Source organism: Alexandromys fortis, unplaced genomic scaffold (assembly GCF_014885135.2).
Source record: "Alexandromys fortis isolate MF-2015 unplaced genomic scaffold, M_Fortis_MF-2015_v1.1 scaffold_216, whole genome shotgun sequence".
Classification (NCBI taxonomy): domain Eukaryota; kingdom Metazoa; phylum Chordata; class Mammalia; order Rodentia; family Cricetidae; genus Alexandromys; species Alexandromys fortis.
The window spans coordinates 2,133,390-2,202,719 of record NW_026068089.1 but is presented as its reverse complement, the minus strand read 5'-3'; the positions used below and the strand labels follow the sequence as shown (position 1 = coordinate 2,202,719).

At 52.1% G+C, this 69,330-nt stretch overlaps 3 protein-coding genes and 1 pseudogene across 5 annotated transcripts in view; 1 reads left to right on the top strand and 3 right to left on the bottom strand.

The window, feature by feature from the left end:
* Window positions 1-1,566: 1,566 nt before the first annotated feature.
* Atg101 (autophagy related 101) lies at window positions 1,567-11,115 on the bottom strand. The gene is made up of 3 exons (XM_050122498.1): window positions 10,911-11,115; window positions 7,678-7,993; window positions 1,567-2,237 (listed from the first exon to the last, which is right to left on the bottom strand). Exons 2-3 carry the CDS (start codon window positions 7,927-7,929, stop codon window positions 1,833-1,835), a joined length of 657 nt encoding a protein of 218 aa, XP_049978455.1. The 5' UTR covers window positions 7,930-7,993; window positions 10,911-11,115; the 3' UTR covers window positions 1,567-1,832.
* A 9,651-nt stretch (window positions 11,116-20,766) lies between these two features.
* On the bottom strand, window positions 20,767-40,373 carry Nr4a1 (nuclear receptor subfamily 4 group A member 1). 3 transcript variants are annotated; one of them, XM_050122491.1, is made up of 9 exons: window positions 40,225-40,354; window positions 37,007-37,129; window positions 36,379-36,497; window positions 24,621-25,504; window positions 23,703-23,832; window positions 23,276-23,427; window positions 22,748-22,950; window positions 22,478-22,656; window positions 20,767-21,566 (listed from the first exon to the last, which is right to left on the bottom strand). In XM_050122491.1, exons 4-9 carry the CDS (start codon window positions 25,500-25,502, stop codon window positions 21,310-21,312), a joined length of 1,803 nt encoding a protein of 600 aa, XP_049978448.1. In that variant the 5' UTR covers window positions 25,503-25,504; window positions 36,379-36,497; window positions 37,007-37,129; window positions 40,225-40,354; the 3' UTR covers window positions 20,767-21,309. The 3 variants fall into 3 exon arrangements, with proteins under 3 accessions (XP_049978448.1, XP_049978447.1, XP_049978446.1); XM_050122490.1 differs by lacking the exon at window positions 37,007-37,129 and having other exon boundaries at window positions 40,225-40,373; XM_050122489.1 differs by lacking the exons at window positions 36,379-36,497; window positions 37,007-37,129; window positions 40,225-40,354 and adding an exon at window positions 28,427-32,083.
* A 9,552-nt stretch (window positions 40,374-49,925) lies between these two features.
* LOC126488813 (40S ribosomal protein S10-like) lies at window positions 49,926-50,583 on the top strand (annotated as a pseudogene).
* A 10,749-nt stretch (window positions 50,584-61,332) lies between these two features.
* The window catches only part of Tamalin (trafficking regulator and scaffold protein tamalin), a 10,183-nt gene continuing 2,185 nt past the window's right edge, over window positions 61,333-69,330 (bottom strand). Inside the window, exons 2-8 of the mRNA XM_050122518.1 lie at window positions 68,977-69,026; window positions 67,056-67,110; window positions 66,850-66,952; window positions 65,682-65,775; window positions 65,513-65,579; window positions 65,259-65,325; window positions 61,333-64,711 (exon numbers count right to left, since the gene is read on the bottom strand). Of these exons, the coding sequence (XP_049978475.1) occupies window positions 64,206-64,711; window positions 65,259-65,325; window positions 65,513-65,579; window positions 65,682-65,775; window positions 66,850-66,952; window positions 67,056-67,110; window positions 68,977-69,026 (942 nt within the window). The 3' untranslated portion in view covers window positions 61,333-64,205. The remainder of the gene's footprint in view (window positions 64,712-65,258; window positions 65,326-65,512; window positions 65,580-65,681; window positions 65,776-66,849; window positions 66,953-67,055; window positions 67,111-68,976; window positions 69,027-69,330) is intronic.

Here is a 69,330-nt window from a genome sequence, read left to right as displayed (position 1 = left end):
CTGAAGTCAAGATACCTTTAAAATATATATGTTGGTTTAACAGCAGCCCCCAGAATCAAGTATCTCTCTGCAGTCAAAAGATTCAAAGAAACATAACAATATACATAATCCAGACTCTGTGTATACTTCATCTTTACTTATTTTTCTTTACTCCTTTAATCTATGGCTGTACTTTTATATTACTTTTACTGTCTCTTTAAAGACTTTACTTCATTTTATAACTGCTTATACTTTTTCTTCTCTCTCCCAAGCCTATGTACATTTTTTTTAATATACTGTGTCTCATTTAGAGGTCTTTTTTTTTTTATCATTTAGAGGTCTTTTATGTCTGAATCTGTCCTATCTGAAATACTTTTCTGATAAGAAGCATTTTAAAATGGTAAGCAGTGTGTTCACAGCAGCCCTAGATGCTGGCTCCGCCTTTCTCAGTCTTTCAATATGGTAGAGGTACCTTTACCGCCAGTTCTGGGACCGCCTCGTAGAAGCTGCACTCAACATCTCAACTCTGGGAAGGAGTATGCGCACCTAGAAGACCCCATCCAGCTGTTTGCTCACACAGGGGTGCTGAGCAGCAGGCATGCTCTCAGCTACTTTCCTCCTTACCCTGAGTGGGTGTACAAGAACCGGGACCCGAAGTGGAAGGCAGACCATGAGTGTTAGCCTCAGCCATTAGGGCATCACTTGTAGGCAGACTGTGCTTTCATTTCCCCCACTGCTCAGACCTGAATAATCACACAGAAACTATATTAATTACAATACTGTTTGGCCAATAGCTTAGGCATACTTCTAGCTAACTCTGACATCTTATATTAACCCATTTCTATTAATCTGTGAATCACCACAAGGCTGTGGCCTACTGGTAAGGTTCTGTCTCAAACACCACCCCACCCCCCGAAAAGGTCACCTCTAGTCAATACCTCAGAAGAAAACAGGGAACACTCCAACTGCAGCATGCCAGGGAAGCTTGTAAAGATGCCTTCTCTAGCTCTAAGTCCCTCAGACATCCATCCTCCAGAGTGCCCATAGACTGAGGAGGACACCATGTGCATGACCTGGAAATGATCCCAGCTCCCAGCTCCAGGACCATGGCCAGGACCCAACCAGCTTCAGTGTTCCTCCCTATGGGCAACTCACTCAGTTGTGCTTAGATCTCCCAAATGTAGCCAACATCATCCCAAACTACAGAATAAGTGAAGAGTGTAGCGGTGGAGACAGAGTACACCTGTGTAAAAATGAGTGTGTTCCCAAGCATTGCCCTAAGTGAAGCTGGCCAACCTGGGCAGTGTCACCAGACACCACAACCCCAAGACCCACCTTTCCTTAAATACCCTGAGTTAAACAATTTTATGTATGTGCTATAAAGACAAAGCACCCATTGTCACACTCATTGGACAAGTCATGGTCACATCTGGTTGGGGGACACCTACATATGAATGCCTAACACCGTAAGTTCCATCGTCTTAACTGCATCAACCCACTTCTCTCAGTTTGGAATGCCCTCGGCATACATGTGGTCCTCATGAGAATGTCACAAAGTGTTCATGGCAGGACACAAGCCAAGACAGCTGAGCCAAACTCACATCTCAACTTTATTTGCAACCCTCATGATAGTTCTGTACAGTGTAGAAAGAGACCCCACCAGGAGAGGTGTGGAAAGGTTGCATCCAGAACAGAACCACTGCAAAGGTGACAGGGTCACCAGAGGCTGGTAACCACAAAACCTGGAACTTCTCTTCAAGTCTCACCAAGAATCTAGAGCAGGTTCCAGAGCCTTGAGACCTCAGCATCAGACTCCCAGAGCCATCAAGGAGCTGCCAAGGCCCCAGCAAGGCCTACAGAGCAAGGGTGTCTTTGATGAGCCTGCGCATAGTGGTGGTGACGGAGGTGCCCAAAGCATCAGTGATCTGAAAGGAGATCTTGTAGAGGTAGGGCTGCACATCGCGCAGGCCTGTGTCAAACACGTTGTCCACTTCTGACTGCGTGGGCATCTTGGGCAGGTACTCGTGCCTGCTCATCACCTCCACAATGTTGATGATCTTCTCACAGAGCTTCTCACCCACCTTCTCTCGGCAGATCTGCCGCTCCTGCTCCGTGGCCAGGGCTACCACATGCACCTTGACCGTCCATACCTCCCAAGGGATACACTCATCCGAAAAAGGCCAGCGAGACTTTTTCTTCTGATAGAACTCCAAGGACATCTGGCCTAGCCCATCACCACCTGAATTTCGCAGTGCATCCTGGGGAAGATAGAACAGATGAGCAGGCCATGGCCTTGGGAGGGGAATTCATTTCCACCTCTACTTACCCTACTCACTAAACATGGCAGGGAATGAAACCTATAAAAGATAAAGGACTTGTATGAGGTGACAAGATACCGCTCTCCTAAAATTGGTTCAGGCAAACTAACACCCTTCTCCTTGCCCTGCTCAGCTTTAAGAAGTGGCACCGCTAGGCAGTAGTGACCCACGCCTTTAATCCCAGCACTTGGGAGGCAGAGACAGATGGATCTCTGGGAGTTTAAGGCCAGCCTCAAACAAGAGCTAGTTTCAGGAGGCTCCAAAGCTACAGAGAAACCCTGACTCAAAAAAAAAAAAAAAAAAAAAAAAAAAAAAAAAAAAAAAAAAAAAAAAAAAAAAAAGAAGTGGCACTGTATCAAACGTGAGCTAAGGTGCAAATGCACACCTACACATGTGTACACACTCATACATAATGAGCTCCTGTGTTCTAACCAGGGGCTATGCTGTGGGTATATTTTATGTATTTGAACACTTGGTCTGTAGCTGGTAGAACTGAGGTTATGTGAGGACATAAGGAACCTGTGACATGGATACAGAAACATCCGATGTTGGATTTCTCAGGAAGGTAATTTGGATATCAACTAATGTGACAAAGAGCCTGGGTCTGCTTGTGGCATTCCTCAGTTGAGAAGCATGGGAGTGCCAGAGGCCTTCCTTGGTTTCTAGAAAATAGGGCAAAGCCTGCTCCCATGTCTCGGACATTTATATAACCTTGAAGGTGCTGGCCTGAGGACCAGGCTTCTCTGCTGAACTGCAAACTCCTGTTATCAAGAGCTGTAATGATTAAAAGCGAGCCTTGGGAGGATTTGCACTCTGTGCTCAACTACCTTGGGACCCCGGTTTCCTGTTTAGTTCTTCTGCACTGATCAACCTCACAAGAACTGTTGGAATAGAGTAGTGGGGCATGGTCTCATTGGAAGAGGCACAACCTTGTTGGAGCAGGAGGTCACTGGGGGTGGGCTTTGGGGTTTCAGAAGACTTGTGCCATTTCCAATAAATTGTTTCACAGTTGTGTTTCAACCTGAGCTCTCAACTCTTGCTCCAGTACCATGCCTGCCTGCCTGCTGCCATTCTCCCCATCCTGAGGGTTACAAATTTGCTCTGAGGCTGGAAGCCTAAACATTCTTTTAGCAGCTGCCTTCGTCATAGTGTCTTATCACGGAAAGAGAAAAATAAAGAAGTTGGTACCAGAGGCCGGGCAGTGGTGGCGCACGCCTTTAATGCCAGGACTCAGGAGGTAGAGGCAGGTGGATCTCTGTGAGTTCAAGGTCAGCCTGATCTACAAGAGCTAGCTCCAGGGCTGTCACACAGAGAAACCCTGTCTCGAAAAAACAAAAACCAAATAAAAAATGTTGGTACCAGGAGTGGGGTAATGCGTGACAGGTTTAATCATACTGTTTTGGAGAAGAATGTGGAAGACTTTGGGACTCTGAACTAGGAAAGTAACAGAATACTGTAAGCAGGTCTTAATGGGCTCTAGTACATGGTTGGAAGACAATGGTGTTAAAAGCAACTTTGGTTTGTACAAAGGAAAAGCTGGAGGGAGTTTCTACTCCTAAAAAGTAACAAACCAAAGTTGCTTTGAAAATGATTTGAGGAGGCCAGGGTTCTCCACAAACTTAGTCGTACTGTTCACATGGTCCCGGCTCTAGAGTCATGGAGGATACACAAGTAATGAGGTTGTGGGATCTTCCTCCAAAGCTAAGGAGAGCCACTGAAGCCAAGTGTGTGGCAGAAGAGTCCCTGCATAGAGGCCCTGAGGGGCCACTGTGTGAATCTGTGAAAGTGAAGCCTGGATTGTTTGGCTACTACATGAGGTTGGAGATGCCAGAGCCAAAAGACACCTGCCAAGCCACAGATACGGAGTGGAAGCAGCTCAAGAGACAGAAGTGCGCAGTCACCAAAGCCGGGAGGGTGGAGTCATCTCAGTCCTCCGACATCAGACTCGGAGTTTTCCCTGCTGGGTTTGCAGTCTGGCTTTGGTCCAGCATTACCTGGCTGAGCTCCCTTTTCTTCCTTTTGGAATGGTAACGTATGTCCCGTGCTATTGTGTATGGAATTATGTGATCTGCTTCTGGTTTTTACAGGGAGTTACAGGTAAGAGACAGCCTTGAGTCTGAGACAACTTTGGACTTTAAAAATGTTGTTAAAGCCAGGTGTGGTGACGACTTTAATCCCATAGCTTAGGAGGCAGAAGCAGGAGGATCTGAGTTCAAAGTCACCCTTATCTACAGAGGGAGTTCCAAAACAGCCAGGGCTACACAGAGAAATCCCTCCTTGATGAATAAAAACAAAAACAAAAAAAATGGTGTTGAGACTGTGAAACACTATGGAGACTTTGAAGTTTAACTAAATACATCTTGCATTATGATATAGCCAAAAGTCTATGGGACCAGGGAGTCAAATTTAGCGGTTTGAATCAAGTTTATCAATTTTACTATTTGGTCCCCAGTTGACAGAACTGTTTGGGAAGGACAGGAAGTGCGGCCTTGTTGGAAAAGGTGTACCATTAGGGGCAGGCTCTGAGGTCTCAAAGACCCATCTCTGTCTTGTGCTCATGGAACAAGATACAAGCTTTCAGCTGCCACCTCAGTGCCGTGCCCACCAGATGCCATGCTCCCGCCATGATGAACATGGACTTTAACCCTCTGGAACTGTGAGCCTCAAATAAAACCAACAGCTGTCTTGGCCGTGATGTCTTATCACAACAACAGAAAAGTAACTAAGGCAGGGTGCATGCCTATAATCCCAGCATGGGGAGGTAAAGGCAAGGGAAGGGGAGCTCAAGGGGGTTACCAGTTCTAGAGACACCTATTCTTCGCCAAGAACTTTCAATGTCACTTGCTTCTCTAAAATCACAGAGGGGACAGATAATTTTACCTCAGTAAAATGAGGTTCAGAGAAGAAACAGCCCACAGGCGAGCAGGCGGCTTGGGAAGTAAGAGCTGGCTCACGAGCTGAGGATCGGAGTCTGATCCCAGAGTCACACAGAGTGTTTGGCACAGTGTGGACGCTTACAGCACCAGCACCGGAAGGCGGGGGCAGCAGGATGCCTGGGCTGGGCAGCCAGCCAGGCGAGCCTGCTCTGTGCGCTTCGGGCCAATGAGAGACCGTGTCACGGGCTGTCACGTGGCCTCCATATGCACGTTGCTCATGTACCCACACATACATATGCATACTTGCCAAAGTGATCTTGTGAAGACCTGGACCAAAGTTTGACTCCAGACTGTGATTACAACACTGTCACTTCCATGTCACATTAGGGCCTTCTCTTTCTGCCACCCACTTGGGTCCCCGCAACCAGGGGCTGTAGAAATGGTTCACTGGTTAAGGGTACTTGCATAGGACCCTAGTAGCTCCAACAGTCCACCAGGAAGTCTACGACCACATCTAATTCCAGCTTCAGGGAATCTGACAGCCTCTGGCCCCCACAGGCACCTGAACACACGTGACACACACGTGACACACATGTGGCAAATGTTTACAGAGGAATACACACAAACAAAATACAATCTCTTCTGAAAACTCTACAATAACTCCTCCCCAGATAAAGCCTACCTGCTCTTCTACTTCATGACTACCCAACCTCAGTCTCTCTTTAAAAATCCGGAGGAACAGCAGAGCCTTAGGAACTGGTTTAGAGAAGTGGATGCCGAGGGATGGAGTTAGTAAAAGCGGAGGACAAAACAGACCTGGCAGCTTCATTTGCTCTCTTTTGAGAAGCACATGGAACCAAACATTCAATAATTCTACCTCTGCTGTCCCATGGCTACTGCTCCAGGCCCGTGGGCAACAGAGAGCAAAGATGCCTCTCCGGTGAGTACAGTCATTTCCTCCAGAGACAAACAGTCACGCACCCTGACTGGTAGTAACAATGGCTAACAACTCTGTAATAGTAGTACACTCTATTCAAACACCAAGTACATCTTGATCATTAAGTCCTTGTAGTACAGAAACCACAGGCAGTGACCACTGTCACTCTAAGTTCATCTTCTGCGGTGTCCCCTGCCCAAGGTCAGCCTTGCTAAGGGGGGAAGGTGGCTTTGGCTCCCACTCACTCACCCCCTTTCTGAAACAGAGTCTCACAATGTAGCTCTAGCTGTCCTGGAACTCACTATGTAGACCAGGCTGGCCTCAAACTCATAGAGACTCATAGAGACCCGCCTGCTTCTGAGTGCTGGGATTAAGGGCATGCGCCGCCATGGCCAGCTAGTCCCTACTTTTAAGCCTCTTGGTGGTAAAGCATGACTAGGGCACCTCACACCTCACCCTGCCTGAGCTCACTAGGTCAGAGATCAAGTGTGAGCGCTGCAGCCCTGGAGAGCGGGCATCCACCTGGCTGTGCAGCCCCTGCAGTAAGTACCGGGCCTGGGGACGGACAGGCTCAGGGAACACAGCAATGGAGGGAGGGAGAAAGACAAGGAAGGGGAAAGACTTCCCTCCAATACTCTAAAACTAGACTTCTCAATGAAGACAAAGATAAAACTCACATTGCCGATGAGGAGGGGAGGAGGGCAATTTGGGAGAAATAAAAGACAACATATCACAGATTGTCTCTCATATGTGAAATCTAGATTAAATATATGCACACACCTACATGCATGACATGAAAGGAGGACTATTTAGGGAGAAAGGCGAGCATTGGGAGAGGATGGATAAGAGCAAGGTACAATGTCATACATGTATAAAGATGTCAGGATGAAACCCACTGATATGTGCCATTTCATCCCTGGAGTGGGGACAACCATGCGCAGCCTGGTGTGTCCCTTACCCCTTTCTCCCTGCCTACACAATGCACACGAGCACAGGTCACAGTGCCCAAAGGGACCTCACATTTGCAGAAAGCCACTCAGCCAGGCACTTCCCCTCTTAGAGAGTTTCGGGCCAGATGGGAAAGACCCAAACTATACAAGGAGGAAACACAAGAGACAGCTGTTATGGACAGCTGTGGAGACAAGGTGGTCAGGATCACAAGAGCAGGGACCACCTCTCAGCAACCTCACTGTTTAAGTTGAGGGGCTGAGGTAGAAAGTAGGAGCACTCTCCCAGCCCCAAAGGAGCTCTCAACACATCCATTCCTTTGAGCGTGAAGAACTGACTCCTGTCAGGCAGTGGTGGTGCATGCCTTTAATCCCAGCACTCAGGAGGCAGAGGCAGGTGGATCTCTGTGAGTTCGAGACCAGCCTGGTCTAAAGAGCTAGTTCCGGGACAGGCTCCAAAGCTACAGAGAAACCTTGTCTTGAAAAACAAAACAAAACAAACAAACAAAAAAAAAGGACTCCTGCTCTTTGGAAGGGAGGGCAAGCTGGTCCAGCACACTGCCAGGGTGGAGGGGTACACATTGCAGGCCCACCTGCCATCAGCTAGGCCACCCACCTACCTTGAATTCCCCAACAACCTTGCGCAAGGCGCGGTCCAGCTCCTCAGAGGAGACACGCACATACGTGAAGTCAATGAAGTCACAGTCAACATCCTGGATGCCCACGGTGCCGATGGAGTAAGTGCCCTCCTTCTTGTAGTGAAACTTGCCCGTGCTGCGGTGCAGGAGCACTGTGTGTAGCACGGCCAGCATGGCCTCCTCCACCTGCCGCCCCTCCACTGACACTTCCAGCACTTCTGATCGACAGTTCATCTTGCAGCCAGCACCAGAACAAAGGCGAAAGGCAGGAAGCTTCACTCCACCTCTCGGGGGCAGCCTGTAAGAACCAGGTCAGATCATCTAGAAGGTCTTGTCCACTTTCTGCTCGACCGGGCTCAGCCTCTGCCTCTCCTGGCCCTTGTGTGTTCTGGAAGCACACTTTATAAGAAAACCCACAGACCGTTGGGACCAGCAAAGGGCAGAGCCTCAAGGTCCCCAGTCCAACCATCAGATGAGGTGGGACTTGCATTCCATCTGTGGCACTCTGTCTAGCAGGTCAGTGAAGAGCCACCGTGCCTCCTCGGCAGGCAGAGTCAGCCTGAGCCCAGGGGCTCTGCCCTAGGAAGCTGCAGAGGAAGAAGGGCAGCAAGGGAAACGGCCCCACAACAGCAAGAACATGAGCAGGAGCACAAAAAAAAAAAAAAAAAAAAAAAAAAAAAGCCCAAGTCAATTTTCTGGGACCTTAATGGCCGGGTTAAAGCATCTGGACTCTGTCCCAATGGCGACAAAGTCACTGAAACCCTGTGTCAACATCAAATCTCTACATGAGAAAGTCAGCTCTGGCTGCAGAGCAGACGCCACTCTTTGTCCTTTTGCCAAGTCATCAGAGAGCTGGGAAGGCTGGGCTTTCAAACCCAGATAACACATACCCCACACCCACACACCTCCCAGGCCAGCTAGACCCCCAGGTAAAATGTGTTTAATACAGAAAGGCTGGGCAGCAAGGCTGGCCAGAAGTGAACTAGAAACGGGCAGTGGAAAATGGAGTGTAAAACACTCACGCCCAACAGCCCTGGGCTTCAACACCGAAGAGCGGCACTTGTACTTTGTCTTTGTTTGAGCTGGGAGTGGTGGCATACACCTTTAACCCCACACTTAGGAAGTAGAGGCAGGTGGGCCTCTGTGAATTCAAGAACAGCTTAGAATACACAGTGAGTCCCCACACAAAATAGCCTGTCTTTAAAAGCACCCCATCCCCACAACAAAGACACAGAGAGACAGACAGACAGGGTCTTTTCCCCAAACTGGCCTGTAACTCCTGGGCCCCAATAGCCTTTCTGCCTCCACCTCTTGGGTAGGCGGGACTACATGCTAAGCCTGGCTCTCCTACACCATCCTGTGATTCTCCTACACCGTCCTGTGCGCAATGACTTGGATCTGTTATTTTGTTTGAGACAGGGTTTCTCTCTGTACCCTGGGGTTGGCCTTGAACTCACAGAAATCCACTTGCCTCTGCCTCCTTATGCTGGGATTAAAGGCGTGTGACATCACCACCTAGGAATTATTAGGTATTTTGTGACAGGAAAAGAAGAGCTACCACTCTCAGACCCTAATCGAATCATTCGGCCTCTTTGAGCCTCAGTTTTCTCCCTACAAACTGGGATTCAGCAAAGATATATGCTAATACATGTAAAACAGCCTATTGGTAGACAACAATAACTCAAATGCCAGGCATCCAGGAAAATCTACTGCAGCTGTGCCCCAACAGCTGTACAAGCTGCTTAACACAACAGAAAGGCAACACTGGGGATGCGGTTCGGCATGTACAAGAGCTCTCATCTCCGGTGCCCACAAAAAAGGGAGACAGCAGTAGAAAAGCAGCAGTTCCTCCCAAAGACGGAAAGAGCTGCTTGTGTATACCATCCAGAACTCTGCCTGATAATAACAAACATTCCCTAAGCACTCACTCGTTACCATACTGCTATTACCTGGCAACCATGCAAAGATACGTTGGGAGGGAGGCTGGGAAAAGAACCTAGAAGGCGGGAGTTGGAGAGATGGCTCAGAAAGTTAAAGAGTACTGACTGCTCTTCCAAAGGACCTATGTTCAATTCCCAGCACCCACAGGGTGACACAACCTTCTGTAGGGCCAGTCCTAGAGGATCCAGCACCTCCTCGGTGGGCACTGCACATACATGGCAGGCAAAATATCCATACACGTAAAGAGAGCAAACACACACACTGAGCCCACAGGAAATGCAAGCAGTTATCTTTCTAAGATGTGTGTGTACTCTACTTGTTGCGGCTTCTTAGTGACTTCTCACCACCTCGCACACAGACCACCTCATCTTTAGATTCCTCTGGAGAGCAATAGTTAAGCTACTTCTTCAACCAAAGGAATCAATGCCTCAGGTTTCTACCCACTGGCTTTAGTTTTTGTATCAATTTTAGCAGGGTTTTATTTTATTTATTTATTTTATTTGATTGGTTAGTTGATTAGTTATTTGTGTGGGGTTTTTTTGTCTTGTTTTTTTTTTTTCTTTGAGACAGGGCTTTTCTGTGTAGCCCTGGCTGTCCTGGGACCTACTTTGTAGACCAGGCTGGCCTCGAACGCACAGAGGTCCACCACCACTCTCCTGGGAATCTTCTGCCTCAACTTTCCAAGTGTTGGGCTGTCTCCTGTTCTTAAGTAGTAAGTACCTCTACTCCAGACATAAGGCCGTAGGCGGCTCCCCCTTTCACCTGGCCATCAGCTTAGGCACCTGTGCCACAGAGCGTTTTTGTCTCTCCCACTGGACACGTCTTACAGGAAGGGGACTATATTCTATTCCTCACTATAAACTGTCTCTCTTAATCGCTCAATGCATCCTGACCCAGAATTCCAGGTTTGTTTCTCTTGGATCAGGGATGTGATGGCTGTCTCACTCATTATCATTATCTTGTTTGACACCACCCTTCAATTCCCAGCCCTTTCTTCCATTTCTCCCTCTCACCAGCAACTTCCCGAGTTTTCAGTATTCCTGGACCCACCCCTTCCTTCCAGCCCTAGGCAGTTTACATTTCCCTCTGGTCCCCCTAAAGATCAGGCTGAAGTCTGGTTGACCTAGAACAAGCCAATCCCCCACCCTGCGTGTTGAGACTGGACCAGGAGTCACGCAGCCTCGAGTCCCCTTCTTCTGCCGCTCTAACCCCCGCGCGAATGCAGAGTGCTCGGGAATAGACTAAAAGCAAAAACAGGCGATTTGGATCCGTACCGAGAATTCGGACCGGACGTCAGGGTCACTGCCCGCGAACTCGCGCCGTCTCGGGGCAGCAACGCAGACGACAAGGACCGGACTCGGACACCTTTTCCCCCCCGGAGCAGAACACCCAACACAGGTTCCTCCGGGCCGGCGACCCCTCCGCCCGAGCCTCGCGCAGAACGGAAGTTTTCCGCGGCCGGAGGGCGGAACCGGAAGAAACCACCGCGTCTATGGTGGTTGATGGCCCAGCTCGGCTCGATCCAGCCCTACACAGCTGCAGCCGCAGCGTCGGGAAGCTGTCACGATCCACATAAGCTCTTATAGTGCTCCATATTTAAGTGCTAGTTTTTTTTCTTTCGCTTGATCGTGCTTCGGGCCATAAGACTCGATGAGAACAACCCCCTCATTTGGACGAGTCTATTCACTCCTGCCAGCGAGAACGTTGTTTGGGCTGGTACAACCCACTTCCGCCATCGAGAGAAGCGGGAAAGAAGGGACGGTGGACTCTGCGCTGCCTCTGGTGGCCGAGCGGAGTCATCGGCGACCAAGGCGTGGGCCCCGGCGGACGCTGCTGACAGCCCTAAGACAGCCGGGACCCCAAGATCCAGGCCTTAACGTCTGAAGGGCTCCCTGGAGATGAGCGCACGCCGGTGTGCTGCACGACGCTCAGTGGGTGGCCGAATTTTGCTGGCCTAAAGTGCCTAACAGTCAGGTTCCCTGAGCTTAGACCCTCAGGGAGATTTCAAAAAAGGAGCTTAATTTCCCTAAGTTATCTCCTTACAGAAGCACTACTCGGTGTTCTAGCATGACCGAGCAGATGACAGTCTTGTTTTTAACGATTACGCGGTTGCTTCTCTGATATCACCCTTTTTAAAATTCCCTTAAAAACGGAGAGCTTCTGTGAAGGATCACAAGAAAGATCTTTGTGATCTATAAGGTATTCTACGAATACAAATTAAGTGCCCCTGCTGTATAATTTCTCGGAGCGTGTTTAGTTGACTTTGTGGTTGTTAACCCAGAGCCCACAGGCCACTCGCTGTTGGCTCCTGGAGGGCGTGCTATCCTCAGCTTCCGACAGGGGGCACTCCTGAGTTGTTCCAAACACATTTCGTCTCCCAAAGCAATGAAAGAATGTCTTGTATCTAGAGTAAGAAATTGACCATGAGAGAAGCTAAGTCACTTACTTAGATCACTGAGCAAAGAGCAGACCTAAAGTTCAAACGGGTGCATTTTACCAGTACAGCTCACCTGTCTGCCTTCTGCAGAACCCTCCACACACACTGTTAATACGCCTCACCAACCTGAAAGGCAAGAGTCAAAAATGCAGCGCCTACTGAGCTTCAGGGAACCGCCTTGATTTTTACTATCTTTGCCAGCTTTCCACTGTGTCAATTTTAAGCCGCAGGATACTGCTGAATTTGTAGTCTAAAATGCATAGAAGATTACTCTATTGATCGATCGGGAGGAGTAAGTACAATAAGACTCCTGGGGGTTAGAACCACCTGTGAGTGCCTGCGTGCGTGTGTGCATGCGTGCGTGCGTGTGTGCGTGCGTGCGTGCGTGTGTGTGTGTGTGTGTTGGATGGAAACTGACGTAGGGCTTGTGAATCCTAGGTGAATTCTCTACCACTAAGCCACAACTCCACCCTCCTCTATCAGGCTCTTTGCAGGCACCACGAGGACACCATTCTGCCCTGGTAGCTAGCAGTCATGAATGGCTGCACTTGAGAGACGCTGCAGTGCTGACTTATCCACAACTGTGCCTTTAAGAGAGATAAAACTCTACTCACCAGCCCCAGTCTACGGATCATGAAACTGGGGCTCACTGGTGTGCCCTGGTTTACAGTGATAGTTAACTGTATGTGTCACCTCCAACTTGACTGGAACATACCCAGACATTTGTCAGACACGTGTGAAGGTGTCTCTGTTGGGAGTAACACTTGAAAGTGGTAGACTAAATGAAGTAGATGGCCATCCCTAGTGTGGCAGGCATCATCTGATCAGGTATAGCCTGATCAAAGCCCCATTCTCCTGCAAGGGGCATTCTTTACTGCTTTAGGATTGGGACATCAGCCCTCTCTTGAGTTTCTGAGTCCCCAAACTGCAGCATTCGGACTCAAACTAAACCTTCTGCTCTCCGGGCTTTCCCATTGCTGTCATCAGCTCTTAGGCCCTCGTCACAACGGTGTAAACTATTCCCTGTAATAAACCTCCATCCCTCACATCTGTCTCCTCCTCCCATGCATGTAGCTGTGTCCTGTCTCTGCAAACTCTCAGATACTTGCCAGGGCCCCAGAACGGCTAGCTCTTCTCTACCGATGATTTTGCTCACTTTGTTGCTGTTGTTGTTTTTAGTATTGCTATTGCATGGGTGATTTTGATAAAGCCTCTTTCCAAGGCTGGCTTGTGATTCTTGACCCCCCTCCCCAGCACTGAAATGACAGGCCTATAGCATGTCTGTCTTCTTTACATCACTTTTCTCCCTGCCCCACAGCCCATCCTCCCTGTTGAGCCTTTGCTACCTGTCATTGAGCTGAGATCTTTCTTCTCTCTGGTTTCAAATGCTGGCCAAGCCTTGCCTCCTTAGACATTCCTGACTTCTTCCAGGGCACCCAAACCTTGAGTCCCATCCTTATCAGAATGGTCCAGCCTTAGCCAAAAGAATGGTTGTTGAAATAGGAGCGGCAGGGCTGCGTCCCCGGCACCCAGCCGCCCGCATGGCTAGTTTATACCCAGAAATAATTACACAGAAACTGTATTTTTTCAAACACTGCCTGGCCCGGCTAGGTCCAGTTTCTTATTGGCNCTATAGCATGTCTGTCTTCTTTACATCACTTTTCTCCCTGCCCCACAGCCCATCCTCCCTGTTGAGCCTTTGCTACCTGTCATTGAGCTGAGATCTTTCATCTCTCTGGTTTCAAATGCTGGCCAAGCCTTGCCTCCTTAGACATTCCTGACTTCTTCCAGGGCACCCAAACCTTGAGTCCCATCCTTATCAGAATGGTCCAGCCTTAGCCAAAAGAATGGTTGTATGTGGCATGAGTTCTCCAATCCTATGCCTTGACCCCTATAATCAAGATACAGTTGTTTAGCTGGTGGTGGTGGCGCACACCTTTAATCCCAGCACTCAGGAGGCAGAGGCAGGCGGATCTCTGTGAGTTTGAGGCCAGCCTGGTCTACAAGAGCTAGTTCCAGGACAGGCTCCAAAGCCACAGAGAAACCCTGTCTCGAAAAACCAAATATAAACAAACAAATAAATAAATAAAAATGGAAAGAAAAATAAATGGTCTGTAAGAAATAACAGCAGGTTCTGTGGGGCCAGAAAGAAGAGTGAGGAGGGCGCTACTGCTGTCATCCCAGGGAGACTCCTGTGGCCTGAAAGGTAAAGGGACACATTCAAAGTAGAGGGAACCAGGCTAGGTAATACAGGCCTGTACTCCCAGCCCTTGGGAGCCTAAGGCAAAAGAATCAAGGCCAGCCCGGGCTGTGGGGTCCACACAAGTCCAGCCTGGATCACAGGGCAAAAAAGACCATCCCAAAACAAAATAGACAAGAAATCCACCAGTGTTAAGAGAAGGATCAAGTCCCATTCTCAGAATGGCGGGAAGTGATTGACGCCATAAGAAAGGCCAGGCCACTGCAGAGTGCACAGGACAACAACTCGAGCAGATGGGCAGGAGGGGGAGGGTGCCAGGAAGCCGTGGAACTCCAGGGTTTTCTGGAGAAGGGGAAGAGGCCAGCAGGGAAGGCTTACTGAAGGCTGAGAGTGGAGCTCTGAGGCAGCAGATTCCTCCGGGAGAGTTGGGTGTTCCAGCAGCCAGGCAGCAGGCCACTGACTAGGGTGCTATCGGCCGTGCGTGCAGCAAAGGCCTGGGGAGGGACCTTGAAGACCAACCCAAGTCCTTGGAAGCAGGCAGCTGGCGTTGCCTGATGAATGTGGCCTCAGATGGCCCCACCTCATCCTGGGGCGTACCCAGGGGGAGAACTGAGCCCTGAAACTGGCCCCGAAGGCCACTCCAGCTGCTGCAGAGCTGACCCCAGTGGCGTCACAGGGCGTGACTCAAGCCCCAGCAACAACAATGAGTAGGACTGACGTCAGGCTGGGGGCTCCTGACAGTGGCCAGCCTTGCTGGAGAGTCAGAACCATTTCTGCTGACCCTCTATCTAGGCCATGGGAGCAATGAAGACCAGCTGTCCCTTTCTGACAAGGTCCCCTGGGACCAAAAGTAAGGATTCCTCCACCTCCCACCTCTGGCCCCCCTGTGGCTGAGGAAGTGGCCGAGCAAAGGAGAAAGTGGAAAAGACAGTAGAGAAAGTGGCAAGGATCGTGAGAAATCAGACTCCCGGCCCCAGCTTGTCAGCCTCTCCAGGCTGGGTGCTCATGTCCTCTGCCTGACCTCAGGATTTTTAGGGATCTTCTTGTGTTTCAAGTGTCATACGTTCATCTCCTGCAAAGGCCTGTATGTCTGGCCACCTTAGGGTGTGAGTGGGACTTTACTTCTGTGCGTCTGTCCCTCAGGAGAGAGAGAGAGTCCTCCCTTAAAAAGCTATGCATCTGTCTCTTTGAGAGCAGGTGTGTACCTCTCATTCCTGGGGAAGGAGTCTATGTGACCATCCAGGCAGAGGGCCAGTCATCGCTCTGATTAGGGTTGGGGTCTGTATCTCTCCCTGGGGACTGTTTCTCTGGCCCTGGTTTCACGCTAGATGAGGGCCATCTATCTTTACGGTATTCCAGCTCCCTGACACACTGGGAAAGGATCCAGGTTTCCTGCTTGGTTACCCCAAGGCTGGTCTCCTAGGTGGGGGCCCCAAGCTGGATAAGCAGGGACAGTCAGCACCAGGTCTGCCTGGCTTGCAGTTGGGCACCGTTCCCTGCTAACACAGCATGTACCAACCAGGACTGCCCCCTCAACACCCTCCCTTAACTGGCTCAGCTGCCACCCACAACCCCCACAGCCACAGGGAGCCTGATTTATGTCCTGAGTGGAGGCTAGATATTGCCAGTGTCTGGGTCAGACCTTGAAGAGACCTCAAGTGCCCCGCCCCAGCCTGCCAGGTTCAGGGTCCAGCAGGACAAGAGGGGAGCCAGAGTGGTGAGGAAGACAAGGTAGTAAGAGCTAGGGGAGGCAGGCACAAGGAAGAGGTCAAGGCCAAGGGCTCCTGGAGCCCCTGGAAGGCAGGACCAGCCTGGAGTCCAGCTGGAGAGCCTGCCTCAGAAGAGGCTTTTTCTTTCACTTGGCTCTGAAGTTTAAATTCCTGCTAGCCATTCGAGGCCTTTACCAGACCATTCCCAAACTTGGAGCTATGGAAGGGCACGGGCAGGAGCCTGAGAGCCTATGTCTAGTGTAGAACTAGAGGTCACCTGAAGCTGAACTCAGGTTCCTAGACGAGAGAAGAGCCATTAGCTGTGCTCTGGAGCAATAGAAACAAGCCTGGTCACAACTGAAAACCAAGCAGGTAGACTTCACCTGTCCTGTCACGCTCTGAAGAGGCCATTGGTCCTGCACTCCTTCATGTCAAACTTGTAGGGGAAGGACCAGGCTCACTCAGATCCTGAAGCTAAAGACCTCTAGAATCCTTGGCTCAACTCTCCTATGAAGCCATCAGGAACCACCCTTGGCCAGGACACAACACTGACCTGTCTCTGTCCACTGCCCAGGACCACACAGTGGCCTCCCACCTCACAAGCCCTCTTCGTTACTGGGCCATGAAGCAGAGCATGCTGGGTAAAAGCAGTCCCTGTAGACCTCAACAACACCTCAACAACAGCATATGACTTTCATCTCAAGGCTGACCTCCACCGCTGCCTCCAAAATGGAAACTGGGTAGCTAGACGTGAGGCAATCCTCAGGACCCCAGAGCTACAGGGAAAATGAATTGCTGCTGTGCCCACCTCAGTCACCTCAGGGCTGGGGAGGGGACCAGAGCCTCTGGGCACTAGGCCCAGCGTGGGTGGGGGGCAGTAGGGAGGCAGGTTTCCTGGGTCTCCCATGAGGACAAACAGCAAGCTTTGAGGCCTTGGAAAATCCCGCCCGGGATTCCAGGCCCTGCCAGAGTCACTGCCTTTTGACTATTGTCCCCATCGGAAACGGGCCCAGCCCCCGGCCAGCAAGGACAGAGCCGCCATTGTAAGGCCCCAATAGGCTCAATGCCCCCTTGTTCACCCTCTCAGCCCCTAGCAAGACTTGGAGGCCAGTTCTTCCAGTTGCTGGTGGAAAGAAAGAGCCTGCCTCCAGGCTCAGCCTTCGGGTGGGGCAGGGCAGGAGTCGCAGGTCAGCTCCCACCCTGTGCCCCAAGTGCCAGAGTCCTGGAAAGGAGCTGCGGTAGTGGAGAGTCTTTTATTTGCAAAGCACGGGCTGGGCAGCCCAGTGGTCAGGAAACTGCACACACACCCAGGGCAGCCACTTACAAACCCTGGGGAAGTCATTTCTTCCTTGGAAGAGGATTAGCATCATTGGTAAAACACACTGGCTGATGTTTATCTAGGTACAGGCCTATAATCCCAGCACTCAGGGTGCTGAGGCAGGAGAATTGTTGTGAGAATTCAAGGTAAGCTGAGCTACACTGTGAAACTGTCTTAAACCAAACAGAAAAGCAAGTCATGGTGGCTCCTGACTGTAAGGTAGTGGAGGCCAAAGGATCGGGAATTCCCTATTGTCCTCATCTGCCATGGAGGACAAAATACACCCACTGCAGCCCAATAGGCTGGCTTAAAGTCCTTGAAGACCAAGATCGCCTTTGCTCCACCCATAAATAGCATGAAAATATGGATCCTTTTGCCTTTCTCAGCACTACCTGTTTTTACATTTATCGTACTAAAAGCACACAGAAAATGAGAGGGAGCTAGTCTGGCCATCAGCTACTACCGTTCTGCTTCCAGCCAGGGTCATCGAAGAAATGAAGAAACTGAGGCGAGTGAAGAAGTGGCTTCGGAGCCGGGCGATGGTGCCGCACGCCTTTAATCCCAGCACTCGGGAGGCAGAGGCAGGCGGATCTCTGTGAGTTCGAGTCCAGCCTGGTCTACAGAGCTAGTGCCAGGACAGGCTCCAAAGCCACAGAGAAACCCTGTCTCGAAAAACCAAAAAAAAAAAAAAAAAAAAGAAAAAGAAAAGAAGAAGGTGGTGGTGGCTCAGGCCTTTAATCCCAGCATTTGGGAGGCAGAGGCAGGCGGATCTCTGTGAGTTCGAGCCCAGCCTGGTCTACAGAGCTAGTGCCAGGACAGGCTCCAAAGCCACAGAGAAACCCTGTCTCGAAAAACCAAAAAAAAAAAAAAAAAAAGAAAGAAAAGAAGAAGAAGAAGTGGCTTCGGCCAGCAAAGGGGAGTGGAGACAGGGGCTGGGGTGCTGTTGGAGCTCACTCGGGACTAGTTACTGCTCCAGAGTCCATGTTTGCAAGTCCGCAGCACCAAGGGGGGGGGGGAGGATCCACCATGCGAGACATGGTCTTCCCATTCACCTTTTTTAGGCCTGGGGCTGAAATGTATTCCCAGATCTCAAGGAAGAGTGCATGGCCAGAGTTCCTTAGGGAATCGCGTGGAGTTGGAGCCTGGAAGGAGGTCTCACTTCTTCCCAACTCGAGAATAGACAGTTTTGCCTTGTCTAATCCAATTTCCAGCATCAAGAGGCCATGGAGATGTTGCCTTGGATCTTGGGTCAGAAGTGGTGAGGAATCCTGTGAGATTCTGTAAATGAATCAATGCTAACACAGCACAGTGACAGTGGCCAGGCCCTGCCTCTTGCCACAGGCCTATGGCTGCTGTCAGTTTAGATTCATGGTTCTCTGGATACCGTCTCCACCTCTCCTCAGGTTCTGGTTATCAAACACAGGGCCTCACACATTCTGGGAAAACATTCCTTCACCGAGCTACGTTTGCAGCACCGGCACCTGCTTCTGAGCCAGCTAATGGAGCTGCTGAGGAGTGAGGGAGCTGGAGAACATTTTGAGGACATGGGCACAGGTGTCACTTAAGTTCCTGCCACGCGCCGGGCAGTGGTGGTGCACACTTTTAATCCCAGCACTTGGGAAGCAGAGGCAAGCGAATCCCATGAGTTCAAGGCCAGCCTGGTCCACAAGAGCTAGTTCCAGGACAGCTAGGACTGTTACACAGGGAAACCCTATCTCGAAAAACCAAAACCAAACCAAATCAAAAACAAAAAGTTCCTGCCAGGAATCCAAGCACTGCCCACTGCACGGAGCCTGCCACTGGAACTCACAGAGGGAACATGGAGGATGGAGACCAGCTGCCACTGTTCCTAGGCTCAGGAACACACATCAACACACGCCTCGCACAAGCCTGGGGGTACAACTTAGTGGTAGAGTGTTGTTGAGTGTATATGAGGCCACCAGCATCACCCCCTTCCGCCTCCTCCAATTGAAAAGGTCTGGAGAGATGGCTCAGAGGTTAAGAGCACTGGCTGCTCTTCCAGAGGCCCTGGGTTCAATTCCCAGCACCCACATGGTGCTCACAGCCATCTGTAACTTCAGTTTCAGGGAACCTGATACCCTCACAAGGATATACATGCAGGCAAAAACCAATGCTCATAGCCAGGCGGTGGTGGCGCACGCTTTTAATCCCAGCACTCGGGAGGCAGAGGCAGGCGGATCTCTGAGTTCGAGACCAGCCTGGTCTACAAGAGCTAGTTCCAGGACAGGCTCCAAAACCACAGAGAAACCCTGTCTCGAAAAACCAATGCTCATAAAATAAAAGTTTAAAAAACTAAAGGAAAATATTAAAAAAAAAAAAACAGCTTAGCCTCAAACTGGGACTCACTGAGACCCAGCTCCTCCAAGTTGTTTTCTGACTTCCACACACATGCTATGGCATATATGTACACATACATACATAGACATGCATGCTCATGTGCATGCACACACAGCAATGTTGTTTTTCTGTACAGGATTTCTCCATTTAGCCTTGGCTGTCCTGAAACTCGATCTATAGACTCAGAGTCCACCTGCCTCTGCCTCCCTAGTGCTGGGATAAAAGGTGTGCACTACCACCACCTAGCTAAAACCATGGACTTTTTCTTTTTTTTTTTTTTTTTTTTTTTTTTCAAGACAGGGTTTCTCTCTATAGCTTTGGAGCCTGTCCTGGAACTTGTTCTGTAGACCAGGCTGGCGCTGGCCTTGGACTCACAGAGATCCGCCTGCCTCTGCCTCCCAAGTGCTAAGATAAAAGGCATGCCCCCTCCCCCCCCCGCCACCGTCTGGCTTTTTTATTTTTTAACCAATAAATATTTTTAAAAATGCTTTAGCCAAGTGGTGGTGCATGCCTTTAACCCCAGCACTTGGGAGGCAGAAGCAGGTGGATCTCTGTGAGTTCAAGGCCAGCTTGATCCATAGAGAGTTCCAGGACAGCCAAAGATGCACAGGGAAACCTGTCTTAACCAGCCATCAAAGCCTAAATCCTAAATCATCCTTTACCCCAGGGTCAGAACCCTAAGAGACAGACCTGAGACCTGAGGCTAGACCTATGACTGCTACCCTAATTCCTGGGATAGTTACCAGCCACCGTGGGCCCATCAGCCAGCAGGGCAGAGGCTTCCCACGTTAGGAACTAGTTCCACAGGCAAGCACAGGGTGCACATCTATAATCCCAACACTCAGGAAGTGGAAGTGGGAGTATCATCAGCGTGAAGCCAACTGAGATACACAGCAAGTCCACACCGTATGTGCTGTACAGATAGATGTGTGTGTTTGCAAAGCTAGTTCCGGAGTTTCGCTAATGACTGCATAAAGCAGGCTCTGCCACCTACAAGGGAGTAGCTGAGGCTCACCAACTCGCTGGCAACAGCTAAGATTTGCCCGGCGAAGTTGCCATCTCTTATGTAAGTGCAGTGGCTGTGCAGTGACATCAGAGAAAGGACTCGTTTTCAGCTACATGTCTTTTTTATTCAATATATTAAATATATTAATCAGAAAAGTCACATCCTATAAATTCAGGAAAAATACACAAATATAAATCAGAATCTGCCATTCACCTTGAGTGACAGCTATGTACATGTGGAAGGAAAGTGGAAGAAATCTCAAGGTGGAGGCTGAAAGGCTTGCCCAGGCTGGTGAGGGTCCCATCCCTTCCTCCCAACCCCCACCTCACCTCTTCCTTTATGTATTTACAGCAACTTCAGCTCATTTACAGCAGAGTGGTATGTGTTAAAAATGTTTTTATCTTACAAAAAAACCACGAAGGCCAGGACTGAGCTACAGGGATAAGACAAATAGTGGGGTCACCCCCATGAACACACACCTTCCCCCGGGTCTTGAACGCCCTGTACATCTTCTGGAGTGAGGAAGCGAGTCAGTCTTAGCTCAAAACCAGGCTGGGAGCTGGGTGTTCTGGGGATCCGTGGGCTTAAAGGCACATGGGTGACATGAGAGCGCACACATATGTGCACACGTGTTCGGGGTAGGGATCAGAAAGACAATGTGTCCATAAAGATCTTGTCCACAATAGGTGGAGGGGGCACCAAGTCCTCCAGCTTGAGGTAGAGGATGCGGTGCCGGCCTAGGATGCACAGGGTCCGAAGCTCAGGCAATTTGCCCAGCAGACGTGACAGGCAGCTGGCTGGCTGAGGCTCTCCCACCACAGCAGCCATGTGCTCCTTCAGGCAGCTGACAATGCGATTCTGCAGCTCCTCCACACGCCGAGGATCCTGGAGCCCGTGTCGGTCTGCAGCAGGGAATGCAGAGGAAGCCACTCAGTGGACCCCCTCTCTCCCACAAACTTGCATAGCTCCCCTAGCATGTGCCACAAGAACCCATTCCCCTGACTGGTTAGCATCTAAAACCATCGCTTCCAAAATCCCAAGAGAGAATGAGGCCCAGACAGCTTGAAAACAAAATAAAACCTTAGTCCAGGTCTTCTGGGGTACAGGTTCTACGTAGTGCTAAGAAAGCCTGGAGCTGCACAGCGGTGACTCGGGGCTGCTATCAAGGAGAGCCAAGTACAAGCCTCATTACCCCTCAAGCCCCAGCTCTTCTGATTTTGTTCTTCTATTCAGGTAGGTCCTCTAAGAAATTTAAGTGGAAAAGGAGGTGGAAGAAGATACCAGGAACCTCTACATATGTCACCAGAGCCCTTCCACGTGATACATATACCAATACCCACGACACACGCAGCCATTGTAGCTACAGAGCCCTTACACCATGATACACATATAGCAATAGCCACGACACGCACAACCATTGTGGCTGGCAGAGTGGCTGCCTCTTACAGAGACAAGGGAGGGAGCCTAACAAAGCTGAGGCTGCTCCTCCATTCTGGACCACAGTGCTGGCTATCCAATTGCAATGTGTGAAAACTTCATGCGTGCACTTTTCTGTATGCTGTAAGATTGATTGACAGGGAGATTTCAAAACTAACTGAAACCCTACATCAGATACCCAGCATCTATGGCTGTATCTCGGGGAGCCTGGGGTCATTCGAAGGTTGATGTGAGCTTTAGAGGCAGACACAGCTGAGTCTCTCTCCAGGTCCTGGCATTCCAAATGCTGCAGGCACTCTAGGGGCCCCATAGTGCTAGATGCCACCTACCCAATGGACCTGCAACCCTTGGGCCCAGTCTGGTGCTTGCTACTCACCAGTGATAAGGACCAGAGCAGACAGGCAGGCAAAGGCAGGGACATCAACAGCCAAGCTTTTCAGGGACCGTGAGAAGGCTAGGATGCTGTTAATCCAGTCGCCAAAGCCTCGGGCACACTGTAGCCGGTGTAGCACCAGGCCTGAGCAAAAGATGAGCTTCTCTTCATCAGGCTTAGATCTGGCAGGAGGTAGATGACAGTCAGGACTCGGGTACGGACAGGCTGGGGCAGCAGGGCTAGGACCAGGAGGTTGGAGGGTGGGCAGCTCACCGGTAGGCCAGGCGGAGAACGAAGAGTTCCAGGAAGGCCGACTCCAGCAGCAGGTCTTGGTCTCCGGAGGAAAGCTCGGCAAAGCCTGGGATCTTCTCTGCCCACTTTCGGATAACTTCCAGGGAGCCCGTGAGCAAGTCATAAAACTGCTGCACGTCGCCTGCATCTTCCTTCCCGTTGTGGGGCAGCAACAGCTCCTGGAACTGAGAGGGGCCACGAAGAGGTAAGCACCACCCGCTGCTGCACACACACAGCTGTGTCCCTCTGGGACACCAGATCCATGAATGCAAATGAGCCCTACACTGGGCCCATGTGCTCAGCAATCCCCACAGGGAAACCCAGGGCTAAGGCAGTTGTTTGCCATTGATTCCCCGACTCCAAGTCCACCCCAGTGCGTTTCTCCAGCTAGTCAATGCCGAGGGGGTTCCCCATTTTCTAATGTTGCCCTGGAAAGAGAAACTTCCCTAACATGCACAAAGACATTGCAGCATATGTTCCCAGGAGCAGGCTGGGTGGGCGGGACCTCACCTTGGAATAATCCAACTTGGCAGTGCTAGGCCCAGAGTCCAAATGTGCCCGGATGAGAGAAGTAAGGAGATTGGTAGGAGAGGTGTCTGGGGGTTGTTTAGGTTTGGAAGGCAGCCGGCCACGCCGCCCCTTTAGGCTGTCTGTCCGGACAACTGTAGAGAAACAGGCAGTGAGTGATGAAGTAGGAAATGAAGGAATCTGGAGAAGGGGTCTTCAGCCCACACTACACACACCGCTTCTGAGAAGTCAAAAACGGAGAACTCAGGCCCACCCCACCCTTGCCAGCAAGGCAGGTGGAAGCTGCCATCTGCTATTAGGGGCTGGAGTCTAGAGCTAGGAGCTGGAATTCGGTGCAGATGCCTGGTAACCCTGGCTGCCCCCCACCCTATCAGGTCACGTATGCCAAGGGCCCCATCTAACCACCCACCTTCCTTCACCATGCCCACAGCCAGGCACTTCTGGAAGCGACAGAACTGGCAGCGGTTCCGCCGCCTCTTGTCCACAGGGCAGTCCTTGTTTGCCAGGCAGATGTACTTGGCACTTTTCTGCACTGTACGCTGGAGGGGGGGCAACACGGAACAGGCTGTCAGAGCATGGGGGGGAGGCCCAGGGGAGGGGACCGTTCTGATCCTGCTGCCGACGCAGACAAAAGCACCCTCTGTTCATAGCTATTTTCCTAACATTTGGGTGCAGGGGAGGGAGAAATGGAGGTTCAGAGTGGGGAGAGAAGTCTGGGACACATTGGGGGAGGATTCTGCCTCATAAGCAAGATTCCAGAACCCAAGACTATGCTAGGGACTCCCAAGGCTGTCCAGACACCCGTTCTGAACAGGTGTCTGCCTGTGTCCACCTGTCCTTTCCTGGGACAAGGAAGGGAGCGCTAAGGGGATGGGGGTGGAGAAGGGAAGCCAAGCGGGCACCCAGCACTGGAACAAACACGCAGCCTGTTCCTAAGTCCACCCCCAGCCTGCAAGAACCAAACCCTCTGCCTGGACTCTTTCATCCAGTGCCAGGAACACAAGTGCCTGTGGCCCCCTTGTTACCAGGGTGAGGGTGGGGACAGAGCAGAACCAGAGGCTGCCCACTAGAAGTTCTTTTCCTGACCACCACTGTGGGCCACACCTTCTGCCCCCCTTCCCTAGCTTTCTACAGGCCTACAGCTCTGTGGGCCCTCGTGAAGGAAGGGTCCCAGGTCTGAAACTGGTGGGTCCCTGGGGAAATGATACAACTGTCCCTGATTCCTGCAGGACAGAACCAGCTGTGAAGGTCACTTCCCATCTCAATATGATGGCCCACTCCACTCCCACTCCCAACAAGTTGTAGACACCCAAAAATGGAAAAATACCTTGAAGAAACCCTTGCAGCCCTCACAGGTGCGGACCCCGTAATGCTGGCAGGAAGCGTTGTCCCCACAAACAGCACAGCGGCCTTCTCTGCCACCGGAAGCCCCACTCCGGGCCTTGGTGGAAGTCACAGGTGCATCCAGAATCCCGGAAGTGTCAAGGTTCGGAGAGGTGGGTGACAAGCCAGGGAAAGCCGCTGGCATGGAATAGCTCTCTCCCTTCCCAAGCTGGTGGGTGGACGGTGGTGAGAACAGCTTGAGAGAACTCTGGGCCAGGCTGGGGCTGGGACCCGTTGGGGGACTGAAGGAGAAGAAGGTTGGAGGTGGTGGAGGCCCAGAAGCCTTGGGCAACTGCTCTGTCCATGCCCGAAGGCCTTCAAAAGTCTGGCTGGGGGAGAAGTGGCCAAATGAGCCATCCCAGGGAGAGAGCTGGGGTGGCTGGAAGCTGGGTGTAGATGGCGACGGGGCTGAGCAGGGACTGCCATAGTAATCAGAGCCGCTGGAGGACAGGGTCTCATCTAATGGGCCACTCAGGGTGCCGGGATAACAGCCATACACCTGGAAGTCCTCAAACTTGAAGGAAGCAGAGGCGGGAGAGGTGGCTGAGGATGAGGAAGAAGACGTGGAGGAAGCTGACGAAGAAGCTGAGGAGCATGGCTGGGTTGTCCCCGGCAGCTGGTACAGGAAGGTGTCAAACTCTCCGGCGTAGCCGTCCATGAAGGTGCTGAAGCTGGGAAGGGTGGTGGGTGCGGTGGGCGCTGCCTCAGGGCTGGCCAGGTCCATGGTAGGCTTGCTGAACTCAAGGGCCAGGGGGTCACTCGTCAGGTAGTCACGCGGTCCTGGGCTTGTTGCTGGTGTTCCATATTGGGCTTGGATACAGGGCATCTCTGGAGAAGGAGGAGACCCACAGAGGAAGGGGAGGAGCCAGTAAGAAGAAGCAAACTGCTTGATAGACCCAAGGCAGCCAGGTGGCGGTACCACAGAACCCAGGAATCCTCATCCCCCAGCCTAGGCACTATCTCACTCTATGAGCCACAAAGCTCATGGCCAGAGACCCAGTCCCAGAGAGCACAGTCCGAAGGCCAGCCACATGGGTCTGGGAACCCTACGGAAGGCACCTAACCAGCACCTCCCTGCAGGAACAGGGGGAAGCTGTGTGCCTCCAACTCTCAGCCTCCTGTTCATGGGTGGGGGCTGGGAGAGGCAACCCACAGAGCTCCAGGAGCAGATCTGCTGGTTTTTCAACCAGGCACTTCCTGGGAATACATTCCCAGGCACACCCCAGACTCTGCATACCCCTTCCTCACTTCCACCCACAGTGTCTGCCTCCACAGACATCCAGGAAATAAAGGAGAAGCTGCGGGACATGGTACAACTGTCTACCACAGTGGTTTTAGGAGCAAGGCAGTGCCAGATCCCTGCCCCGTTTCAGCCCTGTGTGCTGATCCCACAGGTACCTGGTCCTACTATTTGGGACTGTGCCCCAACTCTGTACTTTCTGGGATGTTTTCAGGCGTTGGGAGAATTACTGGGTAACACAGCTACAGACGTTTAAATACCATATACTGGGGGCTGGAGAGATGGCTCAGTGGTTAAGGGCAGGCATTGCTCTTCCAGAGGACCCAAGTTCAGGTACCAGTACCCATATTAGGTGGCTCACAACCATCTATAACTCCAGCTCTGGAGCATCTGATGCCTCTACCCTTATAGGATTTGTGTGTGCGCGTGTGCATTCATGCCCGCGCGCGCGCGCGCAGACACACACAGAGTTAAAAATAATTAAGAACAAAGTCTTAAGTACCATATACTGGAGGGAGGTGAGAGACTGAGCAGGTAGACCCAGAGAGGAACCTCTGGACACACAGGAGAAAGGACCACCCTCAAAAGGAATTTCTCAGCTAACCTGGTCGTTTTTATAAGAGGACACTCAGAGTCCAGCGGGAGCTATGAGCTTGTTAGCAGAGTGCAGGAACCTATTGGTAGGTACAAGAAGACAACCTGTCCCTGCCTATGTTCCTCTGCTAAAGCAGATGTCTGTTTCTTTTTTTTTTTTTTCTTTTTGGTTTTTCGAGACAGGGTTTCTCTGGGGCTTTGGAGCCTGTCCTGGAACTAGCTCTGTAGACCAGGCTAGTCTCGAATTCACAGAGATCCGCCTGCCTCTGCCTCCCAAGTGCTGGGATTAAAGGCGTGCGCCACCATCGCCCGGCCAGATGTCTGTTTCTTAAAGCATTCAGGGGCTTGGCAAAGTCACACTCCCCTTCCCCAAAGTGAGCACCTGGAAGATCAGAGATAGAAATGTTTCTGTCTGGTGAGAAATCCTTCAGAGGTGGCTCCAGGACCTCGTGTCCTTTCCAAACTCCAAGTCTGGAGTTTGGAACAGTCCTAGCCTTCCTAGCAAGCCACACAGGAACTCAAGCTGGCGCAGGAGATGGGGCAGTAATGGGGCAAAGACTGTCACCACTTGCTGTCCAGAAGTTCTCGAAGCCCTCTTGTCCAGTATTTCTTCCATCCCCACCCCACCCCTAGGTGCCTGGACAGGACAGCTCCACCCCTGGCCTGATGTGCAACCACCCAAACAATAGTACCCTCAAGTTCCAGCCCTGTCTGCCCAGTGGCGTTTCCCTCAGGCATACAGCACCTGTGAGAAATAAACATGGCCACTTCTGCCTCTGCTTGCGAGCAGAAGCCTAGGCAGGGATGGGCTGGGGGTGGAGGAAAAAGAGTGGCAGCCAGTCAGGACTGGGCATTTGTTCCAGCCTCATTCAAATCCTGTTTCTCCACTTGGACATCCTACATCCGGATCAACCCCCACCAATCTACCCTGCTTCAGGCATACAGTCAGCAACACACACAAGATAGAGACCTGTATCTAGCCTGGGGGGGGGGGGGGGGGAAGTAGTCCCAAGGGGAGGAGAAGGAAGAGGCGGGGTTGAAGGAGGGAGTGGGAGAATCCGGCTTAGGGCAGGTCTTGGCAACACAGTGTCTTGCACCTGTTAGGTGAACAAACCTCAGGCTGCATGCTACTTAACAGATTCAACAGGGACCACTGGGGTGATCTGCAAGCCAATCTGGATCGACAAGAGGGTTATCCCCTAGTCAGTACCACACTAAGACTCCAGCATAAGCAACTTCCACCCAGTCTCCACGTGCCCCTTTCTCCGACTGCACCAGGGTAGGGCTAAAACATCCTTTCTATGCTTCTAGACACCCTGACCCTGCCAACTTAGTCCAGCACAGCAATTACCCCCGCCAATCTAGCTAGCCATTTCCTTCAGCAATCCCCAGGTCTTCCTGTGCCGATCAGACAGAAAGTTCAGTAGGGGAAATCTGAAATTTTACAGCCTATAAAGTGTTAAGTAAACAACTGTGAAAGGGGCTAACCGCCTTGGAGGGAGACGCGAGGAAATCCAATCCTATACGGAGCTGGATGGATCCCAGTCGCGCGGAAGCTCTACTGTATACCTTCTCCCCTCAAGATGCTCACACACACCCCCACCCCACAATCAGCAGCCAAACACAGAGGACGATGTGCATCTTTGGGCGCCCTGGGGAAAACCAAACCAAGACAAAAAACAACCGCTGGTCAAGCCTCCACAACCTACCTGCACTCTTGCAGACCCTTTACCCAGTCCCCAAACCTCAAGCCCGAGCTCACTCCATTCCAAGTGCTACCTTTTAACACCACAGATGCACTCTACACACCCATCCTCGCAAGCCAACCCGAAGACATCCTTTTCGCCCGCGCGTACACCCATCTCATTCGTGCACCACCTATAGAAACAGACGTACACTCCCCGCGGGATACCTACCCGGCCGGCTGCTGTTCCCTCTGGCCGGGAACAGCGACCCAGTCGCAACCCGGTACCGCGTGTGCTCCGCAGTCCTTCTTGCACACTCCCACAACTTTCACCACCTCTTGCACTGGGGCTCCCCTGGCGAGCCCGACCCTCCTCTTAAGCGCTCCGTGACGCAAGGGGAGGGGCGGGGGCGCCACTGACGCACGCGGCCCGGCGAGCTTTGGCCATACAAGGGCGCGGGGGGCGGCGCGGTTCCGGCGGGAGGCGGCCAGGAGGAGGCGCGGGGACGGGGAGCCCGAGGGGGCGGGGCGAAGAGGGGGGGCCTGGAATGTCTGTGCGCGTGACGCACGCGGGGTTCCATTGACGCAGGGAGTGCGGATTGTTTGATCTATAAATAGTTTTCCTCTCGCCCGCTGAGCGGGCTAAATATAGCAGCTTCCAAACCTGCTAGGCTCCCAAGCCGGACCCGGGATCGGGTCCCGGGGTCCGAAATAACCGACCGGGAGGAGGGGGTGTTGTTGAGCCGCACCCGCAGGGCTTCCCCGGAGCAGGATCTCCTCCCCTCCAGCTGCTCCCAGTGCCTACCGCGCCCGCTCCCTCCTGCCCACTCTACCCCGGGCTTTGCTCCGCCTTTGCCCCGTTCCCAGCCTGTCCTGGGCACCTAGGGTGTCACTCTGCCACTGCCGGCAGCCAGAGTAGTCCAGAGCTGTGGCAAGCAACTCTGGGACACACCCAGGAGATGGGAAGGTGGGCTGTGCCCCTACCTCAAGTGCTGGCAATGCTGTGCAATTGACGCGTATTGCCCAGCAAGGTCTCTGGCCCCAGGAATGGCAACTAGAACCCTAGCCTTGCTCCTGGCAATGGACGATCTGGCTTTCAAAGTCTCTTCCCAAAGGTCATGGCTTTGTTCTGGCCTAAGAGATTCTGCTACGAACTGATGGTAGTTTCTCACCAGTGGCCCCCCTAACCCTTCGCAGGATGGATGCACCCTAGTTGAGAAATTGCCGAATTTCAGAACCGGGTGGAGCCTGAGAAATCTCCAAACTCATGCCAACTCTTCCCCATTTTATAAATAGACTCAGAGACATAATGACATTTGCTCAAGGTCACTCAGCTAGGTGGTGGCACACTGGAGTTGAACCCAGGGCCATCTGCAAGGGGCTCTTTTCACGCCCTCCTGCCAATTCCCTGGCCCCAGTCCTGATGTGGAAGCACCTGCCTTGCTTCTCTGGCAGCAGGGAAGAGAGCGGCTCTAACTAGTTACCACTGGCAGTGCCGGGCCTTCCAGAACTTTATTCACAGGCAGACCAGGCTGCAGCCACCTGGAGCCTATTTCTCTGCTCAGGTGTCACCTTACCCGTGCCCAGCCCAGCCCAAGCTGCAAAGAAGTCTGGAGAGAAGGCTCAGAGGTTTAGAGCATATTCTCCAACTTTCCCCAACTGGAATTCTTTGAAATATCTGTCTGTCCCTACCCGCCATTTCTGCTGCCAACCACAACCAATGCCAGCCCACTGGTACAGCAGCCTTAACTGGGAATACCCAACGACCTCCCTTTCTGGCCATACCCCTTTTTAAAAAACCGGGCTGAGGGTGTAGCTCGGTGCTAGAATGTTTGCCTGGCATTTGTAACCTGGATTCCATCCCCTCTCCAGAAAAGACCTCCCTAACCAGCCCGTCGCTTCCTTCTCAGTCTTCACTACATACGGAGCAGCCTTCATACACTGCTGGTGTCATTCGACAGCCTGACCAGAAGTTACCAGAACCCCCAAGACAACATGCAGTCTTGCTGTTACTGAGTCTACAGCTCCGAACTTTGTCAAGCCACCTTCCAAAGAGCTGTTAGGCCGCTTGGTGGAAGTTGAAGTGTGAGAGGGACGTGGAACGCGGAAGGATCCAGGGGTTCAAGGAGGAGCCGCACGCCTGCTCTGGTTGTGTCCCCTGCTCCCCACCTGCTCTCTCCACCCAACCCTGGATGCCTCCCTCTACTTCCAAAATGGCTTTAGTACCCGCCAGCAGCAGCAGGTGCACTGTCTTGTCTTCACCAGGGTGTGCTGAGGCCCAGTCTTAGCTCCAACTTGAGTTCCAGCGTTCTCCTCCCTCCCCACCATTTTGCCTTTGCACAAAGTGGCACAGACCACCCTGTAGAAGCTGACAGGTAAGCACCAGGGAACTCGCTATGGATACCTCCACACTGCACCGCCACCCAGGCCAGCCCCTCGAGCCACCGCACACTGTAGACTGCCCTCTTGCTGCCCCAAAGCTGGAGGACAGTAAGAAACTACAGCCGCTGTGTGGAAGTGTGATGCTAGAGATCTGAACTCACTCCACTCCAAGTCATCAGTAAGGAGAACAAGCTCCTCTAGGGAGTCATAGCGGGGGCCACCCATGCAGGTACCAGAGCGATGATGCATGCAGCCTAGCCCAGAGAGAAGAAAGGCAAAAAGGCTTAGAGGCTGCTCAAGAAGAGAAGCCTAGGGCTCTGCGAGAAGTGGAAGTAGGTTCATGACTGATGTAATCTCTAGGAGACCTAGAGCAAACCTGGTTCCAGACGAGACAGAAACCTCTCAAAGGAGCACCAAGTCTTGTCTTCAGGACTCACACCAGGATCAACTGTTCACTGGAGGTAGGAGAAATGAGTAATGCTGGGAGCTATGTCCAAAACTAGAGACGAACACCTGCAACCCATGGAGGGTAGGGAGGAGAGGTAACAGTCTGCAGACAAAAGCCAGTGCTGCAGTCAGGCCCACGGCAGGGCCCACCCTGCCAATACACACCAGCACCCAGCCCTACGAAGCCCTTCAGCTGATTCCTGGGAGCAGCCGTCCCTGCGGTGCTAGCTCAGCCACTGCTGGAGTCCTGTCTGGCCTCTGACTCCCAATAAGTCTTTTCCCACTAGTGTAGGGAGGCAGGCCCAGAAACAAGATACTAAAAAGGGCCAGACCTTGGGCTAAGATACCAAACCCAAATCCACCCATTTAGCCTCTTCCTGCCCATCCTGACTGAGCTTGAAATCATCCATTTTATAAACAGATTCCTCCAACTCCTGTTCCATGCTCTTGCTGACCACACTGCCTTGACCTGGATTCCTGTACACCCACCACAGAGGCAGTTATGGCCACAGTCTGTTACAGGTGTCTCCATAGGAGTCCGTGATGGGGCTGGAAGCATGCCAGTTCCTGATTTGGATGACTGTGCCCCAATTGTGTTGGCTCTAGAGAGGTCATCAGACTACATTCCCAAGCTTTTACCCTATGATAGCGGTTCTTAACCTATGGGGTCATGACCCCTCTGGGGGTAGAACAGTCATTTCACATGGGTCAGAAAATACAGATATTTACATTACAATTCTTAACAGTAGCCAAATTACAGTTATGAAGTAGTAACAAGAATAATTTTATGGTGGGGGGGTCACCATGGCATTCAGAAGGTGGAGACCACTGGTGTAAGTGGGTGCAGATGCAGCTGGATTTGACGGAGTTCAAGATCATTCAAGTGTATGTTTCTGAAATCACAGCAGCTGTTTCTCATTAGACATTTGTTCTATCAAGGTTACACAAGGAGTCACGAGGAGCTGAACCATAATGACACTAGAAAAGCACTGTATTCCTAGCTCGGAGGCAGGAGCCCCGAGAGTTCAGGTTTAACCTGGTACAATACTCAGGCTCAGCCTCAAAAAAAAAAAAAATAAAATAAAATAAAAAAAATAAAAAAAGCAGGTGAGGGGGAAGAAACAGTATGATAGGGAATTACAGACTCAAGCTCAGCTCTATCCCCGCCTATGTGTGAGCAACACAAAGGTGATGGCCGCCTCCCCTTGCAGAGGCCTTTTCTTTTATGGCCTTTACTCTCCATCACTAAGTGGCCTGAGCTAGCAACGTCCACCACCATTCCTCAGTTGGGTAAACAGGGAATAGGGGAAGTGGGACCCGACTCACACAGCCCTTTCCCACGATGCCCTATGCCCCTTGGACTGGGCCCCACCCTGTAATGTGGAGGGCAGGAACCTCCCCCACTTTTACTAAGACTGTCCCCACCCACAGCCTCCAAGCTCTTCCCATGGGTGGGTCAAGTAATTTGTTTCCTCCCACTGAGAAGTGGCCCCAGGAGCTTCCCCTGCTCAGCCCCATGCTGCCAGGACCAGGCCACTTCCACTTCCTGCCCTAGCAGCGGGCACCGTTACCTGCTGCCCCAGGGGCTTCCCATGGCAGCTCTGGGAACCTCGGTGAAAGATCAAGACCAGGTTTCTAACTCTCATCCCCTGGTCCTTCTCCAGGCCCTGCAGTGCCCAGAGATTTTTGCTCCCCCACAAAACAGGTTTCCAGTTTGAGTTCCCAGGTTAGCCCATAAAGCATGCACCCGACTCCCTCAAATACAGGCAAGCTCTGGAAGAGCTCCAAGCCAGCAAATCTCCTTGTAGTGAAACCTGGACAAGTCCCTTGGCCCCTTGGAAATCATTTCCCATGTGAACACTGTAAGTTCCATGGGTGGGGAATTCAGTTCACTGGAGGGAAAAGCTGAACACCCAAACAGAGCACTCGACCTGGATGTCAGAAATCTGTAGCAGAGAGTGGCAAGGGACAGACAGGGACCAGGGTTACAGTCTCCCTCTCTGAGAACTAAACAGTAGCGCCTCCCCTCTGAGGGGCTGAGAGAAAACAGGAGCAACGCAAGAAGCTCACTGAGGAATGCAGCTAGATTAACACTGGCGGGAGGCGGCAAACTGGTCACAGAAGCCTGCAATCCTGTGATTTTTCTACCCCATCTACCTCCCAGGCTGAAGAAATTAATACACAGTATACAGGAAGAAGGTTAGACCTCAACAAGGACTGGCAGCCTGAGCAGGAAAGCACCGAGGAGGTCAAAGTCCTCAAGAAAAGCTGCCTCATTTGTCCCCCTAACAGGCTCTTTGGGGGCATCTTTACCATCCAGTCCTCCACCTGGGAGGGTGTCCCGCCAGGATTACTACACCCACCAAATTTCCTTAGCCCTACCCAAGGTCTCCTCCCCACCCAACCTCCTCAGCACAAAGCCAAATTCAAAATAAAGCCTCCCTGATAAGGAGCAGGGAAGGCCGCCACACTTTCCTATTGTTAAAGTATTTTTAGTGTAGGCTCTGGATTCAGTTAGAGACCCTGTCCAGAAGGGGAAACTTGAAGGAGGAGGAGAGTGTGGGAGCTTCCCACGTAAGAGGCTGCTTCTGGCCCAGGTCCCAGGGAGCATGTTTGTGGCTAGCTGGCTTCAGTACAACCCTGCTTCTCAGCTCCCAGATGGGACAGACAGCAGGGAAAGTGAGCAAGATGGGGAACGGCAAGAGATCTTCCCTCAGCCCAGTGGCCGGTTCCTACAGGACAGAGAGCACAGGTCCCTACTCAGAAAGTAATCTTGAGATAGCCCAACAGGACAGGGAGCCTGGGTCCCTAGCCAGAGAACAACCCTGAGATCCCCTGGCAGGCATCTAGATCACTTTATTTCCCCTCTACTTGAGCAACCTAGAGGCCTCCACCAGGCCACATGGACAACCCGTGGGCAGTCTCTCGGAGGGAGGAGAGGGCAACCGTTCCCCTATGTCCCCACTGTCAGTCCTGAAGTATCTCCAGGTCTGATTTCCATCACCAAGTGCGGCCATGCTACAGCTCCAGTTCCACGACTGTCTAACATCCTTAGTCATCCTCTTTTCCCTCCCCTCAAAGCCAAAGGACTCAGCATGCCATTCACAATGGAAAACATCTGGCAAGATGGGAGGAGTGGAAAAGGAAATCCAAACAGCCCAGTTTTTTTGTGCCTCAGTGTCCCCACTCCTCAAACTTACCAGCTCTCGTCCTCACAACCCCAGACAACAAAGGAAGAATCCAGGGTTAGTGGGGCTCTTTCCACAGCCTCGAGAAACCCAGTGGGGAACTGTGACGGCCTGCCCTTCCCAGCTAAGGCCATATACTTTCAGAGCAGACTCTGGATGGGAACTGTCCCCAAGTCAGTGTGTCCTCTTCTGTTTATATAGCAGAAACCAGAGCTGGCCTCTGGGGACTGGGAGAGCCGCCTCAGGGACCGACTTTGGCCCAGGTCAGCAAGAGCCCAGAATAGTCAGCTGACGGGAGCCCCAGAGTGAGCATGACCCTGGGCCCATGTCCAGACCTGGCAAACAGGTGCCCACGTCACAAGACTAGCAATTCTAGCACTCACAGGGCTCTGGCTGGCAGCCCCTTAGGGCAGCACTGGCAATGTATTTGACATGGGAGTTCCACTCATTCCCATCACCTAGACAACAGGGCAAACAAGAATGCTGCCCCCAATGGGAAGGCTGGGTGTTCAGGTGGGGGTAGAAACATGGGCCAAGAGGAGGGAGACACCTGGCCCCTGTTACCATCCTGACTCACGTGCTTCCAGAGTCCAGATCTCCTCTGCTGACCAGGGCTACACACCTCTTCCACTTACAGTAATTCTCCCTGTCCCCAACCCAAGTTGATGTTATGGAGCCCACTGCCAAAAAGACACTGATTCCCAGGTGCACACTCAGCCCAGCTCCCAGGAGCCTTTCCCTAGTCCTCCCCTGCTTCCCTCCGGGCTGACCTCATACCCGGTTTCCTACTCCAGCTACCTCCACAAGACCCTGCCCCACAATCACCAGCTCTGCGTAAAGCAACAGGGCTGAGGATGCTGAGGGAGCCAATGAGTGGCCTTACAAGCATCTAGAGCAGTGGTTCTCAACCTGTGGACCAAACAACCTTTCACAGGGATCAGCTAAGAGCACTGGAAAACACAAATGTGGGGCTGGAGAGATGGCTCAGCGGTTAAGAGCACTGGCTGTTTTTCCAGAGGACATGGGTTCAATTCCCAGCACCCACATGGCAGCTCACAACTGTCTGTAACTTCAATTCCAGGGGACCCTCACACAGAGATATGTGCAGGAAAAACACCAATACATATAAAGTAAAAATAAATTATAAAAAAAAACCATAAATGTTTGCATTACGATTCATGACAGTAGCAAATTTAGTGATGAAGTAGCAACAAAGATCATTTCACATTTGGGGTCAGCACAACATGAGCTATACTAAGGGATCACAGTCTTAGGAAGGTTGAGACCTCTGCTCTAGAATCTCCCACACCTGAAGGACTGTTGCTTGAACATGGCCCCATGTGCCAAGGAAAGAGGGAGAGAGTACCAGGTCTATGTCCAGGGTCGCCAGGTCACCAAGTTGAATTCTAGCTCCCCGAGGCATGGTGACCAAATCTTGGGTTCCCTTAGCCTCATCCCAGTGCCTTGGGTCTCAGGGGCCCTGTAAAAAAACCCATCTGCAGAAGGCTGTCTTCCGCTACCAGCCAGTCTCTGGATTCTTGGTTTCACTGTCTCCCTCCTTGCAGGGGGCCATGAGAAGTCACATCCTCTGCAACTCTCTCAAAGTGGAAGGGCAAATCAGATGGCTAAGAACACATCTTGGGGATGGCCACAGGTTTGGGATTTTCCTTCTCAAGAATATTGGGTGAATAACGCCATGGTGACAGGGGTGGTCCCATGCTTGGCAGGTATAGTTCAGGCCCTGTACCTCCCTGGTGCAGTACCCACACCCTGGAAACAGGCCAACCCCCAAACCCACATGCCCTTGCTGTGCTCCCAGCCCTCAGCTACCCACCCAACCCTTCAGCTTCCTGGAAGCATGCACAGGCTGCCCTGAGAGCAGCTGCCACCTCCTCCCTATCCACCCATGAGCCCTGGACCAGAGCTCCCAGCCTAAGCTGTTAAGAACATAAGGCTTCCCCGTCCCCACCCCCGCATCACCCCACCTCTGAAGAAATCAGATGTTCCCATGCTCAGCAACCTCGCTTGCCTGCCGCCTCGGCAGGGCTTCCCCCTCCAGCCCCCTAGACCACATCCTCTCCAGGCAGCCCTGCACCCACTTCTGCCACCATCCTACCCCACTGCTCAAGGGCCTAAGGAGGGCACCAAGGACAGCAGCAGTACTTACCATTCTGGATGGGCCAACAGGACTTTGCCAACACTCACCATCCCCTCAGCCTTCAGGGGGCGCAGGGATGCAGCCGAGTCACCAGGGAGGGGCAGGGACTGGCCTCTGTCCATGGTGGCCTATGGAGGGAATTAGCATGAAGTGAGAAGCAAACAGCCTTTAAGGACATGCTCCTGAAACAACATAGCTGGGGAAACTAAGAGTCAGAATATGGGCAGGACCCAGGTCCCAAAAGGACAAGACAATCTAGGCAAGGACACGAAGGACATGGAGGTGGCCAGGATGTATGAACAACATCTGGGTATCTCAGAATCAAGAAGGCATGCTGCCTTGCCTCTATACCACTGCTTCCTGCTATTCTTACCTGAAGTCCCTGGGAACACAAGGATGGGTACCAGATGGGTACCAGAGAGAAAGTGCCTGCAAGGACAGGCAAAGCACCTCTCTCTCATTCCAGGGCTCCAGCTCAGCCCCAGAGCCTAGGGGTACCCAGAAGGTAAGACTCTCTGAGTTTCCCTGGTCTCAAGGAACCCACACTCCTAACCTAAGCAAGGAATTCCTAGAATGGGAACCCAGTTCCTAATCAGGAAGGCCAACTTCTAGAAGTGAGGTGAAGGGTACCAGGTACCTAGATTCAAACCGTAGCTCCAGAACATCAGTCCCTCAGCAAATGTGTCAGTCTCTTCCTGCTTCTCCTTTCTCAGTGAAGAAATGCCCGTGTCTAATTGGCATGCATCTCTTAAACCGGCAGCTGTAATGAGGTTTAAAATCTAGGGATTTATACCAGGGCAAGTTGGGTGGCAGCAGCAAGGGGGTTCCCTGTGAGTTCCAGGCTAGCCAAGGCGACAGACACAGTGAGACCTGACTCAGAAAACAGATCCAAGCACACACACTGCTATGCATCCTCCCTGGAAGTCTTAACATGAGCACATACAGAGAAGTCAGCCCCCAAGACAAGCCTCTTAATGCATCCTGTAACCCCAGTTTGTCAGGAGACTAACACAGGAAGATTACAACCTCAGGACCTGCCTGGACTACAGAAGGAGCTGAAGGCCACTCTGGGCAACTCGGTGAGAACCCATCTCAAAACAGAATGGATGAAGAGAATGGTAAAGGCTTGCCTGGCAAAGGCAAGGTCCTAGGTTCAACCCCAGCATAGGAAACAAGAACTGGAAGAAGGGGAGGAGGAGGAAGTGAAGGGGTGGAAGAAGACAGAAGAGAAAAAAGAAGAAAAGGAAAAGAAAAGATTAACTCCAGACATTTGGCTCCTTCCTAGACACTTCCGGGCACCTAGCCTGGGCTCCCAGAGTAGAACACAGCGGTGTAGCCCAGCCCTGGACTTTCTAGCTCCCTAGCACTGGCTATTCACTCTGGCCATACCTCCCCACTCCCTCCTCCCACTGGGCATCCTCATCTTTCCCTCTAGAGCCCAGGGTGAGAGCAGTGTAAAGTCTTCACAGCCGTGTTGCAGGCCAGAGGGCTGGGAAAAGAGAAGTAGATATTTCCACAATAGTAGGTGGAAGAACCGAGATAGGGGAAGGCCCAAGGGTGGGTCACAGGCTCCTGACCTCTGCCCCAAGGTCACCAACTAAGGGACACTCCTGTGGCTGAGATGCCCAAATTTTCCATCAAAGAACTTCCAGCTGTGTTAAAGCACCTTTCTAGCAGGCACAGAGCCCTGGATTTGATTGTTTACCACCCCCCCCCTCTCTCACTCTCACACACACACACACATACACTCTCACACACACACACACAAACACACACACACACAAGCAAAGAGCAAATATGTTTCCCAGGCAGACGGTGCTGTTGCCCTCGCATGCAGCAGAAACAAGACAGAGCTACCTGTCTGTCATCACAGGGTGGACTGAGTCCCCTCTTCTTTCTCTTGTTGACAGAGGGACCAGAGCCTGGCACCTTACACCTAGAAGTTGACTCACAGCTCTAATGAACAGGTGCCTTATCCCATCTCCTAGACCAAAATGCCCTCCTAACAGTCACATAGTCAGCGTTCCTAAGTACTGTGAGTGAGGCAGTGTGCCCAGCGCAGGGGAAGACCCAGGTGCCCTTGAGGTCTAGATCTTGGGCAAGCCAACACCCTGGGCCCAGCTACAAACGCAGGACTGAATCAGTTACAAGCCCCATGCTGAGAGCAAAACCAAGGCTGGGGCAGCTCAAAAGAGGGGAAGGAAGTCTCTGAAGGGGCAGACACACAACAGTCAGCTTCCATACCAGCTCCAACTCCTCACTCAGCCCTCCGGTGCTCCAGTCACGTGGGCTTCCTTTCACCACCCACGGCCTTGGCATTGGCTGTTCCTCCACCGGGGAACTTACTGTCCCACATTGTCTATCTGCTTCCTCCCAGGCACCAGGTTTCCACTCCACCTAACTTCCTCAAAGACCTATACCTAGGGCCCTGCCCCCTCACTAACCTGTCTTCACCAGACACAGGACGATGCTGACCTCCCACCTGTCTGTCACCTGTCTCCCTGACTATAAAACAATGCTGTCAGTCCAGAACCACAGCATTCACTGTAAAATAGATGAACAGGTGCGGGGGCCTGTGGCGGGGAAAAGTCACCTGAGGAAAGTCAGGCAGGTGAGGGGAACATTCTAGCTCCATTTGGGAACAGATCCTAAAGAAACGTGAGTCTTGCTTTTAGTTGAATCACAATTTTGAATCAGAAGTTCTTACTTCTGGGGCTAGGCAGCCCCTCCCTGGACCACCAGGAATCTGCTAGTCCTTCCTATGATGTATTTGAATGTTTTCTTAACTAAAGTCTTCACTTGCACGAGGCACGGACGGCAGGCCTCCTGAAGCCCATGGACCTGGACACAGCTCCACACAGGGCAACGGGCACAAAATAAAAGCAACGGCTAAGACTTTTTCCGGCATTTTCTCAATGCGGCCTCACAGTACTACAAGAAAGGGGTTGTTTTTATTTTGCACTGAGAAAGACCAGACCCTTTAAAAAGGTTAAGAAATTTGTTCCTGGTCATACATCTTGGAACCGGCAAAGCTGTGGTTAGAACCCAGGTCCTCAGTTCTGGGAGCAGTGGTCAGGCATCCATCCCCTCTGTCTGGCTACTTAGACCTGTGCATCTGGAACCTCCCAAGGAGCAGGTGTGAGGCTGTGTGACTGCAAAGGTGAGCACCTGGCCTGAACTCCTGAGCTGACAAGGGCTCACCATTTTTTATTAGAGCCATTCACCTCATTGGTGTAAGCAATCTTTGCCCAGCAAAAACCATCATTGAAAATCATGACCTACAGCACAGTACACTGTCATTCTTCTTAGCTCTGGGTCACCACAATGACAGCTGGCTTCCTGTCAAGTCTCGCCCAAGTCACTGATACCAACATTTCCCTTGGTTGTGATGCCCCAGTGCAGGAGTCTCTGGTCCATCAGCACCATTTAGGAACCTGCCGACCAGAGAGCATGCCCATCACACTAGATCCAAACCCAGGTCCCAATTTTCCACGAAAGCACCTCTAGTCCCTCGGATCACTTATCCAAAAACAAAACAAAACAAAACAAAACAAAAAAACGGACGCGGGAGGAGGGAATGTGTCCAAGTAAGATAACTGAGCCCTGCATCCACGCAGACCACCCTCTAGAGCCACCGCTGTCCCCAAGGCCGAATAGACTCCCCGAGCTTGGTGGCGCCTCCCGGGTCGGGTGACTTGGGCTTCGGGCTCCCGCAGACCGGGGCATGGAGGCATTCCTCGGGTCTAACCGCGTCCAGCGCCGCCCGCCCTCCCAGCCGCAACCGGGGCGTGCAGGAGAGGACCGCGCGGACCCGCGGCTCGGCAAACGCAGGTCCCCGCCGTCCCGGCCCCTCACCTGGCCCTACGGGCTGCGCTCGCGTCTCCGCCCGCGCCTTCCGGGCTCGCGCCCCGCTCGGGCCCGCAGGGTCGCCCATGCCAGGCCGCCGCCGCCTCCCGCTCCCGCCGCGCCGGGCGCCCCCGCCCGCGGTTCCGGCCGCGCCCGCGCCCCCCGCCCCCAACTCCTCCCCCGGCGAGCGGCCGGGCGGGGACCGTGACGCGCGCCCATTGACGTCTCCGGAATCCCGGCGGCGGCGGCCGACGCAGCCTCATCAATGGGCTAAAAATAGCGGCTCCCGGAATAGCCGGGAGCGTCCCGCCCCTCGCCCCCCCCTCCCAAAGCTCTCCCGCCGCACACCCTGTTACATAACGTGCCCCGCCTGGGGCCAGGGTGGGGTTGCTGTTTCCAGGTGAGCCCTCTCTGGGCCTCCCGGACACCACCCCGACATTCAACTCTTGAATAAATCTACCCGGGACTTCCCCTGAGCACTAGGTGGAAAAAGTGAGGCCTCAGAGGGGCTTGGCTGCGACCCAAAGTCACACAGCAATTAGGCCGCTTGAGAGGTCAGGACCCCGGCCTACCTCTGAGCCTGTGGGCACCCCAGGGTGACATGAGTCTCTCAGCCTCGGGGCTGTATAACACACCAAAGGCAAGGAACCTAGGTAGCAGGGTATAGGGCTTCCCCCGGAGAAGGCAGCTAACAAAGAGGACTTCTGAGACTGTGAAATGTCTCCTGAAAAACTACTTTCTGAGGCAGGGGCATTCACTAATCCTGCTACTCCATATGCTTGGGTGACCTTGGACAACACCCCTAACCTTCTGAGCCTCTAGCCTTTAGCCACCTTTTGTAGTGACCTGACCCCAGCAGCTGTCTGGCACACAGTAGGCACCCCGGTTTCGGTTTTCCCCGCTCTTCTGTGGATTGTGTGGTTCAGTGTGACTGTCTTCTATCTCTAAGCACAGTCCTCCCAGCAAGGCCTTCAGGATGAGGACTCCAAGGTGGTCCAAGGCCTCTGAAAATGAAAGGACTACCTGTCCTGAGCAAGCTGCTACACAGGAAGCCTTTTGTGTGACAAGACTTTTCCTGGGGAGACATAAAACACACATCTACTCAGTACAGATAAGAAACACAAGACAGACCAAGGTACAGTTACCGCCAGTCTAACTTGGTGAAACAGTGAGTTTTATTAAGGTTTTTATAATTTTTTAAAAATTGCTTCAAGATCCCCGGCGGCAGTAGGCAGCAGAAATGCTGTAGGTCCCAAATGGTGGTAGCGGGGCCATGTGGTGGCAGGCAGTCCCAGGCAGAGACAGCTGCCGGTCCCCTAGCAGTGGCTGGTCCCAGGCAGGGAGACACATGGTGGGCGGGCAGGAGACAGAGACATGGATAGACACGACATGCAGGGTGAGGTTGAATATTTATTCAGGGGGTTATGGAGGAGGAAGGGTGAAGGGGGGACAGAGAGAGATAGAGAGAGGAGGAGATAGAGACAGAGAAGGGGGAAGCGGAAAAGTGGGGAGAGAGGCAGAAGCGAAGCTGCCTCTCCGAAAGGAAGATGGAAAAGAGAGAGAGCTCAGGCAGGAAGCTGAAGATCAGCCTGCCTCAGTGGATGGGGGAGGGAATGGGCGTGACTTGTCTCTTAAAAGGACCAGGGACCAAAACCATAACAAAGATTGTTTACAGAGGCAGAAGTGACCCAAAGAAAGCTGCATCACCAAAGCCCACCCTGACAAGGATGACAGCTCACAAGCTGGGAACCTGGAGCACACTGCACAGCCTGCAGACAGCTCCACAGGGTGGAGTGTCTTTTCCAGGAGCCTCAGCTGGTCTAAACCTCTCTTGGAAGCTGCTCTGCCGTCTTCTTTACAGTTTGCCTAGTGTGAGTCTTGGGACCTCAGCTTCACTTCCTCTGAGCTTTTCTTGTTTACTGGGGCAGGGAGAGTCCTGTTGGATCTGGTCTGTTTCAGGGACTTCCTGAAGCTATTTTGAGTAGTTTCCCTTCCTAATTAAAGAGCTTCCCTGCAGGAGAATGTTTCTGTCTCAGAGGAAAGTGTTACACAACACCCCACCCCTCCCTACAGTTCCTAGTTCTTTCTGCCCCCTCTTCTGCAAGGATCCCGAGCCTCGGAGGGTGACTACAGATGGCTAAAAAACAGGCCACATGCTGAAATAAGTCTGTTCACAGAGCTTCACAGTGGTTAGGGGTTGAGGTCGAGAACAAGGGATCTATGGGCCTAAACACACAGAGGCAATTTGGCCGGCATATCCCAACCATCTAGTAAAACCATAGAAGTTGTTTCCTATTGGAACATACGACCTCCCCAGCTACAGGTTTGTGTCCTAGATTTGGTACTAGATGTGAACACTCCCTTGGGGAGACGGCCTGAAATCCAACTGGAAGGCTACTGGTCTTATTCATGATAGCCAAGCCGCTATTGCACAAGCAGGAATATCCTGCCTGGCATGTCAGTATTTTAGCGTGCAGGGTTGACAGCCAAGCAGGAATGTCAGTGACAGTTCCCACCAGCAGCCTGCATGGCCCTTCAGACATGAAGAAAGCCAGCCAGCACGCTGGGAGTTCCCAGTTCAGTCCCAGTTCGATTTCTCCATGTCCTACAGTCAAAGCGGGTCCATACGGTGTCTGCAGCAATAGCTACTGTTGAGCCCTGGCCTACAACCAACAGCAGTAACAACAGCCTTTACGGTTTGTGGGGCCTGCGGGGTTTCCCTAGCCAACAACACATAGGAAGGTAGCCCACCCCGGCACCGGGGTTTTCATTTAATAACCAATGGCCTCTGGGAATGTCCTTTTGAATTTTTTTCTTTCAATTAACCCAGCCCCAGTAGGATTGTAAAGTGGACAGAAGTACCAACCATAACCGACTGTTTCTCCAATGGTTTTCCAAATATGCAAATACCCAAAGGTATTCCATTATATATATAACAAAACATTTGCGAGAAATGGGCAGGAGAAGACAACACCCCAAACCCCCATCTCATAACAAACTAAATAGATGTGATGTGCCTGTCAAACTGCCTGTGGGTGGGGTTATTACAAAGATAGCCTTGGCCAAGTAATCCGAAAGTCTGCTGTTCCTGTCTTGCTGTCAAGTGATTCGCAACTAAGACAGTAAAGCCCAACACAAGCAAGGTCTGACACAGCATGGGAGGTTCCGTCCATTGTATCCGTTGCTTCCTCCACAGATCAAGGTTGCGAATGGAGCATGGATCGGAGGCACAGACTTAATTAGCTCCCTGTAATCTTTAATCATTCCATATCCTGAAGCTCTTCCATGGAGTCTCCCTACATTTCTTCACACCTGATGAACTCAGTGGACCTGCCTTAATTTTCTCACACCTACTCAGGGCCGAGGAGTGGGGAGCACCAGCCCTCCCAGCGGCACCTGCAGGCTCCCTGGATTGGCACTGTGGATGTCACTGTAGCTGTTGCCTCTCCATCAACCATACCTGGCCGTAGGGAAAGTTCCGGGCTGGGCAAATATCTATACCCTAGTATGACCTTTTGCTGGAGGGAAGTGTGGGTCAGACTTGATCATCTTCACCATTACTGTTCTATCACAGTGTCCCTGAACTGCTCTCAGACTTTACAGCCACCCAGACGTCCCTCAGCACACCATTTGGTCTTTAGCAATTTTTTCTTCGGATCTCCAGCTTGTCACTATCTTGGCACATTTCCCAAGCTATGCAGTGAGACCTTTTCCTTCACTTTCCCTTTTTACTCCCTCCGCTAGGTTGCTGTCTCACTTTAAGAACTCTCTTTACATAACGGTCTAAGTTACTGCGGTCTGCCAACGCCTTTTCTACTTCGTAAAGATCTTGCCCCTCCAAGGGCTCAGCAAAGTCACTGAAGTCCACGCCAGCCTTGAGGTCCCTGCTGGGCCAGCTTGTCTCTAACTCTTCTGTGATCACAGATCTATCTGGCCCGGAGAACTAGGGTTCTAGCATGACCTTTCTTAGTCCTCCTTCTCTCAGTAGCATCTACGCCTCCTCTACGGTCCTCCAGCCCCTGATGGTTACGGGGACTTTAGACTGAGATAACCAAGTATCCATCAGAGACTGACTTCCATCACACTGTGGCAGGTCATGCAGCCTTGGCCTTAAGGGGAGATGGAAGTCACATCACTCAGTGTTCCTAAAGCCACACTCAGACTGATCCCGTCCATTCCCATGTCCCACGGCCTCAGAGCCAGCCTGAGACAGGCTCTTTCCTTGCTTGTTAAAAGTCTTTCTTAATTTCAGCAGCTCCAGGCCTGAGTATTTCTTCATCACACTATTTTCTTGCATTGGACCATGGTTAATGCCCTGCATGCTAGATTTCACAGAGATTTTCCCTCATTTTCTATAAAAGGTTGGGCTTGAAGAGCATTTCCTATGGCTTTTTATCACCTGTACCTCATCTTCTTGTTTATTTCATTTAGTAACCAAATCTGAGGTTAACATGGAGGATGCTAGCTCCACCTCCCTTTCTTGTCGCAATTGCCCCTTTACACAAACAAGCTTCTGTTTGGCCACCATGTCACCTCAGATGCGTTTCTGCCTACACACAACCTCTGCCACCGCTTGCCAACAGTCTCCACTCTTGTATGCTAATCTCAAAGACTACAAAATTTCCTCTTGACCTTTAACTTTCTCGGGGCATCTCCATAAGCACAGGGTGGCCCCCGCTCATCAAGCAGACATGCGACCCGTACTACACAGGTGCAGACTGCCATGCTGCAGTTCCTCCCACAGACATTCCTAATCCTGACGGCTCAGATTTGGCTGCATGTCTCACTATCTGGAGCAAGAGCCATGCAACTGTTTCTTAGCAGTTGTGTCTAGCGTGCACAAAGGCACGCTAGCATGCACAGAGGAAGGGTGGCTCTGCCGGAACCTCCTTAGCAGATACTCCCTGCTCAGGCTTCTCAGCCTCAGTTGCATGCCTTGCTACCCAGACACAGAGCTAGGTGCTCACTTTCTCCTAACTCATCTTTGGTTCTGTTGTGTCCCTCTTCAGGTGCCAAGTATATTGTGTGACAAACCTTTTCCTGAGGAGACAGAATCCACAGTCTACACACCCAGACAGGGATCACAAGACAGACCAAAGAACACAGACCACTGAAGCCCAACTAGGTGAACCAGTGAGTTTTATAGGTGTGGAGTTACTTACAGGAACAGAAATAATTCAAAGACAGCTGTGTCACCAAGGCCTAGCCTAACATGGGTGACAGCTCCCAAAACTGGGGACCTGGAGCACAGTGCACAGCCTGCAGGCAGCTCAGCAGGTTGGAGCGCCCTTTGCTGGTGCCTCAGTTGTCTAGACTTTCCAGACTGAACGACTTCTGCTTCTTCCCTCTCAGAGTCTGCTTTGCAGTTCAGCTCCTGTTTGAGACTCTTCTTGGGAGCTCAGCTCCACCCCCCTGAGAGTGACTCTCAGCTTTTATTGTTTGCTCTGGCAGAGAGGGGCCTAGAGAATCTGGTCAGTTTTAGGGATTTCCTGAAGCTATTTTGAGTTGGTTTCCTTTCTACTTAATGATCTGACTCTGTAAGATGAAGTGTTTCAGTCTCGGAGGAAACTGTTACACAGCAAAGCCTCAGGCCAAAACGGCCAACCTAAGGATAGCTAAGGGGTGTCTCTGCCCCTAGCCTGCTCGACTGGGAGGTGACTAGTGAGGACCCATTTGAGTCCATAAGGATCCTTCTTTGTGCTGTTCCACCAGCCGCTAGTCAGGACCCATGTGGTCAAGAATCCCTTCTGCATCCAGAGGTTTCTTTAGGAGGCCCCAAACTCCAAAGCAATCACTTCCAGAGTCATATTCTTCTCCCACCCGCAGAAGTCCTTCTCTGGATCTGCCCTACTGTCTGGAAACCCCAGAGCCCTTTTCTCTCCTGCTTCACAGCCTAGAACCTCTGGTTTAGCTAAGAATCCCGTCAGTGCTGTTTTTCCCACACTCAACACTATATCCGTCTGCAGACAAAGGAACCCAGTCACAACAGGGGCCCTGAGTGAGCCCCTGCCCTAGCAGCCCCCTCCTGATAGGCTTTGGAAAGAAGAAACTGCCCTGTTCCCTCTTTTTATTTTTCCACAAGTCTTTTTGAAAATACATTTTAAAATATTTGCCAGTGTAGGAGAAGTACATTTATTTAGACAGGAATGGAAAAAAATGCTGCTAGCAGTTTTTCCATGGAGGCTTTCCAGCCCACAGAGGTCTCTCTATAAATAATCTTACCCCAACCTGCCTCAATTATCTACTCTATTATAATAAAATAAAGCAGATAGCAAAACGGGAAGTGCTAACCCTCTTGGATGGCTTGAAGAGATTGGCTGAGGTCCAAGTGGCATGTGATAGGCACGGGTCACTGAGAGATCTGAGCAGCTGTGGGGGAATCCTGGACACAGAGGGACTTCCTGTTCACAGATGCTGCCCCCTGCACTCATGGAGAGCACCCCTGGACACAGAGGGACCTCCTGTTCACAGATGCTGCCCGCTGCACTCATGGAAAACACCCCTGGACACAGAGGGACCTCCTGTTCACAGATGCTGCCCCCTGGACTCATGGAGAACACCCCTGGACACAGAGGGCATCCCTGGACTCAGAGGGTACTTCCTGGGCACAGAGGGCACCCCTGGAAATGGAGGGCACCTCTGGACATAAAGAGCATCCCCTGGACATGGAGGGCATCTCTGGACACAGATAGCACCCCTGGACACAGAGGGTACCCCCTGGACATAGAGAGCACCCCCGGACATGGAGGACACCCCATGGACACAGAGGGAACCTCCTGGACATGGACGGCATCTCTGGACACAGAGCACTCCTGGACACAGAGGGCACCCCCTGGACATGGAGGACACCCAGACTTAGCTCTCCTTGCTCTTCCCCAGGAGTCGGACTCCCTGGCCTACAGCTTCCAGTTCTCTCCAGATGTGGAACTTGAAAGGAGTGAGTATCTGGCCTCTGAGCTCCTGGCTCCTCCTTGGAGGCACAGCATGGCACCACACTTGTTTCCTGGCACCATCATGGGGACAGTGTCTATGAAACAGACATAAACCACATAGCAGGAGGGTAGAGACAGTGGCAGGTCTGCCATTTCCATTCAGGGAGACCTGAGAGGGCCAGGGCTAGAAGTCTTGGAGCTGTCCCTGCAAAGCGCCTGGCTTAGCTTTGCCCAAAAGTGTTTATTTGCTGATTTGGGGGAAGGGGCGTGTAGATAGGGCAATGTGACCTCTTAGTGTTGTAACAGATATCCCAAAAATAGCCTCACTGTGGTTCCCTTAGCTGATAGCCAGTGGCCAAACAGTCCCACAGCCTGGTTTTCTAACTCCCAGAAAGCACTGTCTACCATAGTGTCCCCAGTAGTGTCCCCTAGTCTTTGCTATCACTGCAGCTGGGGACAAGCAGGCCTCACCACTTGAGGCCTGTCATCCCAGGGCCACCCTGGAGGAAGAGAATGTGGAGTACAGTATGGAAAAGACAGACCTAGAAACGGAGAACACCCATGGAGGTTAGGCTGTCCCAAATTTCAAGGTATGAGACAGGGACAGGATGAAGGTCCCAAGGGTGGAAAAACACTAAGCCACGGTGCCACTAGACCCAAGGCCATCTACCGCATTTGGTGGCCCAGATTCAGTCGCCCATAGCTGGGGAGTCATCACCTCACTTCCTCCGTGCCTGGGTGAGAGGATGTGGAGGGGTTAACTAACCTGCTAGGCCCAGAAGGGACTCCCCTGCCTAGGTCTTACCCAGAATTCACAGGGACTCGAAAGGGGAATTCCCTTCATAGGTCCCTTCCTCAGCCTGAGGATCAAGAACCACTTGGCTGGGGTGTCCCCCACCTCTCTCCAGGTTTAAGCATACACTCAGGGACAAACATACAAAATGGGGATACGTAGAGAGTTTCCCAGGGGGTATCCCAGGGTTCAAAAAGACCACTGGCAGGCAGATCTCTGGGAGTTAAAGGCCAGTAAAAGGTCCACAGACTGAGTTCCTGGACAGCCAGAGCTACACAGTGAACCCCTGTCTTGAAAAAAAGCCACAAAACGAAAAAAGAAAAAAAAAAGCTACTGGAATGGGGGTGGGAGCAGTGGGAGCAGAGAGCATCTTCCCTCCCCTTCCAGCGTTTCTTCAAGTGTTTCCACATTCGTTGTCCTTTTGTTGTTGTTGCTGCCACTGAGGATCATCCGGGCCAACGTGAGAAAGTGGCCCAGGTCACCAGGCCGGAAATGGAGGAAGTTAATGCAAGATTTCCCACAAATCAAAGCCAGGCCTCTTGATTAAAAACACATCAAAATCCTCTGCAACTACAGAGTTACAAAATCAAACTCCATGCTGTCTGCAAATGTTGCAGAGCCGCGCACTACCAGAGGGACAGGAGCTCGGTCATCCTCCGGTGTCAGGTTCCAGATTTCTGTCACCTAGCCCGACTCCGGATCTGGCTCGAGCCCTCCTCCCCGGGACCCGCCACCGGAACACCGCGCCGGAAGGAACGCGGCGGTCCCCGCAGCAGCGCCGAGCCCGGGCAGGGCCATGCCCCAGCTGCCCTGGCTGCGCCGGGACCTGCGCGCCGGGTGCGGCCGGGGAAGCCGCTACGTCACCGCGCGGTCCGCTGGGAGCCCGCAGTGCCAGCCAGGATTCCATTACATCACCCAAGCCGCGCTGGAAACACTGCTGCGAGCCATTGGCTGCCGCGCCGCTCTCCCAGCCAATAGCATGAGACTATGCAAATCGTCGCTGAGCCAACGCTTCCTTTGGCTCCGGTGTATGCAAATAGACGTCATTGCCCGGGTTGGGGTGCCTGGTCCAGGGATAAGGGGGGTGGATAAGAGTGTGTGGAAATTTGCAGCAGGGCTGGTTTGAAGACTTGACATCCCAAATCTGTTCCAGCCAGTCCCGAGGGGCACACAGTGCGAGTAAAGGTGAATGCCCTCAATTCTTAGGCCCTTTTCCGTTCAACTCACACAAGCAACGGTGCAAAAATGAAGTTAATTGCTGGGCGTGGTAGCACACGTCTGTAATAATCAACATTTGAGACTTGGCCAGCCCGAGCTACAAGAAACCCTGTCTCAAAAAAAGCAAAACAGAGGGCTGGAGAAATGGCTCAGCTGTGGAGAGCGCTGGCTGTTCTTAAGAGGACCTGGGTTTGGGTTCTTAACCTTTGTCCTGGACTCCAACGCCCTCTTCAACCCCAGCGGGCACCAGGTATTCACAAGTTGCACATACATACACGCAGGCAAAACTTTCACACATAGAAAACGAGTCGATGTTTAACTTTGTTTTGTTGTTGTTTTAGAAAAACGGCAAAATTTCAGACAACTTGGAAGCAGAGAGAAGAAAGAAATGAGAGATGTGGAGGTACAGAAAGCCGGACACGCTTCCACCGATGCTAGGTCAAAGCCCTGTGAGAAGACACAACAAAGAACAAGAGACCCCTCTCTGCCTGGGAGGTGGGCAGAGCTCGGTTGACTTCTCCAGAGAACCCGAGGCCATAGCACCTAGTCAGCTGTCTGTAGCCTCCCTTTCTCAGGGGTAGGTTCCAATGACTCAGGAAAACAACACAAACCACACCTGTGCTGGACTTATACAGAAGTTTGTGGTTTTTTCTTATCACTATTTCCTAAAGAATTTAGCATTACAATAATTCACATAGGATTTATCACACTAGATATTATCAGTACATGAAACTTTAAAGAAAAACCAGGTGTGGCGTCTTGTAACCCCAGCAGTCAGGGGGCTGGGGTATGAGGATCTTGAATTTGAGGCTGGCCCCAGGCTATACAGTAAAACTGTCTTAAACCCTACACAATCCCCTTTCCAGCCTCCGTCCTTGACCCTGCAGCCACCGCGATGTTGATGCCCAAGAAGAACCATCTATGAGCTCCTTTTTAAGGAAGGGGTGATGGTTGCCAAGAAGGATGTCCATATGTCCAAACACCCTGAGCTGGCAGACAAGAACATGCCCAACCTTCATGTCATGAAGGCCATGCAGTCTCTGAAGTCTCGAGGCTACGTGAAGGGGCAGTTTGCCTGGAGACACTTCTATTGGTACCTTACGAATGAGGGCATCCAGTATCTCCGCGATTATCTCCACCTACCTCCGGTGATCGTGCCTGCCACCCTGTGCAGCAGCCTTCCCGAAACTGGCAGGCCTCGGCCCAAAGGGCCAGAGGGTGAGCGCCCCGCAAGATTCACAAGAGGGGAGGCGGACAGAGACACCTACAGAAGGAGTGCTGTATGCCCCCTGGTGCTGACAAGAAAGCAGAGGCCGGGGCTGGCTCAGCCACCGAGTTCCAGTTTAGAGGAGGCTTTGGTCATGGACGTGTTCAGCCACCACAGTGAGCTTGAAGACTGTTGTTTGGAATAAACTTTAAAGAAAAGTGAAAAAAAAACCCAACACAATTATAGGAAAGAATGTGTATCTGTTATATGTGCATATTACACTGTTTGCATAAGGAATTTGAACCCCTCCAATTCTGGGATCCTGTGAAGTTCTAGGATATCCCCCAATGGATAGCAAGGATCTCTGACTATAGAGATGTAGAGAAATATCTCAGGAAATTGGGGAACCACCCAGGGCTGCCGGGAGAACAGAGAACATCCCTCCGTGAGTCTGGAGGACCAGGCGCTCCACATGGAATGCGAGTGCCTCAGCTCCTGATGAGAGTGAGCTTCTGTCCCCCACACACTTCTGCTCTGTTCAGGCGCTCTGTGGAGCAAGTAATTTGTATCTACTTGCTGAATCCTATCTTTTAAACTCTTTTATTTATTGTTTATAGTGTGTACGTGTATGAGATGTCTGTGGGAGGGAGAGAAAGGGAGAGCAGTGCGTGCGTGTCACAGCACACATGTGATGGTCAGGAGAGCTGCGTGCGCATGTCACAGCACACGTGTGAGGGTCAGATAGCTGCATGTGCGTGTCACAGCACACGTGTGAGGGTCAGAGGAGAGCTGCGCGTGCGTGTCACAGCACACGTGTGAGGGTCAGGAGAGCTGCATGTGCATGTCACAGCACACATGTGAGGGTATGTCACAGCACACGTGTGAGGGTCAGGAGAGCTGCACGTGCATGTCACAGCACACGTGTGAGGGTCAGGAGAGCTGCGCGTGCGTGTCATAGCACACGTGTGAGGGTCAGGAGAGCTGCGCATGCGTGTCACAGCACACGTGTGAGGGTCAGTTTTCTCTCCATGCACCTGTTGAGACAGGAGCTCTCCTGCATCTGCCACTATGCAGCACACTGTAGACTGGCTGGCCGGAAGGTTTTTGTAGGCTGCTCTTGATTTTGCCTCCTGTCTTGCTGCAGGGGAGCTGAGATTACAGGTGTGTGCAACCTCATTTATCTTTTACACTGATTCCAGGGATTGAACTCAGGCTCCAGGCTTGTGTGGTGTTTTCACTGGCTGAGCCATCTCACCAGCCCACTGAAGGCAATTTTGACCTTGTTTAGCCATTCAAATGCTGCTCCCTCCCAGAATCATCCTCTTGCACACCCAGAAATTATGTTTCACTAGCTGTCTGGCCATGTCTTAGCCTCTGGCCAGGTTGGCATATTAAAATTAACTATGGTAACAATAAAATATGAGAGGTCAAGGAGACATTTAGCTGGAAGTTGTTATTTAGAGAGGGATACAAAAATGTTCTCTACCAAGCAGTTGTTTGTTTGTTTCTACAGGATCTCTCTGTGTCGTCTTCGCTGGCCTGGAACTCACAGGGAACTGCCTGTTTCTGCCTCCCAAGTGCTGGGATTAAAGGTCGCCATGTCCAGCCTGAAGTAGTTTTTAAACAGAGGGGACTTTGTCTGATTTCAACCAGAGGAAGCAGTACATGGGAAAGTCAGAGGTGGGACAGAGCCTAGTTTCTTAAAAGAGCTGAATGAGTCTCTGTGAGTTCGAGGCCAGCCTGGGCTACAAGAGCTAGTTCCAGGACGGGCTCCAAAGCTACAGAGAAACCCTGTCTCCAAAACCAAAAACCAAACCAAAAAAAAAAAAAGAGCTGAATGAGGCAAATGCCCAGGAGGACATTGGCGAGAGACCTACAGGGAAGGTCTCCTGTGAAGGCCCTGTGCCCGGCGCTTGCCGACAGCTTTCCTTGCTTTCTCTCTTCCTCCACTGGCCCTGTAAGGTAAGCACTGGTTTGGTATTTAAGAAACCATGGCTCCAAGAACTGTCACATGCTGAGAAGTAACGAGGCAGCGTTCACACGCCAGCCCCTGGGGCCTCATCACAGGCACACTTGCCTCCCAGAGAGGAAGCTGAATCAGTTACTTCTGGCTTTCATGTCTTACTACAGAGCTGGGGCCAAAAAGAGAAAATTGTAATCTTTGCTCTATAGGTGTCACCAAGTTATAAAAGCAAGACCTCTGGAGAGGTGGCTCTGCCATTAAGAGGACTGGCTGCTCTTCCGGAGGATCCAGGTTCAATTCCCAGCACCTGCATGGCAGCTCACAACTGTGTGTACATTTGACCCCAAAGGGCACACACATTCAGGCTGTCCTAGCTGGGGTTTCCATTGCTGTGACAAAACACTGGGATCAAAAGCGGCTTGGGAGGACCCTGGAGGCAGAGCTGATGCAGAGGCCGTGGAGGGTGCTGCTTTTTGACTTGCTTCCCATGGCTTGCTCAGCCTGCTTCTTTATAGCACCCGAAACTGTCAGCCCAGGGGTGGCATCTCCCTCAAAACACTGCCCTCCCCCATTAATCACTAGTTAAGAAAATGTGCCACAGGCTTGCTTATGGACCAGTCTGGTGGGAGTAGTTTCTCAATTGAGGTTCCTTCTTCCCAAATGACTCTTGCCTGTGTCAAGTTGACAAAAAAACTATCCACCACCTCAGACAAAACACCCCACATGCACAAGTTAAAAATTGAAAGAAAAGAGGGTAGCAATTTGGTATGTAAGGTTCCACGTGCACGCGCGCACACACATACACACACACGTGTACACGCACACTCACACGCTTATTTTTTTTTTAAGGAAACCGGAAAAAGAGAGAGGGGAGGGGAAAAGTAGCTCAGACTAGGTATACTGGAGTAGAGATGATTCGTGGCTCTGGCCAGCAGGGGCCGCTCTGGAGGCTGTGGGAGGACTGCCCTGCTGGATCTTGTGTGCTGTCCCAGGCTGCCAAGAGATGTTGTTCCTACAGCTCTGGAGCCAGCTCTGGTTACTGCTGACAGGCCCCTCAGGAGAGTGCCAAAGGAAAGGGAGTCCTTCCCTGTGCAGACAGTGTGGTGTTCCCCTTAGGGAGCCTGGATTACCTGTGGGGCCAAGTATCAGCACTCTGCAAATCCAGGACCCATAAACTCCCAAGGTGATACCTGAGCTGGGCCAGGGTCTGGGAGAGGAAGGGTGCATTCCCAGGAGATGGGAGAGTCCTTCGCTCTACCAACTGAGCTACATGCCCAGCCTTGTTTGTTTGTTTTCTGTGGTTCTGGGAGTTAAATCCAGGTCCGTTCTCATTCTAGACAAGTGCTCTGCCCTTAAGCTATATCCCCAGGCTCTTTATTTTCCACTTCAAAACCGAGTCTACACAATTTCAGGAGGCTGGCATAGAATGCAGCCAGGCAAGCCTGAGATTTCCAATCCCCCGCCTTAATTTCATGAGTAACTGGGATAGTAGGCATACATCACCAAAGATACAGAAGTGGGTCATCATAATCATGGCTTTTTGATACTGGGAACGAAACCCCATTCACCTTAAACATGATAAGACTGTGTGGTCTTTAAAAGTCTGGCCATGGATCTCTAAGGAATAAACTTTAGCACCTGATCCCTAGAGGGCGTTTTTGGCTCTGGCCTCTCTAGTGGTCATCAGAGTGTGTGGGTGCTTCCTTCTCTATGGGGATGGGGGTCACACAGCAGTGACTCAGTGGTTATGGTGATGGGATTCCAGAGCCTGAGACCTCTGTCCCTACTTTATGGCCAGATCCCCTTCCTCTTCACCCGAGAGGCCTTGGCAAAGAACCCAGAAGAGCGATGTGCCCAGATGTGCTGATGGCATCCAAGTGCTTGCTGTGGAGAAGACCCAGCTGTGGGTCTTCCCTGCCACCGTGCGGGCTGTAAGCCGGGTGATCCACCAGGCCCTCAGCTCACATAGCAAATGTCCAAACACAGAGCCACTTTGGGACTGTTTCCTGTAGGACAGGCAAGGCTACCTCCCAGGAAGGCCTTCAGGTCACTTAAGAAGCACCTGGCGGTCCCCGATGGTCCTAAGAACCGTTCATCATGCCCCCAGCCTTTTCTGCTGAGCCATGACTATCTCCAAGAGTGGACAGAGAGCAGATTATATAACAAGCCAGAAGTTAGAAGGTGAGTTGGGAGCTGGGCGATGGTGGCGCACGCCTTTAATCCCAGCACTCGGGAGGCAGAGGCAGGCGTATCTCTGTGAGTTCGAGACCAGCCTGGTCTACAGAGCTAGTTCCAGGACAGGCTCCAAAGCCACAGAGAAACCCTGTCTCGAAAAACAAAAAAAAAAAAAAAAAAAAAAAAGGTGAGTTGGGAGTTGCTGTGGTAGGGTTGGGACTGTTCTCATTTCCTCCAGTCAGGGAGGCACTTCACAGGTATAGGAGGAGCTGAGGATCTAGAGGAACCACCGAGGACAGCTACACAGCCAACCAGCCTGCTTAGATGGCCATCCTCTCCTCCATGAACTGAAGCTCTCACCCCCTAGGTTCTGCCTTGATTGAATCTGACCTTAGTCCTCTGGACTAACCATGTGCCAGTTCCCAACGCTTTCCTCCTCCTGTGGGGATGGGAGGTAGAGCTCAGGGGTACGGGGTGGCAGGTGGGTAGTTTGGTCAGATACACTTGTTCACAGTATGCTTCTGGTGGACTTTACTATTTGCATGTTTTTAAAAACATGCATTGGTATTCTGCTTGTATGTATGTCTGTGTGAGGGTGTCCGATCTTAGAGTTACAGACAATTGTGAGCTGCCATGTGGGTGCTGGGAACTGAACCCGGGTCCTCTGCAAGAAGTCAGTTCTCTTAACCATCAAGCCATCTCTTTGGCCCTGGGCTTTACTATTTGCAGTAGAAGGATATATTCTTTGAGATGAGGTTGTGACTTAAGAGCACGTTCCAGCAAATTACTCTGGCTTTCCCCCAGCCATGTTTGCCTGAGTGGTCTGCAAGCCTTTCTTTCCTGTGTAGAAGCAGATCAGGGATAGCACTTTTCTCCCTGAGTCATGAGGATCTGAGCAGTTTGTATGCATGAGGTACTTAAAGAGCTCCTGGCCCGAGGTCAGCACTGTGTAAGTGTTGGCTATAATTAGACAATATTTGCGGATCACTTTCCTCAGCCTTGGCTCCTAATAAACGCTTGGTGAAAGGCATTTGTTATTTTTAACTTCTTTCTCCTGCACCGCCTTAATCCCTTCCACAAACCCACCTTCATTTGGCCTTGCAACAGTGAAAGAGTATCTTCCATTTCGCTAATGTCCATACTTACAAAATATTCCTGTTCCGACCTCACAGCAAGCCTGGAGCTAGCAGCACTCCGGTCGGTCACTGCTGTCACGCTGCAGAGCCAGGGACAGGGTGTGATCCTCTGGGGCATCAGCTGCTAAGGGGTGTGCCCAAGCCTTGGACAGGGTACTCTGACCTCAGGCAACAGAGCTTGCTGCTGGGTGATACGGGCAGGGCATGCCAGCTCCAGGCTGCCACCAGGACAGATTAGCAGGAGGAGGGAGGAGAGGACTTGCTGGTTCCAGCGCTGGGAACACTCAAAGTGAGGAGAGAGAAGTCTATGGGCTTTGTAATTTCTCTTCCTAGGGTCTAGAGGTTACTCAGGGGCTGTGTCGTAGTGCCCTCTATTGGCCATAAGTGGCAATAGATGCCTTTTAGATGCGAGAAACTGGATCTGTTGGCCTATAGGGTGCCAGATCATTTCCTAGGAACCAGAGAGATCAAATGAAGCTCTCAGAAAGTCTGGGCATGGGACATGGGGAAAATAATTGAGAAAGAGACCCAGCATTGACCTCTGGTCTACACACACGTGTGTGCAGGTGCACCCACAGACATGTACATACATGAACACACACATATACAAACATCCAAAGCACTGAGCACAGTGACATGTGCCTACTATAACCCTAGCACTCCAGAGGCATGAGGATCTCTGTGAGTTCAAGGCCAACCAAGTTCATCTATCACATACTGATTTCCAGACCCACCAGAGTTACATAAGGAGACAGTCTAAAAAAAATAAAAAAGCCAGAATGCTATTTAAATAAAAAGTGCAGCCGCCACAGTAGGGGGAAAGAGTGTGGGGAATGGCGAGAGAGTACAGAGTTCAATGACCGAGTAGCAGAGTCTGGGTGACATGTCGCTATCTGGGCAAAGGCCATAGGGACAAAGGAAGAGTCAGAAGACGCTTTGGCGGGAAATACCAACCAGGTGTGCTGGAAAAAACGCTGAGGGGGCAGGGCTGGGGATAGAGCCAGGTCAGAGCAACAAGGGCCGCCCCCTCCTTTCTTTCCTTCATGGCGTGAGGAGGAGCACCATGTGTGCTCCAGGGTCAGGTGGTCTGGAGACCAGTCCTCCTTGGGACAGTGACCTGGAATGGCACACATGACACTGTGCAGTGTGCCCTCCTGCACGGTTGTGCTGAAGAAGGTGCTCAGACAAAATGATTTGACAGGACAAGTTTGCCTGCTTCTGCAGAGAAAAACAAAAGCTGGACAAAATGGCATTTAATACAAATGGCCCCACTTACCTTCTTTATATGCTTAGAAAACGAGCTTCAAGAGCTGGTGAGATGGACTCAGGGGGAAAGGGTACTTGCCACCAAGCGTGGCAACCTGAAGTTGATCCCCAGGACCCATATGGCGGAAGGAGAGAACTGATATGGTAAATAAATAAATAAAATAAAAATTTTTTAAAGAAAACAGACTGAAAATATATTGTGGTGGTATGGTGAGATCCGGTCTCAAAAACAAAAACAAAAACAAACTAGACATAGTAAAAGTCAAGGAAAAAAGGGACTGAAGCCTGCAAGTCCGGGGCCCGATGACGGGAGGGAGCAGTGCCCAAGTGAGCCAGCAGAGGGCGACGCCGCTCTGCCACTCTGCTAGGCAGCGGGAACCACAACACACGCCCGACCCGTCCCTCAGAGCCAAGCAGTGATGGGGGCCTCTAGGCTCGGGCTTGTAAATGGGAGGGAGGTTATCCCCTAGGTTGAATGTGAGGCATGTGCGGCCGGATGCCAAACCGGAGGCGTGGAGTCGGGTGGACTTGGGCAAAGAGGGCCCGGGCCGGGGTGTGTAAAAAGGACCCGGGTGTGCAAGAAGGGCCTGGCTTGTGCAAGGACAAAAAGAGTGCATCAGGGGCGGAGAGGACCGCATCGTATTTCCGGACTTCCTGAGGCATAGAGATCGGCTAGGGCAGGGTGGCGGTTACTCACTTAGGCTCCGCCACCTGCTTCCCTTCTAGCTCCCTGTGAAACACAAGGCAGAGTCCCCATGTCCACCCACACCCTGCTCGTGGCGGCTCCGCCTCCAGGAGAGAGCCTGCCTCTGCAATTCAGCCGTCAGCCTCTCAGTGCTAGGGTGGGCGAGCGTGGTGAGGGCGATGCCCAGCTGACTCTACTGGGGTGTCGCCTCTTTATTCTATCCCACTCAAGTCCAGAATTTGCATGTCAGCCCTACAGTCTCTCGCGCCGGGGCTGGGGCAGAAACCCCCGGCGCCAGCACAAGTCGGGTTTCTTCCCCTCAATGAGTAAACCTGCTGTGTGCTTCTTCCCCGGTGTCCACCCCCTCACCACACCCCAAGCACTGGCTGCACCCAGCCCCCTGCATGTCCCGCGTATAGGTTGTGACCACCTAGCATGAGTGGAGATGGCAGTGTCTCCAAAGGTATCCTAGCCTTCCAATCTGTGAGAGAGGCGGCCAGCAGCGTAGAGGGGTTCTGCGCCAGTGAGATGTGTAAGTCCCCTGGTCTCCCACTCCCCAGGCAGATACACCCCACTAGTTCTGTCTGCACTGGCAGTTCACGGTGTTGGTGGGAATGGGTTCAGAGACCTAGTGTAACCCACGTGCAACACCTTTTCACAACCCTTACATAATATCTGGTGGGGTTTTCTTGTTTTGTTTTGGGGGGGTGGTTTTCTTTTGGTTTTGATTTTTGATTGTTTCTTGCTTTCTGAGATAGTTTCTCAATATGCAGCTCAGGCTGATCTCAAAGTTGAGATCCTCCTGCCTCAGCCTCTGGAGTGCTGGTATTATAAGTGGCCCTGTTCTTTCTCCTTCTCCTCTCCACCTCCATCATTGGGGATCTTTCTATGTTGCCCAAGCCGACTTGACTTCAAGCTTCCATGCTCCCGGGATCCTGTTGTGCCAGCCTCTCGAGTAGCTGGAAGGACAGGTGCCTCCTGCTCTGCTGTTTTGGGGGTACTTTGAAAACACAAATGCCCTGGTCCAACCCTGAGCACCTAGACCAGAATAAGGAAGGTGATGGGGAGGGGCCAACAAGTGCTGTTCAACGTCCTCTGCTGCACTTTAACCACCAAGCTGGTGCTTGTTTGAGCAGAGAAAGTAGGGTTCGAGCTGGCCTTCCATAAAAGAGGAATCTGGAGAATTCCAGACAGTACTGTTTGCTGTGTAGGTGGGGGCTGTCACCCTAAGCTTGCCAAGTGGACAGGGAATCGGTGAGTGAGTTTATAGACTCTACAGGAGCTGTCAGGAAAGAGACTCAAAGGCAACATTTGTATCACTTTTACTTTTTTTTAATATTTATTTATTTATTTATTTATTTATTATGTATACAATATTCTGTCTGTGTGCATGTCTGCAGGCCAGAAGACACCAGACCTCTTTACAGATGGTTGTGAGCCACCATGTGGTTGCCGGGAATTGAACTCAGGACCTTTGGAAGAGCAGACAATGCTCTTAACCACTGAGCCATCTCTCCAGCCCCCACTTTTACTTTTTGTATGAATTTGCATGTTCTTTTTTGAAGGACCAGCTTCCAGGAGGCGTGGTCTCATTCAGTGTCTGGCAGGTGGGCAAGCAGGAGCTCCTCCTGCCCAGTGAATTTGGAAACGCTCAGACTCCAACCATGTTGGTCGGATCCAAGTATGTTTCCTCCACAGGATCAGAGCCACCTCCCATCTCTACTGTTGGATCTCCCACTGGGTGCCAGGCCCTGAGCTGGCAGGGAGCAGAGGTGAATGGAGTAGGGGTTCCTCCCTGGATAGTCTGTAGGCTGCAAGAAGTAAGGGAGACCAGACAGGAGGACAGCTGGGTGATTCCAACAAAAGGCTAGAGGACAAGGAAGGTTCATGGTTTTTGGGAGTGTGGAACCGGAGAGTGGAGGGGCCACAGCAGAGGACGTGTGGGCAGGACCTAGAAGTGCAGTATTCCCAGGTCCCCACCAGAGAGCAGCACCCTGTCCTGCTTGCAAGTGTCTCATCTCAGTCTCCTTGTTCAAGAACTTTGTGGCCTCTCTGAGCTTGTCATTTCCTCGTGAAGGTCATTTCATTCACTCGCTGATGCAGGACTAGGCAGCCTCCAGCCAGATAAAACCTGACGTCTGTCTTGACCTTGGGGAATCCCTTAGGTCTCTCATTTCTCCAACTCCATCCCCGTCATCTGGTGAGCAGAAAGTACCTTCTAGATCCGCCTCTGCTCTTGGGGCCCCTGGTGTGGTTTTCTGGGGGACCTAAGGTATTATGAAGTCACTTCTTCAGCAAATGATTTCACAGGGGCCAACAATGCCTTTTTCCGTATCCAAGGCCCTTTTCCGTGCCCTCTGAACCACGTTTTAAGAGCCTACCCCTCTTTCCTACTGGATCCCTCCTAACTGGACTCCTTCCTTCCTCCTGTGGTCTGACGCATCTCAGACCCTGCTCTGTCAATGCCACTTTTTGTTTACCTCCCCTCCCACAAGTAAGTCTTACCAGTTTTACACACTCAACCCATTCCTTACCATCTCTTTACCCCGACCTCTATGCCCCTCCTCCAGGAAGCCTCCCCTCTTTGGCCCAAGGTGGAGGGGGCCAGGACTAGGAGATCCAAGCATGAGAAGTTATGCTGGGGAGACAGGACAGGGGCCCAACTCCGTGGGGACCTTGGACAGAAACTCATCTGAGGGGCTGCACCTTTTCCCGCCTTGTGTGACACCTTCAGCAGAGCCCATTTTCCTCCCTGGAATTTCTGGGGGCTCCTTCTTGCCTGGGGTAGAGCAGAAGGCTGGTAGGAAGAGGAGGGAGGGAGGACAGGGAATACCGACCACACAATGCTGCAGTCCCTGCTCCTTTCCCACACACCCCCACCCCCTCCACCAAACACGATCCCTGGGTTAATTTTTAGCAACACAGCTCATACATTAGTCACTCCCTGTCACCCACCTACACGGCAGGAGGCTGGTGCCGTCATCCATCAGCTGAGAGGTGGGATCTGGCCCCACCCTGGACCACTCTCCCCCTCTCCTGGGTGGAAAAGACCAGCTGAGTAGGAGCCCTTTCAGCCTGGGCAAGGGCCACTGGCATCACTCCGAGACCAGCTGTGTGGCTGGGAGGTAAGGACAGGCTGGTGAGAATAGGGTTGGGAAGAGGAAGCCAGGAAGACCCAGGAAGACCCATAAGCTCAGCAAGGGCTGACCTGTGCCAGGCAGCTGGCCTCCTGGCAGCCCTGGGCTCTGGGGACAAAGGTGAGAGGGCTCCCCCTCTAGACCCGAGAGTTAGGGATGCTCAACCTCAAAGCAGAGCAGCTGCTCAAACACAAGAGGGTGGAAAAGCTGTTTTCCTCACCAATCATCCTCCCTTCCCAAACCGGGAAAACCACAATGTCAAGGTGCAGGTGCCACCACGGCAGCTACCGCCCACCCACAAAGGGACACTGTTAGAGGAGCCCATAGATGCCAGCTGCAGGTGAAGCAGAGGAGGGGCCGTCTCTCCCCACCCCTGGGGCTGACAGGTGGAGAGGCAGAGTTTCCCTTTACCCAGCTGTGGTCCCAGAAGGCACGTGACCCTCTTGAGCTTTTATGAAGCACTTGCGGTGGGTGGGCCTTGCATGAGGCCCTTGGGGGCAGCTTTAATAACTGACTCACAAGTTGGTTTTCATCTTTATTATTTACTGCCTCGGTGGGGACTGAACCCAGGACCTCACACATGAAGTCTCTGGCACTGAGCCACACCCCAACCCTGAGGTACAACTTTAAATAAGGCTTTGTACCTGCTCCAACATTGGCAAGACAGACACTAGAATATCAATACAAGAATTCAGCATTGACTACCAAGCTGAAGAAATACCACAAAGAAAACAAATGTCTTAAGAGAAAGAATAATGGGGACGGAGACTGATGCCAGGGGACCCAGAAAAATCTTTGAGGGGTGTTGTTAAGTTGGGACCTCAGGACAAGGAATCAATCCAGAAAAATATAGACAGAGGAACAGCATAGGCAGAGGCCAGAGACAGGCTGGCAGAATTGGGGATAGGAGCAGATAGTTTGGTCTGAATACCAGTGACATGGAAGGAGAAAGAATCTGAGGTTGCAGAGAGAGGCAAAGAGAAGATTCCGTAAGGTCTAATGCAAGCCATCCCAATAAAGTGTGGATGGGTTTGTGTCCTACACAAGGCTTCCAATGGCTGAGGGACTGCTGAGAGCGAGGTGATGGCAGGCCACGGTGAAAGTTCTAACTTCATATCTTTCTCCCAGGGGAATCCATGATGGGTTTCAGGCAGACAGAGAAGTTGAGATTTGATTAAAAAAGAAAAAGAAAACAGTTTCCCAGGCAGTGGTGCCTGCCTTTAATCCCAACACTCGGGAAGCAGAGGCAAGTGGATCTCTATGAGTTCAAGGCCAGCCTGGTTGGCAGAGCAAGTTACAGGACAGGCTCCAAAGCTACAGAGAAACCCTGTCTCAAAACCTGTCGTCCCCCCCCCAAAAAAAAAGAAAAAAATCTATGTGTCAACCGTGGTGGCACATGCCTGTAATCTTAGTACTCATGGCAGAGGCAGGAGGATCACTGTGAATGATCCTGGCCTACATAGCAAGTTCCAGGACAGCCAGGGTTATGTACAAAGACCTTGTTCCAAAAGTTTCAAAACAAGCTTTTTAAAATTAAATGTGTATATTTTAGTGTGTGTGTGAGAGAGAGAAAGAGAGAGCGATTTATGTGTTCAGAATAGTTGTACATGTGCCACAGAACAACTTTTAGGAGTTGTTTTTTTTATTTCTTTGCAGTTCTGAGCATCAAGCTCAGGTCATCAGGTCTATATATACAACATGTGCTTTTGTCTGCTGAGGCATTTCTTCCGTTTTGAAACGAGGGCTACTCATGTAGCCCAGGCTGGCCTAACTTGCTGTCTGACATCTTTGCTCCTTCTGCCTCCACCCCCCAAGTGCTCAGGTGCCATCTCTGGGCTTGCTTTTGGAAGGGTCACCTGATGGCTGTGTGAAGGGTGACCCTAAGAATGGGGGCAGAAATGATGTCCACACACGGAAGGGAAACACAATATGTGGAGTGGGGTGTGCTCATGGAAGGGAACGTCTCTCAAAGCTACAACTGAATGCTGGCCACTGACATGAAGAAAGGGTCTTAGGTGCCAGGCCTTACTCTGCGGCTAGCTTGCCATGTGATTACCAAGTCTGTCACTCAGCAGGTTTCAAGACACGTGGTGACATTCTGGGGCTAACCTGGAACACACTGTATTGAGGGTCTTGTGTACTAGGATTGGGCAGCACATAAAGCAGGAAGTCCCTGGGCTCTGTTGCCAGAAGCAAGTGACCTTGTGAGTGGGGAGGGCAGGCCAAATGCTAAACCCATAAAGTCAAGACAGCGCCAGATGGTGATGTCACAGAGGGCGTGGCCACATCTGACTGATGGGCAGGCCTTAGAGAGGTAGGAGACACTTGTGGAATATCAAATGCAGAGAGAGACCAGGAAGGTCTGTAGCCAGCATCCAGAGCAGTAAGGGGCCCAGAAATAAGACCCTCATGGCTCACAGGAATGGGCCGACTGGGGACAGGGGACTGAACCTGTCACAGGGTGGGTGGACAGTGGCTGTTTGTGAACCTCAGGTGCTCCCCCCAGTGAGCCCGGCTTTCCCACAGAGATAGTAAGGGAGTCTAGACAAGAGACCCCTATATCTGCTGTGAGGATCTGGGGAGGAAAGCTTCAAAATGGTCGCCAACAGGAGGCTCGGGTTGTGGGGTGGGGGCTCAATTCAGGCCAGTACATGTTCATTAAAATCCCCTACACAATTTCCCTGGCTTCAGGCTAAAAGAAAGATGTAAAAGGCAGCCTGTGTGTGTTTGGAGGGGGCTGCATGGTGGAGTCAGAGCTTGCCTGAGCAGTCCTCCCCCACAGGCAGTTACCACGCTGACACAGATGCAAAATACATCAATTTTATACAGTTTGTGGTTTAGAAGTAACATATGCAAAAAAAAAAAAAGTGGTACAGTCCAGACTGCCCCACCCCACCTGAATGTACTCTTTCCTGTTCCCCAAGGAGCGCAGAACCCAGGACCCCTGCCTGGCAGGACCCACTTAGTACAGGCCCCTGGAGAGGGGTTAAGCCCTTAGGGTCAAGACTCGAGAGAGGGACCCAGCACCTTGCCCCCTTGGATGTGTGTGTGTGTGTGTGTGTGTGTGTGTGTGTGTGTGTGTACGGGGTGGGGAATGACCCATCACGGATCTCCTCTCCCCAAGGAGCTAAAACTGGGGAGCAAGTAAAGCTGAGGAGAGGGCTTTTGGGACAGGCCCCCACAAGGCACAACTGGCCCAGACTGCAGGCTGCACAGCCCTCTTTGGTCCCTCAGACCTCTCCCAACTCCCACTGCAGAGATCCTGTGGTGATGTAGGGGAGGAAAGAAAGCAACTAAGCTCCCTTTTTCCTCAGCAGAGACAAGCCGTGAACCGACCAGACCTGCCAGAGCTAGCAAGGACCCTCTTCCGCAGCTTTGGGTTCTTGAGGTCCTTGGACCGGCACTACTGCTCCCATTTTTGCACTGACTGTTACAATGAATAAATAAATAAATACCTCCCGCCTGCCCACCCGCGCCCCTACAGCTGGCTCTCCTCCTCCTCCAGGGAGCGGTTGAGTCCGGGGATGAACTTGAGCAGCCGCCGGCGGAAGCTGCGGTACTTGGTCTTGCGTAGGCCGGCGCCGCACAGGGCCTGCTCGCGGGCCTCAGTCCAGAGCGCGCCCGGCGCGCCCCCGCCGCCGCCCCCGCCCGGGCCCGCGCACCGCACACTGGCGCTGCGGCTGAGCGTGGCGCGGGGAGCGGGACACAGCACGGACGCCGGGGCCTCGGCGGAGCCGGGACCTGGCGTGCGCGCGGGGGGCGGCGGGGGTGGCAGTGCCTGCGGTTCGGCGCCGCCGAAGAAGCACGTGTGGTATACGGCGTCGTCGGAGTCCCCCTTGGTCCGCTGCGCGCCCCCACGGGGACCCCCAGGCGCAGCGAGCAGAGGCCCAAAGGGCAGCGAGCCTGGGAGCAGGCCGGCGCCGTAGAGGCAGGAGCGCACGGACTCCAGTGTGTCATAGATGCTTGGGTCCTTCACCACCAGGCCTGTGTCAACAGAAGACCAGGGAGCTTCCTGAATCCTGAGTGCCCTAGGCTAAGGGTCAGAGGGCATGGGCAGGATATCTAGTTCTTTCCTGTTGGCCTGCCTTGAGCCTCAGCCTTCTGGTTCTAAAGCTGGAGTTAATAAACTCAGGAGTGCCACTTTGGGACAGAAAGGGAGACCACAGAAAGGAATGACACACGCAGACTTCTTTTTTGGAGACAGTCTCTCCACATAGCCCTGGCAGTCCTGGGACCTACTAATATAGACCAGGCTGGCCTCAAACTCTCAAGAGAACCCCGTCTCTGCCTCCCCGAGTGCTGGGATTAAGGGAAATTGTTTTCTTTTTAAAAAATAAATCAAATCGCAACTCTCTCGGTGTTCAACCCTAATGCCCAGAGCGCAACAGCGAGAACAAAACTGGGTGTATCAGTTTAGGGTGATGCTGTGTCCGAAACAGTACCTCTGCCTCTCACTGTGGAGCCAGCAGCCTGCTAGTTCTAAGAGGGGGGCACTGATGGGGACGTCTGTCAGGATTTCCGACATACTCACCATGCACTAGCCGCTGCTCCTGGACCATTAGCGATCTGTATTCTCCCCACTTCTCATACAGGGTTTGCTGTAAGACACATGCAGCCAACTGTCAGGAATAGCAGACACCAGTAGGATATGGGGACACACAGGTCAAGAGAAAGGCACAGAAGTCCCAGGGTTGAGGGAGGCTGAGAAAGATGGAGTCCTTCAGAGTGGGTCTGAAGGCCTGAACATGGGAAAAGTAGGGTAACCTGGCCTGGCTTGGTCCTCACCTTAAGGTACTGCAGGCGCGCCTCCAGTTCTGCCTTCCGAATGGATGTCCCATACAGAGTTTCCAGTCTGAGGGATCGAGGGGACAAAGGCTGAGCGAGCCTGAAGGCGGAGGGGCCACCGCGAGGCTGCGCTCAGGAGCCCTTAGGCACTGCACCTAGACATGAATACCTGAGAACGTTGCCAGATGCCTTGATGATATCAACAATCTCCCGGTGCCGGATGCCTTCCACATTGAGGCCATTGACACTGGCAATGGTGTCCCCTGCCAGGAAGAGCAGAATGGTAACCTAGAGAACTATTCCTGAATTCCCTTCTGCATGGTGGGGGGACCTGGGCATTTCTTTTACCCCAATTAAAATACACAGAACCTAGCTGGGTGGTGGTGGTGCACACCTTTAATTCCAGCACCCAGGAGACAGGGGCAGGCGGATCTCTGTGAGTTCAAGGCCAGCCTGGTCTACAGAGTGAGTTCCAGGACAGCCAGAGCTACACAGAGAAACCCTGTCTCCAAACACAACAGAAGTATACAAAACCATAGCATCTCTCCCTGCACAGAGACCACCAGGTTGTTGGAGAGAGAAACCTAGGCTCAGCGCTGGGGATGTGAGAAGAGCTAAATTGTGAGACACACCCTTAGGAAGCCCTCTCTCCCAACAGGAGCCCTCCCAGGTTTCCATGCTCCTCCTGGAGTTAGCTACATCTGTTTCTCCCAGACCTGTCTTAGAGACTCCTTCAGTATAGGGAAGGCATGGGATTAGTGCCCAGCTGGGAGCTGGCACCGGCTCCAGGCATGTGAAGCTTCAGCTTTTGGAGGTCAGGCCCTGACCCTGGGCAGGGCTTGCTGGAGACTTTAAGTGCTTGTTTGCCATCTGTAAAAACCAGTATGGATCCTGGCTGTGACTACAGCAAGGACAACCAGGAGCTACCTAGCAAAGTGTCGCTGGTATGTGGGAAAGCAGGTGAGGGCCAGAGAACACCTGGGGCCCAGCTGGAGTAGGTAAGAGAGGTCTCATGGACCATTTTGAAAGACCTGGCTCTTCTACCAGACTCTGCCCAGCTGGGCCGCACAGCTGCCAGGAAGCGGAACAGCTGTGCGGCAGTACCATTTCTTCCCTGGGCTCCGCTCTGGGCTCAGGGAACCATCTCACGACACTGCTGTCCGTCAAGAACTCCACGGGTCCCTCACTAAAAAGCCAGCGTGCCTGAAACCAGATTCTGTTCGTTTTTCTGGCCTTCTCCAAGTTGGAGGATGAAGGAGAAAAAAACATTAATGTCTCTTCTTAGGAGTAAAGTTCTCCACGATCCCAGAGCCCTGTGTTCTGGGCTCAAGGTCTACCTGGTGTGAGCCCAGCTAGCTGGGCAGGGCTGGACTCGTGAACTCGGCAGACGAAGGTCACCATCTCTACACGCTGCTCCTCTCGGTGGTGAAGGCCGTAAGTCTGTGAACAAGCAACAGGACACTCAGAACAGAGGCTAACAGATCTGCCCAGCCTTCAGACTGGCCTCCTGACCCCTGACCCCTCTATGCCCAGTTTTTCCCACCTGGATCTCGAAGCCGAAGGTCTGGTTGTCCGTTTTCTCCAAAGTCAGCACCTTCCTGCAGAACATACAGGGTAACGATTACGAGAACCCAGGAAAGTATGGAAGAGCTAGCTGGCTATGGTGACCCGAATCTGTAATCCTGGCACTTGAGATACTGAGGCGGGAGGATGTTCTGTTTGAGTCTGAGCTACATAGTGAGGCTCTGTCTCAAAATATAATAACAAAAACAAGAGTGTGGCAGCCCCTCAGCTTAGCTCTCCAGGATGAAGGCTGATCTAGAACATTCCAGGAGGACCCAGAGTCTCCAGTGACAGCTCATTCTTTACAGATTTTTGGAATGCCCTTCCCAAACCCAACTGAAATTGGCCTCAGGAAGCTGCACAGAATTAAATCAGCTGTCTACAGGGGGAGGAGGGAGGCATCAGGATAGGCTGTCCCTGAGAAAGGTGGCCGCCTAGCAGCATCCCAGACACGTACTCAACTCAGTAACTGAGGCCCCCAATTTGGCCCCAGGGCAAGAGCATCCTAGCTCAGCTGCTTTGGGGAGAAGACAGCCCCACCCCCCCCACCCCCCGGGGGCCAGTCACGAGGCTGGGCGCAGACCACAGCCGCTCCTCCCAGCTGTGGTGTGGCCAGCCCACCAGATGTGAAGGCTGGGGGAGGGGAGCCTGGGGCCACCCCTTCCCGAACTGAAGGCTGCCGGCTGGACACAATGGTCTGGAACCACTCCAGATTCTAGCCTGCTGGGGGAGTCCAGGGTTTCCTCTGCCCACCCCCTCCCCTTCCTTCCCGCCAGCCAGAGGCAGAATAAAGTGGATCCTAAGGCCCCTTTAAGTCTGGCAGCCTCAGAAAGGCTCTGGAGAGCCGGCCTCCAGCTCCTAGCCTGAGTCACACCCCCTGCCACCCAATGCAGCTCACTCCCCCTTCTTAGAAAGGAACTTTTAGCCCTGTGTTTTCTGGGGCAGGAGCAGGGAGCCTGGAAGCCCTGTGTCTGTCCCAGTGCTTTCTGGGCTCCTGGCAGGGTCTGTGGACTTTACTGCAAAGAGTCAGATGTTAAATAGTTTAGGTTTTGTGGCCCATATGGCTTCTGTCATAAGGGTTTGTTTTACAACCCTTTAAAATATTAAAATACACTGGCCATGGTGGTGTACACCTTTAAGCACGGGGGAGGTGGAGGCAGGAGGATCTCTGTGAGTTTAAAGCCATCCTGGTCTACAGCCAGGGGTCTGCAGAGAGACCCTGTCTCAAAAGAAAAAAAGAAAAAAGAAAAAAGAAAAAGAAAGAAAACGACAAACAAAACAAACAAATAAGAAAAATAAAACCAAAAAAATTAAACTAAGTTTGTCCAGTAGGCCACAGTTTGCTGGCCCATTTCAAGGGAAGCCAGGTCCAAATCAGGCATGAGACATGGGCTAAAAGGAACCTAAGCTTCGGGTCCTGGGGTAAGCACCGAGCCCTTCCACATCTCAAATCCAACTGCAGCCATGGGATGAGACCACGGGATGGGACCCAGATGAGACTAAAGGTTTGGGGTGTCAGACTCAAACATCTGGTCATATAGAGTCTGGGTCTACTGTGGTGGGCTGAGTGGGCTTAGGGAAGCCACAGAGGACAAGTTAGGATACTCCCACGGTGTCTCCTACTTCCCAGCCGCCACCTCTCACTAATCCAGGAAGAGGCAACTGACAGAGATTGGGGGTGGTTAAGGAGCACCTAATGACTCAAAAGTGCCCCCCTTATTCTGCCGCCCCTTCATACAGCCCACACCCCCACCTGCCCCTCAATCCCAGCAGGGAAGTGATGCTCAAGGATGGAAAAAGCCTTCCAGGGGGAGTGGGCTGAGCTGCTGTGTGTTGCTCCCCCTCCCCCAACGCCTCACTTTTCTGGACCACAGCAGGGGCTTTGGGTGGGGGTGACTCACCGCTGCTGTTCAGGGCTCTGGCTGAAATTCTTCCACCGGAATCCTGAGCCCTGGGTAGGAAAATGGCCAGAAAAGATAGTGAGAAGTGGGGCTGCCCTTGAGCAGGTGCTGAGACTCTGACCTGAATCCCAGTTCTGAGTGTAGCACCCCACTTCCTGTTGCCAGTCTTCCCTCCCAACCTGCCCTCTGCTTTGGTGCTGGTGTAACTATCTGCCAAGTGCAGCTACTATTCCCCCTCCCGGAGTTCACACCAACCCTGGGACCTCTGGGACACAACTGTTCTGGGTTCTAGATGGGTGACCTCTTATCCTCCACTAACCAGCTGGGGAAGATTGTGACTTTATAATGATCTTC

Coding starts and splice junctions, on each gene's coding strand:
- Atg101 (XM_050122498.1), bottom strand. CDS start 7,929: ATGAACTGTCGATCAGAAGTGCTGGAAGTGTCAGTGGAGGGGCGGCAG. Junction 2,238..7,677: donor AGGTTGTTGGGGAATTCAAG/GTAGGTGGGTGG, acceptor TATCTTCCCCAG/GATGCACTGCGAAATTCAGG.
- Nr4a1 (XM_050122490.1), bottom strand. CDS start 25,502: ATGCCCTGTATCCAAGCCCAATATGGAACACCAGCAACAAGCCCAGGA. Junction 23,428..23,702: donor TGTGGGCATGGTGAAGGAAG/GTGGGTGGTTAG, acceptor GTTTCTCTACAG/TTGTCCGGACAGACAGCCTA. Junction 21,567..22,477: donor TGCTCTGGTCCTTATCACTG/GTGAGTAGCAAG, acceptor TCCCTGCTGCAG/ACCGACACGGGCTCCAGGAT.